Source organism: Medicago sativa, chromosome 7, assembly GCF_051527215.1.
Source record: "Medicago sativa cultivar Bolivia chromosome 7, Bolivia_mono, whole genome shotgun sequence".
Classification (NCBI taxonomy): Eukaryota; Viridiplantae; Streptophyta; class Magnoliopsida; order Fabales; family Fabaceae; genus Medicago; species Medicago sativa.
The window spans coordinates 57451526-57510207 of NC_140755.1; the positions used below are offsets into that span (position 1 = coordinate 57451526).

Consider the following 58682-nt stretch of genomic DNA (forward strand, 5'->3'; position numbering starts at 1 on the left):
TGAGATTCAAGATGATTTGGACACAAACTCTTGAATCTAGAGCTAGAGCAGCAATATATCTTAGGTTAACTTACTTGACATCTTTGTTAATCTTGTGATAATCACCATAATCAAGAGTTTAATGCTTTCGGATACTTAATCAGGCTGGACATGGTCGATTGAGTTATCCGATCGACTTTGTTATCGTTTAAGGGATTTGGACACGAATGTTTAAACGATAACTTAGAAATAATTATATCGCTTTGGACACAAAGGATAGTTTAGAATTGATTGTGATAATGTTGTTTATAAAGCTAGAATTCGTATGGATCATTAGGTTACGTGTGACGCTTGGTTAAGGAACGCTACTCCTAACAAGTTTCAATCCTTATTTATCTCAACTTTTACTTTTTGCAATTAGTTTAGTTAATCACATTTCAAACAAACAAACAAGTACTCTTAATACTTTGAATGATATTCGATGTTAAACTGTCCTTGATAGCGCACTATTCCCTGTGGAGACGATATTAAAATACTTATCTTGTTTTTGATGCAAAACTACATTCATCAAACGTGAGAACAAAAACATCTCCTTCATTCAAATTTCTTCTTTATTCTTCCCTATTGATCAATTCTTGTTTCTTTTTCGTTTTCTTCACATTTTGATTGTTCAATTTTGTCGTTCCAAACTGCTGCAGTTTCAAATTATAGTGAGAATTGTCGTTGTTTCTAGAACCGCGTCAGGTATCGTGACTTTTTTTTTATTTAAGTAGCCAACCTAATAAAATCTGCTAACACGCATAGACCTGCCCCACTATCAGCCAAAGCCTTTAAGTCCAAACAAAATAACAAAAGCCTCGTGACATAACCATTTCAGCAGTAATCGAAAAAATGCTAGCAAACTCCCAAAACATCACAGCAACAACACCTGCTAGCAATCCTTAAAGTATAACGGATGACTTACTCAATTGTTATAATTATCTACCTCACAACCATGAAAAATCAAATCAAAAAGAAAAATCAACTCACCATAGCTGACGTGGTTCTAGAAATAACGGTAATTCTCACGATATTTGGAATCAAACAAACGATGACGATTCTCACGAAAATTGAAAAATGAGGCAGTTTAGAACGAAAAAATTGAACAATCAAAATGGGAAGAAGAAATTTTATGAATGTAACGGATAAATTTAAGGACATTCAGATGAAAGAAATTTGATGTGAAATTTTAATTGTTCTAAGTCAGTCTTGTCGTGTAAACTAATTAAGATTGAACACCTAAATATAATTAAGACAAGATTACATTTGGGGTCCTTTATCTTATTTTTTTTGTAACAATTTGGTCATTTATCTTTATTTTTTTCCCGTTTAGGTCCTTTATCTCTCTTAAAAGCACATATACATCTTTTTCTCATTTTTTTTTATTAAAAAATACATAATTTTATTTCTAAAAATATATTTTTATTAAAAATGAAAAAAAATCCAGAAATATGATGAAGATGTTCATCATCTTCATCTTCTTCCTTTGAATCTTCATCATCTTCTTTAAATATAAAAAATTCTACTAAAATATATCTCCAAATATCATGAATTAATGTTATATTCACCTCAAATCTTCTTTTAAACACAAAAATAAAACCTTAATTTCACAAATGTTGCAAGGCGGATGGTGGAGGCTTAGTCACTGGCGGAAGGGTTAGGCTTTACAAAAGTTAAAATTGTTCTGGAAACAACAAAATTGATGTGCAAAGTTGCTCTCAACTTTGGCGTTATTTTTATGCCGGGTTTGAATATTTTTTAGAAAATAATAATATACGGTGTGACAATTTATATAACTATTTTTTTTTTTTTGTGATGAAACTAAATCTCTTTTCTATAGGGTTTTGATTTTTATGTTTAAAAGAAGATTTGAGGTGAACATAACATTAATTCATGATATTTGGAGATATCGATATACTTGTGTAGAATTTTTTCTGATTCAATGAAGATGATGAAGATTCAAAGAAAGAAGATGGAGATGATGAACATCTTCATCATATTTCTGGATTTTTTTTTCATTTTTAATTAAAATATATTTTAAAAAATAAAATTATGTATTTTTTTAATTAAAAAAATGAGAAAAAAGGATGTATATGTGCTTTTATGAGAGATAAAAGACCTAAACGGAAAAAAATAAAGATAAAGGACCAAACTGCTACAAATAAATAAGATAAAGGATCTATAATGTAATCTTGTCTATAATTAAATAAAAATTAAAAATATTAAAAGTTACCTAAAATTGATTTTTTTTTTATAGAAAAAATTTACTCATTTATTTGACATTTAATGTTGCCAATGTATATTACATTTTGATTGGTTGATATCATGAGGGGATAAATATCCTCTAAATAAGAGAGGGTAATCTAGAAAAAAACCTACGGTGTATTTGTCAAAAGTAAAAAAGAAAAAAGTAGAAACCACGTGATTCAAAGAGCTCCAACAGAGACATGGCCATAAATAACTATACATAATAATGAGAACTAGTATTGCAGTTGAAGTAGTGTGCCTATAATTAAAAAAGGACCCTTGTTAAAAAAAGAGAATGAGATTAAAAAATCCCAATAAATCATCAAGTAATTAAATGATTCAATGTTACAAAATTTAGAAATAAATTTTGCAAATTTTTAAATTTATAATATTTTTATAGTTTAAACATACTAATGTATAGATTTTAAAAAATTATAAGGATTCATTTGCATTTTATGGTAACTAATAGAGACCAATTCACTACAAGAAAAAAATTAATCTTTTTTTTTTGGTGGTGTCTGAGGTTTGAAGCTCGGACCTTGCATATATTATGCATTGTCCTTACCAACTGAGCTAAACTCACGGGGACAAAAAAAAAATTAATCTGGGACAGAATTTGACGATTCAAAGTAAAAATGAAAGGATTGATGTGTAAATTTAAAAAAAAAAAAAAGTAATTTGAGATTCATGTGTATATAGTATGGAAATAATTTCCGATTCTTACTTTAAGGTTGCATTTGAAATTGTATACTTTAAAAAAAAATTATTGTTAACCCTCTGATTTCAAAATAAGAGACTTTGGTAATCCGAAGTTCAATCGTGGGCTAAGTATAACATGACCAATAACATGTTTCACATAAGAATCAAACGAGGGTTTTCCCAAAAACTCATTATTTGATGACGTTCATTAACCATTTGAGTTCAATAATTTGATTAAAATAATATAAATTTAATTTTGACATAATACTACATATAAAGTCCTTTTATGTTTGAAAAATCTCTAGATTTATCATCCAATGAATGTGATTTATTTATAAAAAATAATAATTATCCTCTAAGACCCATCATACCGACAAACACATTCTAATAGTTAATTTAACAAAGACATGTGCAACATTACACAAATAATGTTTAAGCATTAAAGGGAATCAACCAAATCTATATTATTTAAGTTCTCTCGTTCAAGCACACTCTAAAAAGTTCCTGAATAAAGACATAAGCAACAATACCCAATGTGTTTTATTTTTTTAGAGAAATACACAAATAATGTTGAAGAGTCAAAAAGGGATCAACCAAACATATATTACGGTACATCCAAGTCTTATTTTTGCCAAACAAAATATTATTAAAAAGAAAGGAAAAGGAATAAAAAATCAAAGTTGAGGGGACTAAACCAAACACAACCAAAGAGGGAGAGAAAAAAAAAACCAACAAAAGTGATTGTTTGGAAACCCAAAACAATCTTAAAATTAAAACAAAATATTCAATTCTAAAATAAGGACAAATATCTATCAAATTAGAACATGAAAGTCAAATGCATGATAATCTAGACTTGAAAAACAAAATATTCTATCATGTGCTAAGAGTTCTTGAATAACTGGTGAGGCTTTTCCACCAAGATTATAATGTACTATTTCATCTATAACATTCTGCAAAACAAAATGGAAAGAAATGCTTGAATTTTTAATATCCCCAAAAGTTACAAAGCTAGTTGAAAATGGAACTCCCTCCATCTCAGCCAAATGTGTCACCATCGTCGAAATTTTATCCCTGACGAACTCATCTCAAACTTCTTTTGATCCCATCAGATATATGATGTAAATAAGATGCTTGAGTAAGTCTTGTAAATCCCTATTTACAGATCTTATCTTTATGAAATTTCACCTTCATCAATCTAAACGAAATCCTTCGATCACGCTTCTTGATAATAATCACTACCTTATCGACGATGGATCAAATGACATGTACTTCAGCCAGGTTGTTTGTTCATGCAATGGATTGATCTGCTTGCTCAATGGTAGTAAGTATCGAAATCAAACATGACTTTTTTTTTTGCTACAAGAATTTCCGTAACTGAAAGGCGAATCGTTTGTAACCACCTTTTGAAGCATTTGGAAAATTTGTAACATGCATGTCTAGCAGAATGTTATGGAGACTTGTCAGACAGATCTCGAGCGCACGAAACACCTGATTGATAATTGGAAAACAACGAACTTATGAAAATAACAAAATGGTGTGAATGACGAGGGAGTGAGCATATTTGCACATTTATTAGCTGATAGAGGCATAACTTTGCAGAAATCACATACCCGGTGGAAAAAAACCGGTGGTGGGAAGGATGATGAAAGGTGTTTCGTATTTGCACATGTGGATGGTCTACAACTTTCAAATGGGTGCATTCTAAATGTAAGATATAGGTAAAGCATCGACACATTTACATTCTATACAATGGGTGCATGATCTACAACTTTTAAATGTGGATTTCAAATTGGATGCAAAGTATGTCGTAGATTACTATAAAAAAAAAAAAGGCAAGATCAACATCTCCGAGTTTGTTGCAATAATTGATGAATGTAATATATGTTGTAATCTACTAGTAGTTTTTGAAAATTCTAAAGTTGAGCTTAATCGGAGACAAGTGAATGTGATCACTCGTAATCTTGCACGAGAGGACACATTCTTAACTAGTCTCCATTTATTAATTGACGTACCACCGTTTGTTTTAAACTTGATATCAATGAAATGCTATAAACATTTTTCCTTATAAAAAATTATATGTGAATCTAATCAAAACGGCAGTTTAAAATTTTAATCTCATTTCGGAGGTGCTGTTAATTATGTAGTTTTTATGACACAAAACTATTGAATTGGCGTGGGTAAGCTTTTGTGGTGCATTAGTTATTCAATGAACTTAAAATGTTGTTTTTTATTTATAAATATGAGCGAAGGGAATATGTTGTACCTTAAAAAAATGTTGTATAGTTGTATTTGAGTCCTTCATTTACTTTGTTACGAAAGATAGATCTAATTTAATGAAACTCATTATAATATGTGAATCCCGCCAATAAACTCTAAATATGTCAATACACTTTTTTTTTTTTTTTAGGAAAGCGTGTCTATATACATTTGAAAATTGTAGTTAATGTATTCAAAACTATAAATAATTTATTAGTTGTGATATGCATTAATAATCTTGACCAAATTTTAGTCTTGACCAATTTTTTTCTTATTCTTTTACCTTTTTTTTTTCCATACATCTAATCAAAACTCGATTACCTTTTTTCGACCCTTGACCAAATTTTTGTTTTTTTCCCTAAATGCATTAGTAATCTATTAAATTAAATATAATGACCTGTACCAAAAAAAAAAAAATTAAATATAATGACCATGTAGTTAGGGGTGTTCGCGGTGCAGTTTGGATCGGTTTTGAGTCAATATGTCAACCGATCCAAAATAAAAATCATATGCGGTTCGGTTCGATTTGGATGAATATTCTAAAAAAATCCAAACCGAACCGATCCAAATATATGCGGTTTAATTTGGATCGGTTTTTGGATATCCAAAATGCAAAATATATTTTTTATTTACTATTTTTTGAAGAATATAATATTTTTTATTAATATTAATATTAAACAAACACATTAAAATAATAGGTTTGATGCAAAATATATTAAAAAATTAAAATTATAGTATGAAAATTATCGATTATTTTTTAAACATATGAAGTAATAATAATAATATAGATTAAATAAGTGCAATATATAAGATTAAAATTTAACAAGTAACATAATAATGCAATATATAATACTAATAAAATAATAAATAAGTACTAATATTTATTTTTGCGGTTCGGTTTGGTTCGGTTTCGAAAAAGTGATCCGAAATCCGATCCGATATTAGCGGTTTTTACGAAATAACATCCAAACGCATCCAAATATATTCGGTTTTTTGCGGTTTTCGGTTTTTTTGGATCGGTTTGCGGTTTTATTTTGGATCGGTTTGGATTTGAACACCCCTACATGTAGTATTTGAAATTATCAACTTTTTTGATAGATGTATATATGGAAAAAGAATGTTTTTTTTTGAAGAAGCTAAATTAGCCCAATTAAATTGACATGGATTTGAACATCCCTACATGTAGTATTTGAAATTATCAACTTTCTTGATAGATGTATATATGGATGTATATATGGATATATGGAAAAAGAATGTTTTTTTTTTTTGAAGAAGCTAAATTAGCCCAACTAAATTGACATCAGTGAGAATCGAACCTGAGACCTCAAGGAGAAGCACACTCCCAGGTCCCAAGCCAATACCACTAGGCCATGGAAAAAGAATGTTGACCATCAAAATTCTGTTTAAATAAACATTGACCATTATTTTTTTGCACATATTTTTTTAATTCCAAATAAATCAATAAATAACGAGTTTAATCTCCTACGTAAACCATCTATTTCTTTTGATGCTGTAGTAGCTAGAGTTACGTAAAAGACAAAGGTGACACTGCTGGTAACAAGCACAGTACACCACAGCTCACCAACGGCAGCAGTGCGTACAATTGACAATGAATCTCCATCCATCTCAGCCGCGGCGTCGGCCCAATGCGTCACCATCGCCGAAATTCATTCCTAACGATCTCATCTTTGGAGTGTTTTCATTGCTTCCTGTCAAATCTGTGATGCGAATGAGATGCTTGAGTAAGTCTTCTAACTCCCTCATTACCAGTCCTATATTTGTGAAATTTCACTTTCACCGATTTGAACGAAACCCTCACCTTGCACTAGTCACTACCAAGATTGAGACGGTTGTACCCATCCCAATAAAGACTGAGACGGTTGTACCCTTCCCAGTACGGGATTTACTTAACAACCGTCCCATCACCTTGACTAACGATCCTCATTACCTTACCAACGATGGATCGAAGGATCTGTTTATCCATCAGATGGTTGGTTCATGCAATGGATTGATCTGCTTGTTCAGTCATTCCATTGGTTATCAAGACATATGCCTTCGTTTCTGGAACCCATGCACAAGGACAAAATCTGGAAAGTTAGGGTATTTAAGCCTTTTAAGATATTCGATTCATCAACGAAGATATTTCAAGTTTGCATTCGGTTATGATAATATAACCTCCACTTATAAGGTTGTGTTGTTGAACTTTCATATTCGTCCTGATAATACGAAGATAACGAAGATAACAACGCTGGAAGTTTTTAGTTTGGGTGATAATGATTGGATAAATATTCAAAATTTCCCTGCCATTCCTCTGCAGGTGCTCAACATTGGTAAAGGGGTGCATAATGATGTGTATTTGAGTGGCACTGTTAATTGGTTGGCGGTTTCTGAATATCCATTTTATTCGGTTGACCAGTATGTCATAATTTCACTTGATTTGGGAACTGAGACATACACGCAGATGTGCCTGCCTCAAGGTTTTGATGAATTGTCCCGTCTCCCAACTATTGGTGTGCTGATGGGATTCCTTACTTTTTCATATGATTTTAAGAAAACTCATTTTGTTATATGGAACATAGAAGAATTCGGAGTTGAAGAGTCTTGGTGTCAATTCCTTAAAATTAGTTATGAAAATCTTCAAATCAATTACAACATTCAACAATTTTATTTGGCGCCATTGCATCTTTCGGAGGATGGTGATACATTTATATTGGCAAGCAGCTTAGAAGACCAAGCAATTCTATATAATAAGAGAAATAATAGTGTGGAGAGGACAAGAATTACCAATTCAATATGTTGGTTTTCATGCAAGGATTATGTTGAAAGTTTGGCCTCAACTTGTTGATAGTAAGTTCTTCTTTCATTAATTCAAGTAAATTGTGTAATGTATGCATGATTAGTTTTGTTATAGATATGCTGAATATATTGACCGATCCTGTTACCATGTTTAATACTCGGTCTAGATCTTAAGCATAAAGTTATTTGTCAATTAATATATATTGGATATCGTTTTTTATTACACCAATTCTAGTACAGTTGATCATGCTGATTTTGCAAGATGAGAATTATTTTATTTTTATACATGATAATTAATTTCTTGGCATCATGCATGGATGAAGTTAATAATTCAACCAGTGTGTAATCTGTAGATCGGGCTTGTATTCTTGGCATCATGCATGGATGAAGTTAATTTCTTAATTTTTTTTCCATAATAATTATGGCTATATTTTTTAATTTTTTGTATGCAATTACTTTTGAGTTTTTTTTTTTTTTTCACTCTCCTGCCTAATTGTGATGCTTTTTGAATTATAGGTACATTGCAGAATTGCGGGAAGAAGTCGGCTTGTTGGAGCATTTTGTAACATTACTTGCTATGCTTTTGTGACATTGTTTAATTCTAGGAATAAGTGAAGCACTCTTTTCTCCATAAATGGAGTTTTTAATGAGGCTTACATCATTTTATCTGTTTATTTTGTTTTTCAATTTCTGTTGTAAAGCTAATTACCTCAATTATATTTTTAGTACATTAAAAAGAGTACTAAAAAGAGTACATTTATTTTAGTACTCTTTCCTTCATGAATCTCAGGTCTGTTCAAATGAGTGACATTTGCAGCATATGCAATATTTTGCAGGTGCTCTACTAAAGGATTTATGCTTCCTTTCTTTGTTGAATAATTGAATTCTTCATTCTTAGATGCCATTTCCTATGTATTCGCAGCATCCGAATTATCTCCCTCACTTGAATTTACATTACATTTGTTAGATGCAGGGGCGAATCCTTTCAATGGGATGGGGTAGCTTTGGCTACCCCAAAAATTTTATTTTTATTGAGTCATTAGGTATATTTATATGGTTAGCTACCCCAATAATATAATTTTATCTACCTCAAACAAATTCATTTGCACAAAAGTAGCATAAATTAAAAGGTGAACAAATTATTACTTGATTAATAAACTTATTTGTTTTATTTCGACATTTCGATCTCTATAACAACTATAGAGAAAGCATTTTTAGAAATATAAATTATCAACAGTGAAACATAATAGACGATAATTTAATACAAATAGCTTATTTGTCTACGTTGAAAAAAATTGTTAATCTATTTAAATTATTTGACTTCTCGAAACCTAATTTTATAGAGATTAAACATATCTAACCTTTAAATTTAACTAGACTCTTGACCCGCGCTATCGCGCGGGTTTGTTATTAACTATTGCTCAATATATTTTGATTACAATCAACTCAAGCATTTTGAAAAATATAGCATTCTAAAATATTATGTATCATTGATCAATGCCACAAACATGAATATTTTTGTATGCATATGTTTTAATCATCACCTTTATAGGAAATCATGCTGCTTTCACACTAAGTTTTCCTAGAACTGAAGGTCATGAAATTTGTTTTATAGAATGAACAAACATGTTTGTATATAAAACAGTGATGAATCTTGCAGTAAGTCTTATTGATTGGAAATACAGTGGCATATAAATCAATGGGACTGTAATTGTTGTTAACAGTTGCGACTAATTGCTTCTTCTATATATAATTTACACCATTTGTGCCTAGTTGCGTAGAAATATCAAATCTGAAATGTACTCGGTTGTCTTTGGATTTTGCAAATTTCTAATCATGTCTCATTCAACAGACAGAACAACCTGATTCTGAACTTCCAGTTGAACTTGAAGACATTCTTAAAGCAAAAACAGAACTTGAATCAGTCAATATAACAGGAAGAAAAAAAATAAGTGTCCAACAGAACTTGAATCAATCAAAGCCAATCAACCAAAACACTATACTCATAATAGATCCAAAAAAAAATATTAAACCATGTAAATGACCAAATTATCAAATCTGAAGAAAGAGATAAGAATACACACCTATGACAACAACTCTCATATGTATAGCTTCACATTTGAAACTTGTAGAAGTCAACCACACAAAGATCACATGAATGAAACTTAGGTCTACAATTACATTCTTTAAAACTAACACAACATTCAAAGGTAGTTTAATCAAAATTTTAAGGCTTAAAGCACACACTGGCAGCACTGCTATAAGCTTTGACATATCATAAATCAAATTTCGACAAATCAATTTCACAATTCTCCTTAATGTCTAAATAAATCTTCATCAAACTCCAATTAAGTGCTCAAGTATGACATGAACATAAACTACTTTAACTTCCTAAATAGTAAAGAAATGCAATAAATTTAAAATAAAATAAAAAGTAAAAACAAACATCAATTAAAAAACAATCATGCTTCACTCCAAGTCATAGTTCAGTTTACTCACCTTGGTGGTTAACAATTCAAAAATATTCTTTGCCATTGCTTGGATTTATTATATCATGTTTCCACAATAAGCTTGTGAACAGAAAAATTGAAGTTGACATCTGCCACATAAAGAATTGACAGTATTGTTTCAATTCTGTCTAGAAACAGCCTCTTCAAAAAAAAATTCTGTCTAGAAACATCCAACAGTTATAGCCTAAAGTCCAAAAACAACACTACCAAAGTTGCCATCTAATTCCATATTGAAAACCATGAGACTGCTACAACCCCAATCAAATAATCAGAAATTCCTGTCATGACAGATGAAAGAAATATGAAAAATGAGAGGAATAAAATTTAAGTATGGTTTATCCCTACAAAAAACAATCTCAGTTTCCTTAAACCCTAAACCTTATGTACTTGGAAAGTAAGGAAAAGGTAGAAAATCATATCATATCGATGTACTGATAAAGAGGAAGAACATGAGATTGGAGGTTTTGTGAGGCATGATTTCAAATCACATAAAAATTCAAACTTTAATCGACTACAGGAAGTGCATCAATGAAATTGCTGAAAATTTTATCAAGAGGGTGTGTATTGTAATCAACTGCAGTACAAATTGCAGCAAGGTTTATAACCTAAACACAAATCAAAATGAAAGAATCAGAACAACAATCAAAATACTACAACTTAAACATGCATGTTCTAGCCCACCTTAAACAGAACAGCATCAGAACAAAGTTATCAAAGACAAAAACTGATGTGTTATCGTCAATGGAACCATCAACCGAAATCAAATTGAATCTTATCTGCACAATTGAATTCAGCAAGAAAATCATAGGATTAAGCAAATTTGCACAAAATCATAACTAAATTTAGAAGAGATTGAAATCTAAAACTACTTAAGAAAATTGCCTGGGAGGAGAGGAAGAAGAAACTGCCGTATTCTTTCACAAAAAAAAAAAAAAAAAAGAAACTGCCGTATGGGTAAGAGAGGGGGAGAGAGTTTGGTGGATGATGAAGAACTAGAACACTGACATCATTAAGAAAAAAGAGATGTAGCTATCAAAACAAAAAAGAGATGTTTTTAGATGATCTGAGTGTGGCAAGAAAAATCCTAGAAAGTCTCCAAATTGATTAAGAAGACAAACTGCATAACCAAAGTAATTTAGAATCTATGTACTCCATGTTACCTACACAGGCGCCTCTTAAGATTTTTTTTGGCAGAAGACCAACTGCATGCAGTAAAAAACATTGTAATAAATGATGTTTCATAGCTGCAAGTCTATTCTCCCTGTATTTAATTTGCATGCCTATACTATCCTAGTACATTAACACATCGAGCACACTAACAGGAGAGGAATTATTGGCTGCGCATTAATGAATACAGGTGAGCAGGAATTACATGCCTATACTATCCTATATGCAAGAATTTGGGTACCCAGATAATTAATGCAGTTAGTTGGGTCATTAATAATGACATAAGGCGCCAAAAACAGATCAAAAATACATAAGTGGGGTTTAGGCTGCAATTAGGGTTAGGGTTTAACACCAATCAGACCACCTTTGATTTATATTAAGTAAGATATATAATATTTTAAAATATATAATTTTTCCTTGATTAAAAAAATTATTTGTATTTGGCCCCCTCGTAAAAAATTTCCTAGCTTCGCCGCTGAGATGCTTCATCTAGATGAACTATATCTTAGGCTTTACCCCAGCGACTCTATCAACCTTGGCATCAGAATCAGTAGAGTTTTGTTCATTTCAAAACAGGTTTTTGCATATCCACATCATGGATAGTTTAGTTTGTTTCATAGAGATGTCTTGATCCTTAGATACATTTTCAAGAACTTCATTATTTATAGGATAATTCACAAGCACAACATTATTCTCAGATTCTGCTTCTTGTGAACCCTCCTCAACACCATCACCTTTATTGGCTTGTGAATCAAAAATCTACTCTATGAAAGGTATAGATTTAGAGCTTAGATCATTATAGGGAATTTCATCAGTAACATTATGCAAAGCATAATGAAACAATGTGCTGGTCTTATTAGTGTCAACTGGTTCCCTAGTTAATAGTGGCTTGTTACGCAAGTTACCTTTATCATTGGTGATATATGTTTTCTTTTGCCATTATTGGTTTCTTACCCTTGTCGTCTAAAACATGTTTCTCGACCTTGTCCACCAATTGCTTGCTTGGATTCATGGAGTTTTTACCATCATCCACCACAAGTTAATTTATGTCATTATACATTTTGATGCATTGGTGGATAGAATGCTGATAATCTTGAAATTAGCTAAAAAATGTCATCTTTTCATATACCACCTACATGTAAAAAGCAACACGTTCCAGTAATTTTTTTTTCATAAATTCTCTCAGAAAGATCCATATCCACCAGAATTAGAGAGTAATAACCGAATATTTGATTTCTCGTGGCGTCATCAATAGCCAGCGGTGTTCCCACACCCGATGCTATTTCAAATAGATCTTTGTTCTCCAGTATTCTTGAGGGAGGTCAATCAAAGGTATCTAGACTTGCGCATTTGTTTGATGTTGCGTATGCAGACTAAAATTCGGGTGCCATTTGATGAGACAAAGAACCCCAGGTTTGAGGTTGAATGTGCCAATAGACCAGAATTTTCTCATGTCAACAGAAGAGAACTGAAACTTGTCGAACCCCTTTCCGAATGAGATTAGTTTCCACATGCCAATATCTTTCCAGATGGAGACCATTTAGACCAATTTCTTGTATAATTCCCAAGCCGTAACTGGATTATCGCCCTTTTGTAACAGGAAACAACCACAAAGGTGTTTCTCTGAATCTTCATGCGCCGTTAACATTCACCCTGACTGATTTTGATGCAAACAACGTCGCTTTTGATGGAAGTTGGCTAGAACTGATATCATAGGCATTTGACACTGCCTGAGAAAAAGCTTTCTTTGGGGAAGCTTTCTGTTCCGGCGCCACCAGAGAAGGTGGACCGAGAATGCATATCATGGTTGAAGGGCAATGTTAAAGGATTAACATTGATGAAGATAAACAAGAAAGGAAGAACCATGAGAAACCTTAAAGCAAATCTCAGAGAATTCTTGTATAATTCTTGTATAAACCTTAAAGCAATTTGTGGTTGAGAATACCATTTGGACGTTATTTTAAAAGTTTGTTGACTTTGTTTTGACCGATTTGGACGAGAATACCATAAACTTTTCCTTTATTTTTGACTCCTTATGTATTGCATCTCAGCTTGTATAAGCTTGTCTAATTACTACTCCTTTTTTATCTTGATAAACAAATCCACTGATCTCATATCAGAAATATCATTATAATTATAATAATATTCTACAATGTATTCAGAATGCCAACCCTCAAGTACTCCTTTTGTACAAGAACCACTGATCTCATATCAGAAATATCATTATAATTACTACTCCTTTTGAACAAGAACCAATCATCTTCCCCATTACTTTAGGGTCTACAATATCATTATAACATTCTACAATGTATTCAGAATGCCAACCCTCAAGTACTTCTCATGACTACAATTAATTCATTTTATATCATAATAATGTTTTTTCTACATCAGATTAACCTCAAACTTGTAACCAATAAATAAAAAGGATCTCAAACAATTTTCTAAGCTACATGATAAATGGAAGTATACAAAGATACACAAGATAACTGGATTCAATATAACTATTTTGTAAGCAAGATCTAATAAGCATTTTGTTTTTATAAACCGAGTTTTTGAATTAGATAACAAAATGCATCAAATATAAGTTAGTTTAGTTTAATAGCAATTCCATAAGAGTCATCATCCAAAATCCATTATAATTGAAGTCTTAAAGACTTATTACAACAACAACAACAACAACAGAGGCACAATGCCATTGTTGAGAAATACACTAGAATCGAAAGCAAGGGCTCCAAGAAAGAATTCCCTTCAAGCCCTTTTGCATAAAAGTGTGCCAGGAACTCCTTTAGGGTAACCTCTTTGTATAACACTCCACTCATGGCAGGCCCTTTGAATCTGGTCGATCACTTCCACACGACGAGTTGGATTAGTGTGAATGTCTTTGAAGTCTACTGTAGGGAAACACCAGTTAGAGCCACTGCCAGATTTTTCACCGATGTCCAACTTTCCGGTGTGGAATATACTAGGAACCTTAGTTATCCTAGACTCTAGTAAACCCTTCACTCCTGCTTTTGAATTGTCAAGAGCAATAGTTTCAGCACTAACTGTTTTTTTTGCTTCCACGCTGAGTAGTGTCTTTGCTTCAACTGGGGATTTCATGATCAAGGATCTGGAAAAATCCCCAGTCTAACTAAACTCGGCGTGGAACGTTCCTGGAACCTTCGACACTCCAGACTCTAACAAACCTCTAACTGGTTTTGTTTTCTTTCAAAACTCATCATGTTGAGAAGCCTCAAGTGTGTTAGTGTGAGAGGCCTCATCATGTAAAACTTTGGAATCTCCCTTACAATCAGAGGTATTTAATGGCTCAGTTAAGTCCCTACCCTACCTCATATTTTATGAAAGATGCTCTCCCCTTGCACCTTTAGTAAGTACTATCCCAATACAAGCAAAGTTAATTAATGTTAATTTTTTTTTGTAATAAAAATATAATTAATTGATTCAACAACAAGTTCTTAAATATTCTTGAAGGTCTAAAATATATCAGAACAGCTATTTCTCCACACAGTCATTACATATAAATAAATTCATAAACTAAAAGTTAGTGCTAGCTCAGCGATCCACCAAGACGCATAACCTATATAACCTTGACAAGATAACAATGTTGCCATTGCCCAAGATAGTTTATATCTTTGTTATTGTAGGGTCTCCATTGGTAGACAACAACCTGGCGCCGCGTTCAATATTGCCCGAGGTCGCGGCTGGAGCAACAGTCAGGACAGTTACATTTAGTAACTTCCTCAAGTTCATCGAATTCAGCCCTGACAGAAGGGTCATCTATGTTGTAGTTCGCCGGATAGGGAGGATAGACAGGTTGCCTGGATCTTTCCAACAAAAACTCATACATCACTTTACTGTCTCCATGTATTCCTTATCTCCGAAAGCAATCTATGATATCTTTGCGATGCACGGGAGGGGCAGCACCACGACGAAATTCATGACCGTAGATATAAGTTTTACGGAACCAATTGAAAGTGGTTTGTTTATCTTCCTCTGAGGAGAATGTTGCTTCATGATTCTTGCACCAATTTTCAAACCCTTTTTGAAAATCCGCGTCAGTGACCCCGTCAATTCCCTTTCTCTTTCTCTTTCTCTTTCTCTTGACTATAGAAGAAGAAGATGGATATCTTTCATAATTGTGGTATCTTGACAGTGATGCTGAACCACGGATTGATGAGTTTGGTAGCACTCGGTTATTGACATCAACGACATGTCCATGTGCAACTCTGGAAAGAGTCCAGAGTCCAGAATCCAATGTCCTATGGAACACTCCTTCATAGATGGATTTGCAGGAGTCACGGATGGGATGAGATGAGATGAGAGAAGCCTAACGCCATTGGAGCGAATCATTCTGGAAGCTCCACGATTTCCAAAACCCTAACCTTCTTCTTTTCGTTTTTTTGAAAACACACACAATGAATTTTTTATTTTTCAATTAATTAATGTTAATTATTAGGGTAGTGTTAACTTGTGCCCTTAGGGCACATGTTAAAAAATCCCAAAAAAGAAATATTTCCTTAAATTTTGTGCATTCAACTCATTAAAACATTAAAGATTAAATTTAATGCACGCATTTCAATATATTATTTCTACATTTGGCTTCTAAACTTGTGCCTTAAAGGCACAAGTTAACATTTCCCTAATTATTATTAGTACTAAACTAGAAAGATGCTCTCACTACACCTTTAGTAAGGACTCTCCCAATATAAACAAAGTTATAAACGGGCCAATTCTTTTTATCGTGGATACAGTTGTAAGATGCTCTCATTTCTTCTTTAGTCTATACCATTAAATTTTTGAATGAGTGTTGTTCCATTAAATATGCTATACATTATTACCTAATGACATTTTAGCTATGGTGGTCCTATTTCCCTATGTAATCATTAAAACCAAGCCTACACATTTGAAGGAGTATTTATTTTTATTTTCATTTTGACAAAAAAACATCTTCATTCAATTAGAAAACGGAAGGAAACATACAAGTTGATCAAAGCTAATCTTTTGAGACACTCATCATCTACATAACAATAAACTCTTTATTTTGGTAAAGTTATTTAAATGTTTCAAATGAATTCTCTTTATTTTGATATAAAGTAATTCAATTATTCAATGTTACAAAGAAAGCAATTTTGCAAATTTTGAAATTTATAAGAACCAATTTATAATTTCGATAATTTATACATACCAATTTATAAATTTTGGAAATTTATAAGGAATAATCTGTATTTTATAGAAACTAATAGAAACCGATTAGCAAAGTCAACATAAAGGATTGATGCGTAAATTTTTAAATCATTTAAAGACTAATTTGAGATTCATATAGGGTATAAAGTAAAGAAATAATTTAAAATTCTTACATTTAAGGTAGCATTTTAAATTATCTTTATTTTAACCCTCCGGTTCCTTTATTTTACGCAAATTAACCCTTCGGTTCTGAAAGCGCAACTGATTTTGGTAATGTTAAGTTCGGCCGTAAGGCAAGTATAGGAACCGGCAGAAAATGTTCCACGGTTATGAGAGCAAGGGATTCTAGTAATCTTAAGTTCGGTCATGATGTAGTATAGTTTGGCAAAAAAATGTTCCACACATGAATCAAATTTAGATTCTTCCGAATAATTTCATTAAAATCACTTGAGTTCAATCATTTCATTAAAATCATCTAAATTTAATTGACATAATACTACTTATAAAGTCCTTTTATTTTGAAAAATCTCTAAATTTATCATCCAAGCAATATGAATTATATAGAAAAATAAGAATTATCCTCTAAGATCATCATTACAAAAGTTGTCTCATGCAAACAAACTTAATTTAACAAAGACATGTGCAACATTATACAAATAATGTTGAAGAGTCAAAGGTTAAACCATACCAATATTACAAAACTTCTCTTATCTAAAACACAATCTAAAAAGTTAATTTAACAAAGACATGTGCAACATCACACAAATAATGTTGAAGAGTGAAACGGAATCAACCAAACAAACATATAGATCAATATTATCTACCCATCAAAGTCTTCTACTCGTTATTTGTGCATATAATGGCAATCAAGTGACTTCACTCCTACAAATTTGTCTCTCCTTAAAACCATATAATCAATTGGTCTAATCATGGAGGTTTAATCATTTCAACGTTTTAGAAATAAACTAACTGAAGAATTGGAATGACACGGGTTGTAAAAAAAAAAGGGAAATATCTGATTTTTTTTTTTTTAACTTAGACTATTTTAAAGTATCCCTAATGATCTGTTTTTTTTTAACTTAGACTATTTTAAAGTATCCCTAATGATCTGTTAGGATTTACTTATTTATATTATTATTATTATTATTTTTAAGAGATTTTGGAGGATTTATTTATATTATTATTATTATGATTTGTTTCCTTCCTTAGTTAGCATATTTGTATACTAATTAAAATGGACTTAGTCAAAACACTCGGTTTTAGTACTTGTTGTCTCTATTTTCTCTATTTTCTCAGCTTTCTAAAATGGAATTCTAAATTTTGTAACATTGAATAATTGAATTACTTTATCAAAATATAGAGAATTCATTTGAAACATTTAAATTACTTAATCAAAATAAAGAGTTTATTGTATGTTTCCTTCAAATGTGATGTCCTCATAGGGAAATAGGACCACCATAGCTGAAAATCATAAATGAAAAGAATCCAAAGAAGGAATTAAATGGGGGGTAGGAAACACTCACTCACATACACACTTTATAAAATCTAGTGTTCAATTCATCTTTCTCTCACTCATTCTCATTCAAACACATCCACTTTTCTCATCCATCTCAACACTCTCATTGATACCACTGAAAGCTTTGATGATTCAAAACTTGGTAGAGCTCTCTATTCAATCTCATATCTGTGTTATCTCGTACACATGTTATCAGCTTTTGAATCTTCAAATTTTTTGACTTCAGCTTAGAATGGAATCTACAACTCAAATTCATGTTACTGTCTGATGAAATGTTTGACAGAATCTGTAGGTTTCATGAACAAATGCCGATGTAAGAAACGAGTTTTACCCTTGGAAAGCATCAAGTGTGTAAAACTCTTTTTTAATGTGTAACGAAAATAATCTTCGGATGAAGTACTCATTCCGTCGTCTTTTTATAAGGGTATCTTCAAACGCTGAGATTTTCGTTGATACTTTCGCCATATGGTACTATATTTCTCATTCTCATGCATTATTTCTCTCTAGAATTGCTATATTGTTTATTCTGTTTTTGGAACCACAAGAAACAAAACTACATGAGTTTGTTTCCTTCTTACTGACCCTAAATTTGTTGGTCTGATTCTAATTCTCTAAAATCAATTACGTTTTTGAACCTTACATTTCTGATAGAGTTGGTGATGTTGGAGTTGTGGGCTTAGCATACGAACATTTTAGTTTTATTAGATTAGCAAACAACATAAAAGGGCAAAAGAAGTGTATTTTGGACAATCCTTGAAGCTTTTCTAATTGGTTTGTATACTTTTTTTTTTTTTTTTTGAAGGAAATTGGTTTGTATACTTTTATTATTTCTTACTGATGAAGGAATTTTCATTATTCTGCTCCTGTTGTTTTTAACTTTTCATTTTTTTCATCATAATTTTTCCACATACAGCCATAAGATACACTGTATTCTTCCCAGATCTTACGTTGATAACTTGGAAACATTTATGGCATTTGAAGAAACTCAAAACCTTCCAAGCTTTGGTTACCAAACCACTAACTCAATCATATTTCATTTTAACTACTACGAAGGTATCCTAACATTATAATTATCAAAGGTTGGTATGATTGAAAAGTACTAGATTTATGACTATTATAGTAAATCTCATTTACAAGACATTTTTATGATTTTTATTAACTAATAATGAACAGGAAAAGAATTTCATGTACATGGTAGTATATCCAATGCATCTATCACAAGAAGAGGAAAATCATCAAGAACAACATTGAAAGATTGATTCAAAACGTCTAATTCTAAGGGGTACAAGAATCTAATGAAGTAGTAGCTTTTCAGCTAGGACAAACATAGAATAGAAATAAAGAAGTTTGATGCACGAGGTTTGAAGAGGATTTAATTTTTAAGGTAGCATATGAGAAATTGTTTATGAACACTATGATTGGAGTTTGGAAGTGGGAGCGAAAGTGGGCAATTTTGATACAATTTCTAGGTTCTTGGCTGGCTTTGCACAAATTATTACGATTGGATTAGGCGTTATATGTGTAATTAACAAACCACCCTTGTTTATAATCCATGATTGTTAGAGGAAAATTTTGTAATGTGACTAAGAAGTGTGTTTTGTAATGTGACTAAGAAGTGTGTCAAATTTGAGACAGATCCAATCTTTCGATTATTTTCAAGACTTTCGATTATTTTCAATTACGATTATTTTCACAGGTTAAACAACATTAATAATTTAATTTTACTCAAGAATGATAATTGGGAAAGCACTCTTCGACCGAGGATATGTTTAACATATTCTCAATTGATAACTACTTTACTTATGGAAAATTCTATGGTGAAGTCATGAGAATGACTTTTCGGATGAAGTTAATCCTCAAATTATATTATATCTCAGTTTAATTAACAAAATGACCATTTTCTTAAAAACCCTGATAAATTAAACCTTTGTATGTTGATTTTTCTCAAGGTTCCAATTCTACAATTTATGGGGAAAGAAACAGAATAAGTGAAAAAATCTAAAAATCATGTGATTATACACCGAAAATTAACTAGTTATAAACCGATTTTTACAAGGTTCCAATCCTTCAATTAACAAAACTCCCCTTTTCTTAGAAATCCTAAAAATTAAATCTTTATAAACTAATATTCTTCAATTTCCTCAAAAAACAAACAGGATAATGAAAATTCTAAAAAATCATCACATCCTCCTCCATACTGATATTCGCCTTCAACACATAGATTCTCATTTGTGCACTTAGATTGAAATTCTACTTGATATTTTGTATGAGGACTGATTTGTAATAAGGTAAAATTCAGTCTTAGAGTGGTCCACCAGCAAGACACTAGCTGACATGACATCAACACAGTTATACTATTGGCTAAAACAAATTAACTTTTCCAAAAAAGTCAGTTTACTGACTGCACCGTAGAAGCTCCCTTTACTTATATATAGGTTCACGTACATTAACCAAAGCTTGCTTTCCTAGATTTCAACTATATAATTCAATCTGTGTACGAACTTAAATAACAATAAATTATAACAATTATCTAAAATTTTGAGCTTTTTCTTCATAGATAACGTTCCTCATCAAGGTCGATACTAGTAGGTTAAGAGCCAGATTGAACTCTGACGAACAGAATGACTTAAATGGGCATTTTCTTCATAGAAAGAAAATTTGTAGCAATAATATCTTCCGTTTATAGTAAAGAGAGAATGTGACATAAGATTTTATCTGGAAACGGGCTTATACAATCACTCATCTGCATTCCAAAATGAAGAGGATCATCAAAAAAAATTAATGCAATAGCACTGTAACTCAAATTAAGCCAAGAACAATATGAAAATTTTAAATATCTCTGCAAGATCACTCAAATTAAGCCAAGAACCGTATGAAAATTCAAAAGCACGTTTAAGTCTAATAAATTTAATAATTTCATTGATTAGATACTGATAACAACACTATTCAACAAGGAACAGAATTTTAACACTTCAATTGATTACGGGCTATACTCTAATTGATTGAATACTGCATTTCTTACTAAAAAGAACATGTAATTAGGTGCACACAAATAATAAAAATCAAGGTGTTACAGTTATCTTATAATTAACTTATGTCAATCGAATTGTGGTCCTTCAAAAGACATTAACAAGAGAACATGTAAAACCATCGAGCTTGCCATTGCGTCCAACATTAGTGATTTTACATTTTCGATTGTCCCCCGAAGCTACCTTAGGTTATAGGACTCGGAACATAGATTTTTCTACTGTTGTGTGATTTAAAAAATCATTCCTTATTGTAGTTGAACAAATCTATATTTGACATTATGTTATTTTTATGTACTCAAATTTTCTTAGTTACCTATTTGTTAGTAAGAGGTTATTTTTAATCTTATTTATCAGATCAAAATAAGCTGACTTAAAATGGATATTTTTACCTTAGTGTTCACAAGAATACATCACTAGGCATGTACCATTGCATGGATATTTTTATCTATAATTCTGCAAAAGTACTTAGACTAAATTACCATAGCATGGTGAACCGTCATAATATTTCCAAAGGCCTAGAAGCCCTCCAGAAAGGCTCTAAGGCCTCCAGAAAGGCTTTAAGGTCTCCAAAAGGGCTCAGGCGCCCTCAGGGAGGGCTCCTAAGGCCTTGGCGCGCTCTTCTTGTAGCGCCGCCTCTCCAAACCTCTAGAAGCCTCTAGAAACCGCCTAAAGTACGAGAATACCCTTATTGCTTGGGAACCAAGCAATCAAAACCCAAGCCCATAACAGGCTATAAATACCATTCTTGAGAGCATTCTCAAGGCATCTAATCATCAGCTTAAAACCCTAATATACGATTCCTAAACCTAGAATCCTTACCGTACTTTTTGCAAGTACAGTTGGCGCCGTCTGTGGGAAAAGGTAAAACTGACCTTGACCACCATCTCTCTGGATCGCAAATCACGATTCCGAGACCGTTAAATCGTAGAACATCCAGATCGTGAAAACCTTTTTACGATTTGGAAACCCCGCCCTTTTTCACCAACCTAGATCGCACCTCACGAACGATCTAGAGAAAAGCCCCCAAACATGGCAACACAAGAAGAGTTGGAATCCATGCGAACCCAACTCGCTCAGCTGAAGGAACACAACGACGCCCTTCAGGCCTCGATGGAAACCATGCAACAAAAACAACAGGACGAGAGAGACGAATCGCATCACGGCGAGATGGATGATCCAGAACCCCAGCCCTTGTCCGCCGAAATCTGGGGTGCACCAGTCCCGGAGAACTTCAAGCCGCCTCACCTTTCCTCTTTCGACGGGAAAAGCGATCCTATGGAGCATGTTACGGCCTTTAACACTCGCATGGCCGTAGTCGGGGCCCCCGACTCTCTAAAATGCAAACTGTTAGCCGGCACTCTCTCCGACGTCGCCCTAAGGTGGTACATGAACCTCCCGCGCTTCTCCATCATTAGCTATCAGGATATGACAAGGAAGCTTATCCAACAATTCTCTGCCAGTCGCCATCGCAAAGTACCGGCTACCAGCCTTTTCAACGTTCGTCAAGGACACAACGAGTCTCTCAGGGATTACCTGGCGAGGTTCAACGACACGACCATCAAAGTAATCAATCCCAATAAGGAAGTGTTCGTCGGAGCTTTCCAGAACGGTTTGCGGGCGGGACAATTCAACGAATCTCTAGCACAGAAGCCCGCCGACTCCATGGAAGAAATCATCGCCAGGGCAGACTGCTACATCAAGGGCGAGGAGAGCAACGCAGAGAAAAAAGCCAGGGATGCCAAAGAACGCGCATCTAACAGCACGGAACGACGACCGTATCAACCGACAGCCAACAGGGAGCGAGCCCATTACAGAAGACCAGACAGGCGACCTCAAGCGCCCTATTATCACAGACCACGCCCGGAAGACTTCACGCCACTGAACACGAGACCAGAGCGCATTATGAAGGAGGTCTACGAAACCAAGTTAATACCAGACCCACCTCCAACACGCCTTCCTATCATGGGAATGGACAAAGACAAATGGTGCAAATATCACAAGATACGAGGTCATGACACCGACTCATGCATACATCTCCGCCGGGAAATTGAAAGGCTAATCCAAGACGGGAAACTGAGAGGATACGCCAAAGACAGAAGAGATGAAAGGCAAAAAGCAGACGATAAAAAAGAAGAAGTGGGCGCGGAGAAAAGACACACACTAAACACCATTTCAGGCGGTTTTGCTGGGGGAGGAGAGTCGAGCTCATCTCGAAAAAGGTATGTGCGACAGGTGATGTTGTGCCAGGAATATGAAGAACGAAATCATGACCACGAGCTTGACGTATCTTTCTCGGCTAAGGATTATCGGGACGTGGTGCCGCACGACGATGACCCCATGGTTATTACTTTGCAAATCTTTAAGTGGGATGTAAAAAGGGTGCTGATAGACCCCGGTAGCTCTGCTGACATACTTTACTACGACACATTCGATCGAATGGGTTTGGACCCAGAGCAACTTCAACCTTTTAAAGGAACGCTGGCAAGATTTACGGGCGAACAGGTCCATATACGAGGCTACATCACCCTCAAAACAACTTTTGGAAGCGGGTCTCACGCCAAAACAATTCGTGTGAGGTATCTCGTAGTAAACTCGCCTAGCTCCTATAATATCATTATAGGGCGCCCTGCTTTCAACCTTCTGGGTGGTTTCTTGTCCACAAAATTTTTGGTGATGAAGTACCCTTTAGACACCGGGAAGGTTGGAACCATACGTGGCGATCAGAAACTCGCCAGGGAATGCTATCACAACAGCTTACGGATACAAAAAAACTAAGAAGAAGTCCAGCAACGAGATAACATATGAAGTTAACCTGATCGACCTCGACCCCCGAGAAGACTTCCAACAAGAACGATTGGAGCCCTCTGAAGACTTAAAAGAAATCTCTATTGGCCCGGAGTCCCATCATAGTACCAAGATTGGAACGTTTCTGCCCCCTGAAGAAGAGGTCGCCTTGGTAAACCTGCTACGGAGGAACTTAGATCTCTTCGCATGGCATCCGTCTGAAATGCCAGGGATGGATCCTAACATCGCTTGCCACCATTTGTCCATCAAGCCGGGCGTAAAGCCTGTGATACAGCGAAAAAGAAAAATGGATGAAGAACGAAGAAGGGTCGTAGACGAAGAAGTTAGAAAGTTAGTAGACGCCCACTTTATCAGCGAGATAAAGTATCCTACATGGCTGGCCAACACTGTGCTCGTAAAGAAAGCGAATGGAAAATGGAGAATGTGCGTAGACTACACTGACCTAAACATGGCATGCCCCAAAGATCCATATCCCCTCCCTAATATTGACCGCTTGATCGACAACGCCTCAGGATACAAAACCCTGAGCTTTATGGATGCTTATTCCGGCTACAACCAGATTCGAATGGATCCTTTAGACGCCCCCAAAATGGCGTTCATGACCAACACCAAAAATTATCATTATGAAGTCATGTCGTTTGGCCTCAAAAATGCGGGCGCCACTTTCCAGCGATCAATGGACACCGCCTTTTCTCAGCAAATAGGACGCAATTTGGAAGTTTATATTGACGACCTGGTAGCAAAAACCAAGGAGGGGCGTAACCACACTGATGACCTTGAAGAGATCCTAAGTCAGGTTCGGAAATACAATATCCGCTTGAATCCAACGAAGTGTTCTTTCGGAGTACAAGCCGGAAAGTTCTTAGGTTTCCTCCTAACAAGGCGAGGCATTGAAGCAAATCCAGATAAATGTCAAGCAATTATCAACATGCGAAGTCCCTCTAGTGTCAAAGAAGCACAACAACTCACAAGAAGGTTGGCGGCGTTATCTCGTTTCCTATCCTGTGCCGGCGACAAGGCTTTCTCGTTTTTCGCCTCCATTAAAAAGAAGGAGAAGTTCGACTGGACGCCAGAGTGTGAAGACGCTTTCCAACAGATAAAGAAGTTTTTGGGTACTCCACCTATTCTCCAAAGACCAAGTCCGAACGCCATCTTATTTCTATATCTGGCGATCTCAGAAAACGCTATGAGCACAGTCCTAGTGGAAGATTCAGAAGCGGGCGAGAAGCCTATCTATTTCGTCAGCAGGGTATTTAAAGGAGCAGAATTACGATATCAGAAGATAGAACGGCTGGCCCTAGCCGTAGTTACAACAGCAAGGAAACTTCGTCTTTATTTCCAAAGCCATAAAATTGTCGTCAAATCTGATTACCCCGTCAGGCAAGTTCTTGGGAAGCCTGACTTGGCGGGAAGGATGGTGGCTTGGTCTATTGAACTATCCGAATATCACGTTCAATTTGTGCCACGAGGAAGTATCAAATCCCAAGTCTTGGCAGACTTTGTTGTAGAACTCACCTCGCCAATACAGGAGACGCCCCCTTTTGTATGGCTCCTGTCTGTGGATGGCTCATCCAACTTAAAGGGTAGCGGCGCGGGCGTGATCTTGGAAGGGCCAGATGACATCCTCATAGAACAATCCCTCATATTTGAATTTAAAGCAAGCAACAACCAAGCCGAATACGAAGCACTGATCGCCGGCATGACCTTAGCAAAAGAAATGGGAGCTGAGAATTTAAGAGCCAAAAGCGGCTCTCAACTCGTAACGAGTCAAATCACGGGTGAATACCAGACAAAGGATGCCCAGCTCTCAAAATATCTGGCCAAGGTGCAGGACCTCGCCAAAAGGTTTGCCTTCTTCGAAGCAGTTTATGTGCCCAGAGAACAGAACTTCAGAGCAGACTAACTGGCAAAACTCGCCAGTACCAAGTGTCCTGGTAACAACAGAACAGTCATACAAGAGGTAATTGATGCTCCCAGTACGAGGATGGAAGAAGTACATCATATAGCCGAAGGAACCAAGGGTTGGATGGAACCCCTACTCAGATACTTGACGGGATCATTCACGCCCGCCAACAAGGAGGAGGAACAAATAGTGCGGAAACGAGTTTCAAAGTTCGTCATCATATCTGGCAAACTTTACAAACGCGGACGAACGACTCCCTTGTTACATTGCCTAGGGGAAGAAGAGACTCACCTTGTTCTTTTAGAAGTCCACGAGGGCGTGTGCGGCAGCCATATTGGCGGGCGAGCTTTAGCCGCCAAACTCCTTCGCGCGGGATACTACTGGCCCACCATGCTTCAAGACAGTTCCAATTTTGTCAAGAAATGTGACAAATGCCAAAGGTTTTCTGATAAAAAGCACGCTCCGGCGCATGAATTGACGTCTGTTTACTCTCCTGGGCCTTTCCACAAATGGGCGGTTGACATCGTTGGACCCTTTCCACTCGCCCCTGGGCAGTTGAAGTTTCTCATCGTTGGCGTGGATTACTTTACTAAGTGGATAGAAGCAGAGGCGGTCGCCAAAATAACAGCAGAAAGAGTGAAGAAATTCTATTGGAAAAAGATCATTTGTCGTTTCGGCCTCCCCAAATACATAGTGTCAGACAATGGGACTCAATTCGCAAGCGCAACAGTCGTAGACTTCTGCAAACACCTGGGGATTCAAGCACAGTTCGTTTCCGTAATTCATCCTCAAGCTAACGGACAAGCTGAGTCAGCCAACAAGGTCATCCTTAACGGAATCAAGAAAAAACTGGAGGCCGCCAAAATCTTATGGGCATAACAATTACACGAGGTAAGAATGATGGTCAAATGTCTTTCGAATTAAATATGTTGCTTCGTACATAATAATATAATTCCTTCCAACTATCATAACCTATACAAACACCATGTCGATCGATGTAAGTACAGGTGCTATGGTCTTACCACACTACCCCTCATTCTACGACGATGGAGACACCCTTCACTATGGTCTACGGAACAGACGCCATGCTCCCAGTAGAAATAGATACCCCTACTTGGCGTCGTGATACCTTTTCGGAAGAAGGTATCATTATTTTTTAGAACAACTAACCTTGTTTGCATGCAGGAAAATTTCTTTATTTTTTATTCGTCTATGACACATGAAATTCATGGGACGTTTTCTTTACAAAGCAAACAAAATAGGTATGGCGGTTAGCATGGACGTCATTGATGAAGTCAGAGAACAAGCCCACATCAAGGAATTCGCCGCCAAACAACGAGCAGCACGACGTTACAACTCCAAGGTGGCACCCCGAGATATGAAGGAGGGTGACCTTGTCCTAGAGCAAGTTGTTGCCCCAACAAGGATAGGAAAGCTTTTTCCCAACTGGGAAGGACCATACATGATTCGAGAGAAGTGTTCTCATGGAGCGTACAAGCTTGAAGAACTAAATGGCGAGAGCGTTCCGCGTACTTGGAACATAGCTAATCTGCGACATTATTATAGTTGATTCTTTTTTTGCCTATAGTCTAGATTTATGATTTTTTTTTAGTGCGGATGCTGTAACTATGACTACTGTTATTTCATTATTCAATAAATATAAGGTTTGGGTAGCACTCTTTTCCCCTGCAATGGCAGGGGTTTTTAACGAGGCGCCCTCTCCTTTTTTAAGATATGCTGATCCATGAACTGTCTTCATTTCCTACTGTCATTTTGTATAGACTAAGGACTGAGCCGCCAAAAGAAACGAAGATGGTCCAAAGGACCTGCGAGCCTCCAGCAACGTCAACCTTGATAAAGGCTCTGGCGGGAGTCGACTATTTAACTCGCCAAAAGAAACGAAGATGGTCTAAAGGACCTGCGAGCCTCCAGCAACGTCAACCTTGATAAAGGCTCTGGCGGGAGTCGAATATTTAACTCGCCAAAAGAAACGAAGATGGTCCAAAGGACCTGCGAGCCTCCAGCAACGTCAACCTTGATAAAGGCTCTGGCGGGAGTCGACTATTTAACTCGCCGAAAAAAAAAACGAAGATGGTCCAAAGGACCTGCGAGCCTCCAGCAACGTCAACCTTGATAAAGGCACTGGCGGGAGTCGACTATTTAACTCGCCAAAAGAAACGAAGATGGTCCAAAGGACCTGCGAGCCTCCAGCAACGTCAACCTTGATAAAGGCTCTGGCGGGAGTCGACTACTTAACTCGCCAACTCGAAAACACTTCATGAAGTTCGTCCAATCAAAGTCGACCGAGGATAGTTATGCACCAAAGGGGGTAAGCCTCTGCAGAAGCTCCGACGGTCACAATTCACTTTGCCCGAAAAATCGCTGAACGATCAAAAAACGACCGCATTCTAAGGAGTTTTGAGCCCACCATGAACAAAGCTTAAACAAAATAGAATTAAACATACACGAAAACGTACGCAAGTGATGTGGTGACCTTGTTAAAATTACAGCTCATTGCACACCCCCCCCCCCCCCCCGACGCCGAATGCACTAGGCGAGGGTCGAACATTCATAGTCGCTCCACATAAAAGAGGCTCCGGCGAGGGTCGAAGTCGCCTACGGTCACTCTTAAAGAACAATTGACCGATAAAGAGGCTCCGGTAAAATGAATATTGAAGGCAGCAAAACCTCAAGGGTCGGCGGGATGACCTCGCCTTTCATCCCAAACTGACGCAAAAAATAGACAAAATTAAAGGAAAAACTCGACAAACAGAAAGATACGCGGTATACTAAAATCTTTCCATAACCTAACATAGAAATAAAAGTCGCTGACACAGCAAAAAGACCATCAAAACATTGTTCAAAATAGTAAGTTAAAAAGGCGCTTCGCAGAGCCGCCGAAAGTTAAATTACAACAAAAGTGCAGAGCAAACAAATAGAAACGGGCATCATTCATCATCCACCAACTTGCCGTCAACTATAATCTTGAATGGATCCAGGTCATCCAGCTTCGCGTCAGGGTTAAGCAGCAGCACCTGTTCAGTAGCACGATTGAAACCATTTTCGAAGTATACGGCCAGAGAACGCCTTCCGTCATCCACAGCCAACTCTGCCTTCTCCAAAGCGGCAGCTTTCTCATCTCTCTCCAATTCGGCGGCCTCCTTCGCCTTCTTCATCTCCTCCAAAGATTCCTCTGCAGACTTCTTGTCTTTTAACGCCTTTGAAAGACGCCCCTCTAAACCAACCGCTTTGTGTTTCCACTTCTCCACGTCCTCTGAGGCATCCAGTTGCTTCCTCTCCACCGCCCCATACTTCAGTTCCAAAGCATGGGTCATTAACAAGACCCGCAGAGCGGCTGTACCCGCGTCAGCAACTGAGTCGCCAACCTTAGCTTTCACTGCGGCTTCGACGTCAACCTTGGCAAAGGGCACCTTCTCTGCCATATACCTACAAGGACGACAGGGATAAACGCATTCAATATGGAAACCCATGCTACGGAAGAAACTACAAGAGAAAAGAGCATACCATCGGAAGTCAAATTCCGAGTGCCAGAACGACTCCATGGCCTCATCGTTAAGAGAGGTACCGCCGACCTCTCTACCCTCCGTAGGGCGACTTCCTCCAGCCTTGCCCCCCTTGGTGGTCCTTGACTTTTTTGGCACGGGGGAATCGGCCCGCACGAGAGCATTTCCATCACTCCCACCTTCGGAACCCTCCACCTCGATCATGGCAGCATCATCTTTAGCAGGCTCCTTCCTCTTCAACCTTCGTAGCGACACGCCCGCATGGTTACTTGACACATAGCCATCAGGGTTCTTACTCCTCTCTAGCTCAGCCAGATATTTCTTCATCTCAGCTCCAGTTAAGGGCATCATTTCTTCTGCAGAAACAAACAGACAAGATTAGTTCAAGTAATTACCAAGAAAAATTCGAAGATCACAAATAAAACTATTAAAGACACTCACGCAAGTAAGCTGCCAAGCGAACAGCGTCGCCCTCTTTGTTCAATAGTTCATGGATATTGGTAAGAGGGACAGTCTCCAAAAATTGAACTAGCTTCTGCTCGTAGGGGGACATCTTATTCAGATCATACCCCTTCACAGCTAAAGGATCTTTAGTCCAGCGTAGCGGAATTTGGGTTTTCCGGCCATCATCACAGAAGCAGTAGAGCATTCCGGTGCACCTTGCACCCTAACAAAGGTGTCACGCCATTCCTTTTTGAAGTTGCAAGCATACGGGGGAAACAACCTCTTTCCCGAATGAGCAGATATGGCAATCCAAGTGCCCTTATTTACATCCTTGGTGCCATAGAAGCAGAAGAACACGCCAACGGAAGGCTCCAGGCCCAAAGACTTACACAAAACCTCGAACCCACGAATAAACGCCCAACTATTTGGGTGAATTTGTGTGGGCACCACGTTGAGATATTTTAAAACATCCACTTCAAAGGGAGTAAAGGGAAGCTTCACGCCAAACTCCTCAAGTACGGCGGTATAAATAAAATAAGACTCGTCGCCCTCACCCGCCATCTCCTGGTCGCAGACACGTTCGTCTGGATCACAGGACAGCAAAACGACATCCTCCTCCTGACCAGTAGCAGAGATGTCAAACTTACTTCGGAACAAATCCATGGCGGCGACGTCGACATATAACGACTCCTCTGCTCGTACTTTTTCAGCAAATTCAACCATTTCTAATAACCTAGAAGAGGAACCAGACGAAAAGTTCTTAGACGGACGAATTTCCCAACACTCGTCCTCCTTACGATTTGTTCCTGAAGTAGCAGACACAAATACACAATCAATATCGCTACCTGAGTTAACACTAGATTCACTGGACAAATCGCTAAATAAATCCTCCCCATGAATCCCTTGATAATAGACGTCCCAGTTTATAATCCCATTAGGACCGGTTGCATGCCTCAAACACTCCTTCCTCAACTGATCCCTTTCAACTGAATCAGTGGGACGAATCAACCTCCCTTCCTCGTCACACTCTCTAATCAACACCATACCTAAAGTTCGAACCCTCACAAGCGCAAAAAAATAAATAAAACAAAGAATAGGGAAGGAAGAATACCTGTGAAAGAAAAGAAGAAAAAATCCGTCAAAGCTGCTTAAACCGGGAGAGGAACGAGCGAAATGAATAAAGAGATGAAGAAGGTTTGAAAGCCAAACACGGTCTTTAAAAAGACGGAAGCCGCCTCGGGAAGCGTGTCCAGAACGATTGAGCTACACGACGGAACAGGATCATGACACGTGGTGGCCATCGGGGAACCACGAGAATGCGAAGCGTTTGGCGAGCCGACAGACCGCCCTACAGATCTCTAGTACACGCCACACAAGCAAAACACGTCGCCTAAATACAGAGGTAGGACGTAGTCCGCCAACGGCCCCTGGCGTATAAGAACCCGCTACCGAGAATCCAAACCACTTCGCCTTGTCCCAAGACTCGGGCTTGGGGGGCTGTGAACCACCAAAACCTTCCTAGAAGACTTGGTGACCTCCAGAAGGTCCAGTCCCACGCTATCATCACTTCGCCTTGTCCCAAGACTCGTGCTTGGGGGGCTGTGAACCGTCATAATATTCCCAAAGGCCTAGATGCCCTCCAGAAAGGCTCTAAGGCCTCCAGAAAGGCTTTAAGGTCTCCAAAAGGGCTCAGGCGCCCTCAGGGAGGGCTCCTAAGGCCTTGGCGCGCTCTTCTTGTAGCGCCGCCTCTCCAAACCTCTAGAAGCCTCTAGAAACCGCCTAAAGTACGAGAATACCCTTATTGCTTGGGAACCAAGCAATCAAAACCCAAGCCCATAACAGGCTATAAATACCATTCTTGAGAGCATTCTCAAGGCATCTAATCATCAGCTTAAAACCCTAATATACGATTCCTAAACCTAGAATCCTTACCGTACTTTTTGCAAGTACACATGGTTACAATACAAAAATAAACGGACTGCTTCAGCTTATATTTCTATGACGGTATTCTATTTGTACCATTGCTGGATTTCAAGCCAGTTATTGTAGTATTTTTACTACAATATAGTACTTTAATGATCAAAAGTAAAAAAACCAAAAATTACATTAGTTCTTTCGTTTAACCTGCAGAGAGCAAACTTAAAATAGGTAACATAGGCAGAAACAGAATCAAAAGAAAATTAATCATAACAGAAAACAAACTAAAGAAGCAAAAGAAAAATAGAAGGAAAAACGAAGCTAATCAACCAGGATGAGCAGGCATGGCGCAAGAAGCGTTGTTAATCGACCATTTTAACATGACAGTTTCTGATGGTGGAAAGCAAATAACGAAACCTATATTTCATCAAAAAAAAATTCCAACAAACAAAAGCTCACTGATTGAAAAATTCATCGTTTGGAAACTGATTTCAAGCCAAAAAAAAAAATCATAGTAATCTGGATATTTTTTTTGAAGAAGCTAAATCATAGTAATCTGGATATGAAGACACCAGAAATGCTAAATCATGTGTTGTGACGGCTAGCTTTTTGGAGATAACACTGCAGGCATTTAATCGAAGTTAAACTTATTCTTCTTAATGAATCATGGTAGGATATGAGTTTAAACAGGCTTGGTTGAAAAACATATAATTTCAATATTAAGGCATTCTTTCCCGTTACAGATATAAGAGTGAATGATAAAAGTATGTTTCCCAAATTTGGTTTCCCAATCAAATATTGAAATGTATTTTAAATGAAAAACATACCAGTTTTCAGATTTTGCTAGGTTAATTCCCGAGTTGTGTAGATTATAAACTAACAAAACAATATGATTACCGACAATGTCATTTTGGATGACGAGAGAAATATTCAAGAATGTATTCGTAGGAAAATTAATGTGCAAACAAAAGAAAACTTGCAATTAGACTCACATAAGTTTCAGTGTCGATCCTACATTAAATGTTAAAAAGTTTCTCAACGCTATTGGCTTATGCTATTGTTGGGCCAGAGGAAGATCACACGTATGAACTATGAACCGGAAAAACTATGGTTCATATCATCTGCAAATGACTCAAGACAAATCGCACAAAAGAAAAGAGCTGCATTAAACCTAAACCACGCGAGTTACTAATTTGTCAAAGTCCTTAGAAGTGCATCCCTTCCTAATTAGGTGGGGATTAAGCTCATAATATGAAGCAAGGGTACTCCAAAATCAGAACTATCAGTAAAATGTACAAGTCGTATATTTTTCTGCTTGGTGATTAGATGTCTTCCCTATACTTAATTGCACCCTTTTTCTGCTTCTCTAAATTTCTTCTATGAACATAAAATTTGAATCTAGGTTTGGTTGCTTGGGTCATATCATCATTCTATAATTGTGGATAGTCTCTCTTTCATATATTCTAGACTTTAAGATATTTGTTTTCTTGTTTGCAATGATGGTTTGAATATGTTTCAGCAATAAACTTATAAGTATTGTATATCTATATATGGGTTTGTATGTTGAAATGATCACAAAGTATACAAAATCTTTGATTTCCAAAGGGGAAGCTAATTCTATGATTGAAAATAAAGAAACTTTCTGGTCTGCCTGAGCAAAAGCTTTCTTTGATGGATTTTGATGGAAGTTAACTAGAACTGATATCAAAGGCATTTGACACCGCCTGAATGAAAGCTTTCGTTTTGGGAGCTTTCTGTTCTGGCACCACCGGAGAAGGTGGATCTTTGTGGTGATTCATGGTAGTTACAACTTACTACTAGTTAAAAATGAACTTATTATTTCTAGATTAACTATTTTGCAAATGAATTGTTTGATTTTAAATTTGAAATGCTTCGTGTTCAAAACTGAATTAAGTTTAATTCCTCAGCAAATTATATCCTTCAAATTGCACATCTATAATCTGAGATGGAGAGTTTCTTTTTGTTTCTATATATGGATCAGAACAATAAATGTTACACTGCAAAAACAGTACCATCTAACTAGATGCATATGACATGTCCATATGAAGTGAAAGATTAAGATCGAACCGAGCTAACCAGCAACATGATTCTTTAGGCTATCAAGTCACTCTCAATCTCCTTTCACTTAATTATGGTGGATTAGAACCTTATGTAATTTAAATATTAGCCTAAGTTTCTTTGTGGACCTAATTCCTTGAAGATAATATGTTTAAATAGCAGCAATACTTAAAAATATCTGCACATGGTGGCAGCATTTATAATTAAGGACACAAGTTTTTAAATTTTGGAAGATAATAACGTGTATTATAATTACTACCAGAACTGGTATGGAATCAAGCAATCTGACAGAACCATCTGTTGAGTCCTCGTCAACATATCTTCTTTCTACAGTTGTAGTGATTCTACATACAGGCCAAGATCTCTGCCACAAATAAGCTAAATATTTAAACTAAAAGATCACATGACGAAAGAAAATTATAGTATTGAATGTAATAAGAATAAAGTAAAGACCAAACACCTAACTTGAATGGTTTGGCATTGAGCATAGGAATAACTATTGGAAAAGGTCACGTGACCAAAATGGGGAGAGTGAACATTTCCTAACCTCTTGTTCACTGGTACTTCTCAGAGCAAGGACAGGAGATATTTTTGGTTGATCTTTGTATTATTAGAAGTTCAGAAAATGAGAGAAATTGAACATGACGAAAGTAACTGAAGTAGTGTGATATAACAGCCTGTGAGGCAAGCTCCTCACTGGTTGCGAACATTTACAGAGACACTAATTACAGAATACTACATCATGAAAATTAAGACACCGACACTCCAAGCTTGGAACACAAAGCAAGAAATTGAGGAGATAAGGCCTTAGTCATCAGCACAATGATCAAATGCAGGAATGTGCATAAGTCAAAGTTATTTTCTGAGGACCCTGCACCTGCAACCTCTACAACGGCTTCACTAATCGATGTATTACAGTTTGATTGGGCAAAAATAGTTGACAGGGGGGGGTAATTTAAATCCATAGAAAAATTCGGAGAAAATGACAGAAAGATAATTCAACCATAGATAATTCCAATTATACCCCAGATGATCATCCAAAATGTGTGCCTGAATGAAGAGTTAAGAGACTTTCATTTTGTGAAATAGCACAATTATTTTGGGTCAAATTTCTACAAACACTTCAATAGAATTCCAAAAGAGGCATCAAGAAATGAATTATACAGTGAGTTCTAAAACTAAAAGAAAAATGTAGCTCCAATAAGCCTCCTTTTTCCTTTCTTCCAATCATCCTGTCATCGACCAACTATGGCGCCTGGAGTGCTTGAAGTTGGAGTTGTGGTCCTGTGATTCAAAAAGGACCCATGTTAAAAAGGTGACAAAAAAACAGAAACATGAGAAAAATGAATGCATAATTCTCAAAAGTGCAGCCACATTTCTTTGTAAAAAAATAAACAAATCAGCTCTAACCATGATGCCTAAAAGCTAGACGTGATGACACAATTTATTCAATTAGAAATTCCAATGCTCCGATGATCACCGATAAATAACAAATAGGTAGGTTAATTAACAAACATACGTCCAAACAGCCAGTATGAATGTTAATACAATAATACAAACACACTCATTTTATGTATTATGAAGTAAATGGAACTGATATAACTTTGAAGAAGAAAAAAATTGTTTTTCTTTTTCTCATTTATGTAAAGATCTATGAATAGTAAATCTGTTCATGTCCAAAGATATGTTCCACTTGCCCGTTGACATGTTACTCGCTTTAACCTTTCACTATACAAATTTTATGCCTTTACCTTTCATATTTATGTACTGGAGACCGACCAAATAATGATCATTCATGAAAGATTGAATTTTCTTTTCCATGCATCATCTTTTAGTTATAGAAACAAAAACAAAACAGATTCATTTAAGCTTGATATTGTTAAACACTTATAAATAGATAAGCACTTTGCAATATAATAATCAAACTTAAGAGTACTCACATCAAACTATAATTATGAAATGACAAGGATTTTTAAACAACATAGTGACCTAAATGAATTAACATAAATTCATGCAAGTGAATCATTGAAGATGAACTTACTTTCAACTCGTTGAGACCAAACTTTCAACATATTCCTTCACAAAAAACCAATTTATTCCATTGGTAATTTCAGTTGGCTCTAATCTTTTATCTCTCCAATTATAAAGATTTGCTTCACCTCCTGGAACCTATTCCTCCTTATATAGATTTAGGCACAGTTCTATCACAAGTGCATTCTCAAAAGCAAAATATTTTTTATGCCAATAGGGAACCATCAAGAAAGAACCAACCATAAGACTGAATAATTGATAGAGATTGCAATTTTTACGGCATGATGACAGATACCATCAAGTTATCACTTCTATAACAACGCAAAGTAAATCACTTTTAACTAAGCTCTCTTACTGCATCAAAATGACTTGTCACATACTCTTCTCAATGTGCCATTTTTCAGAGCACTTACCAACGTTCTCATGTTAAAGAGAATTGAAGAGAACCTATATTAAAAATATTATGTTATAGGGACTGCATGTTTAGAACTAACATTAATTATTACATGGTTCACTGCTTTCTTCTGTGTAACATTTTCTTTTGACTCTAATTTTCTGTCAAGCTAGTGTTTTAGCCATAGTATTGGCATCTGTTGGGCTGAGTGATTCATTTAAGCGGAGAGGAGTGGGTCACTATGTAATTCTTTGGTTTGTAGTTCTGTTTGGCTTGATTGGCTTGGATTGCATTGACTTGGGTAATATTTTCTAGCACATCTTGTTTGTTCTACTATGCTAGTATTACTGCATTCATTTTTACTTATAAAAGAAAAATTGCATTAGCAAAGCCTTTCAACTTGACGGTCAACTGTTCACACGTTGAGAATTCTCTTGACATATTTTTGGCTACCGAGATTATTGATAAACATAAAAAGATGAGTGTGGCTACACTAAGATGTAACATCTATATGAACGGAGAGATGCATGTTGTACAACATATTCAACTTGTACACTCGCCTTAGCGGATTGTACTGGGTTCCTTTTATTTGAAATTCCAATGGGCTAGATGGTTGTGAGCTTGGTGGAATCTGTGGTATTACTGCTTGTGGAAAAGTAGTGTCATTTTCCTTAGCAATCTGCAAGTCCAAGTGCACCAAACCTTAAAGAGTTGTAGATTATATATAAAAAATCTACATATAATCACCATGTTTCAATTGGCATCACTATGTTGTTCAGTTCAAATCCTTCTATGCAGATCCCATTTTTAGTGTTATAAGCAGGAAACTTGTTATATGGGTTGTCATTGATATACTGCAGCAGGAACAACATTTAGGTCAAAGGACAATTTAAGATGAAAAGTAGTATGTGTTCGTCAAGTATCTCAAAAGTAATTATTTACCTTCTGGTGAATTTTTGTATCTCCTACAAATATGGCATTAACCATTGAGTTATACAAAAAAGCTTGAAAGAATAGTTTATCACCAATAACAGCTCATTGTGGAAGCCCACCAAATTATAAATATTTTAATTGCGAAGCAGAAGTAAGAACAGGCCACAAAAAAGGTCATTCTGAAAACATTAACTAGTTAAGACTGCAACAAATTTGTGAACTGTGAGACAGCCAGAATCAGCAGAAAATTAATCATAACAGCAAACAAACAATAAAAAAACAAAAAATAGAAAGAAAATACGACAGTTTCTGATGATGTCGCATGACACAAGAAGTATTGTTCATCAAAGAAAAAATCCGAGACACAAATAAACACCGATTGAAACACGTCTTCTGGAAACCGACTTCAAGCCAGAGAAATAAATCATTGTGATCTGGAGCCAAAGACGCCAGAAATGCTAAATTTCTTTGGAGACAAGAGTCAAGACTGCACTACTGCAGGCATTTGATCAAACTGAAGATGAACTTATTTAAATTCATGAATTCATAGCAGGATATGAGTTTAAACAAGAGTGGGTGAAAAACATAATTTGAACAAAATAGTCGAGGCATTCTCGTCCTGTTACAGAATATAAGAGTAAATGATAAAGCCCCCCCCCCCCCCCCCCCAATTCCAAAATTTGATGCTTATCAAGTATTGGAATATTTTTTAATTGATAACAGTCAAAATATTTCAGATTTTACAAAATTAAAAGCTGAGTTGAATAGATTATAAACTAATAAAACACTGCCATTAAAATATTCAAGAGTGCACTCTTAGGAAAATACACACACATACATACCAGTATGTAATATTCATCAGCTACATACCAGTGCATGGTGATCATGGGCACTCCAACCACAATTGCAGGGTGTTTCAAGACCAACCTCTGCGGCCCCTAGCCTCTCGGCATCATCCCTACAGAATTTAAAAGCCTCTACTACACACAAAACTCTTTACGATACACGGGAACCACCCGAAGAAATCCTTTCCAGGCACCCCACCTCCTGTCTCCAAATACTGCTCATTATTGAGATGACACAGATCCCAAAGCAAATGTAAACCACCAAGTTGGCTTCCCTTGAGTTGAGCCAACTCAAACACTAATCATCATCTCCACCATCATAATCAACAACATACATGATGAAAGTAATTGCATCTAGTAAATTGATTTTAACTGTGTGATCAAGAGGACGTGCATATAGTACATGATTTTAACTGTGTCATCATCTCCACCATCATAATCATATTCATACAACCTTACACAATTAGACTAATGTCACAGATGCTGATATAAAAAACACCAAACAGCCTGCGAGGTGAGTTCCTCGCTGGTTACAAGGAATCTACAGAGAAACTAGGAACAATTTACATACATTACTTATATATTATCCCCTGAAGTAGAACCAGTTTGTCATGAAAATTCATAGACTTCAAGCTTAAAACACAAAGCAAAGGCAAAAAAAAAGGTGCAGAAATCAAAGTTAGTTGCTGACCTTGACCCATACCTGACCCTCTACCGTGGCTTCACTACTGGATAAAATGGAGTTCGAGTGGGTGAAAATAATTATTAGTGAGATCAATTTAAATCTATAGAAAAATTTGCAGAAAATGCCAAGGAAAGATCATGCATCCATGAAATTGACATACTATTAAATGTAAATATTATGCAACTACAAAAATATTACTAATATACTCAAATAGTCATACAAAATATGTGCTTGAATCACTTAAACAGTTAGAGACTTCTGCTAGCCCTTACACAAATAAGAGTACAGTTCCACAAAAACTTTCAAAAAAAAAGTCCAAAAGCGACATCAAGAGGGCCATAAATATCTTATACAAGATAAGTACAAAAACTAAAGAAAATGCAGCTCCAACAAGTCCCTTTTTCCCGTTCTTCCTACCATCCTGCATCGACCATCGATAATGCCAGAAATGCTTGAAGTTAAAGTTGTGGTCCTATGATTCAAGAAAGACCCATATTACACAGGAGAGAAAAACATCAAAATACAAAACGTAGAAAAAAACACAGAAAAAACGAATGCATAATTCTCAAAAGTGAAGGCACATTCCTTTGTTAAAAAAATAATAGTAAAGAAATTAGCTTCAACCTTGATGCCTAAATGCTAGTACCATAATTACACGAAGGTTATGATATGAAAAAATAGATTATACAAAACTAAACTAAACCAAGAAGAATATGAAATACATATACAATTATTTGCAAAAGCATTTTCATGCTTAAAAAACATGGTAATAGGATTTTTTTTTTTTTTTTTCCTACAGGTTTCCTCTATTCGAGATGTGTCAAACACTAAAATTTGGATACATTTCCCAGCTGATATTCAAACCTTGGTTCTTTACGTTGTGGGAGTCTAGCTTCTTCGGCTAGACCCAAACGGCCAAACCTGGTTGGTTAACGGATGGGTTCAAAACATACGCCCAGCCAATTTAAACGTTCATACAATAAAATTACTACATCACAATCATTATCTATAACAAAGTTTTGAAGTAAATGAAATTAATATCAGTTTTAAGAGAAAATGATGTTTTCCTTTTCTCATCTATATATAGATGAATAGATAATAAATTTGTCCAAATCTAAAGATATTTGTAACCAACCCATTGACATGTTTTTCGCTTTAACATTTCACTTTACTACTTTTTAAGACTTTTTTCCCTACATTTCAATTTTAAATAATGTATTATCGTCCCAAATTGGGAATAACTTCATTCTTTAGTTTTGAATAAAATGTTATGAGTACCAACCAAATTTTGAATAAAATGTTATGAATATACCAACCAAATTTTTTAAAGATCATTCAATAGTCATTGAATATCCTTTTGGGAAGATTATCTTCAAGTTATAATAATATATAAAAGCAACCCAAAACAAACTCATTCAGTTCAATGATTATAAAACACTTAAAATAATTCAAACAAATAATTAAATCATTGAAGAGAAACTTACTTTCAAGAGGATGACATAACCCTTGGTATGAAACCACTATTTCATTGTCGACTGATATAATTCGCTCTACCCTTTTATCTCTCCAATTATAGAGAACTGCATGTTTTTTTTGATTGCTTGCCATTATGAGTGTTTCATCACTCTCAGAAAGGTACGTACAATGGAAACAAGAACAATTTAATTAAACGACGTCGTGTTGGTATGCACGTGATTCGGCCAAATACAGTATTGGTTTTTCACCGTACATGAGTAATTTTCTTGTAAAAAAAAAAAGTAATTTCCATTTTTTTTTAGGAAAAACCAAAATATTGGTTTTTTTTTTCTTTTGAAAGAACCAAAATATTGTTTTTTTTTTTTTTGAAGAGAACCAAAATATTGTTTGTTTATTGCATTTTTGTGTTCATTTTAAAATATAGGTGAAATAGTAGAAAATAAAAAAGTGTTGTACCCAAGGAAAGAAAAAAAGTGAGATAGGTTTTGTTTAGTATGTATCTGGTCATTTAGTGTTCGATCGGGAGGTAAGTAAAGTTTTGTCAAGTTTTGTTAAAAAGGAAAAAAGTGTCAGATTTTGTTTAATATGTTAATATTGGTAGAGCAATGCTAACAACACCGCTTTAACACACTTTTGATAGGTTAAAATTCACATAGATATTATGTAAATTTGGTGAGGTTCATGTGGATTTTAATCAATCAATTAGAATATGTTGAAAATGTATGTTAAAATGTGTGTTGTTAACAATAATGTATCAATATTGTTTGAACCAGATTCATCTGGATTTTAATCAATCAAATTGAATGTGTGTTTGTACCAATATTTATACTCTATATAAATTTAGTAAGATTCATGTGGATTTTAATCAATCAAATTGAGTGTTTTGAAAAGTGTATATTAAAATGTGTGTTTGTATATTAAAATGTGTGTTATTAACAATATTGTACCAATATTTATACTCCATATAAATCATCCCGTCAGAATTAGTTGAACCCGATTCACATGATTAAGCCACGCAGAGGCAACAATTATATCACGAGCAATTTAAATCCACAACTATCTACCACCAATAGCTCCCTATGGATTACAGTTGAGGTTTTGTGTGCCAATAATTCAAAAAGGACCAATATCATAAACCTCCAGTGAACATAGCACTTTTGTATTAAGTTGACGCTTACAGGATTTAACGTCAAAGCAAAAGTAGTTTGTAAACTTCATTGTTGGCTATGATCAAATGGTCTCTCTTATTATTCTCATAACTAAATATTTGCTAAAACAATTTAAGTTAGGAAAAATTTACATCCCTTCTATTTCATTATGATGACCAAACAACTGAATGGGATGAGTTTGAATGGTCGCTGTACGAGTGTTCGCAAACAAACCAAGTCATAAGCCAAAGTGTGTTAATAATAACTTCTGGATGACATATTTTCATTGCGGCTTTTGCAGTTAATACTCACTATCAGAGTAACTTATTTAGCAAATGAAAAGTAATTTGCTATCCGTATTTGTTATCATACATATTGACTATCTGAATTTTAACCCTCCTAAGTGGTATGCCAAGCTCTATCTATATCCGGAGATACCTGAGGCCTCTGATCTGAGAATCCAAGAGCTCTGGAAGAAAATTCCGAAGTTTATATCCCAAACTGTGTCTGGAATTTTTTGTGGCGTCTCGGCCGAAACTTTCTCTCCACCAGGTACAACCTTGGAAGGAAAGGTATGAAAATTGATTTGATTTGTCCACTTTGTCATGTAGCTGAAGAAACACAGGACCACCTCTTTATGCACTGCCAAGCGACTCAAGCTCTCTGGTTTACATCATCTCTTGGCATTCATGTACCACAAAACATAGACATTAACTCTTGGTTGTTACAGCGGCTGTCTAGCACAGAGAAGTTAGCCTCCCAACTTTTTTGCATCATTCTCTGGAAACTGTGGGGGGGCTAGGTGCGACATAGTTTTCAACAAATCTGTTTTCAACCCATTGCTGCTAGCCGAATCTGCTGCAAGTTTTGTAGATGAGTTTAACATAGTTAATGTTGCTGCTCCACGATCGAGTCATGTCCCGGAAAACATCAGAAAGGACGCTCCTGCTGCTGGCACGCTCAAAGTTAATATTGATGCAGGTTGTATGCTTAATGGCACCACTTGTTGGGGAAAGATTGTTAGGAATGATGTTGCAGCTGTATCATATGCAGCCACTTTGAAGGTTTCTCCCATGCTAGTTGAAACTCTTGGACTAAGGTGGGCACTTTTGTGGCTAAAGGAACAACACTTTGATGAGGTTATAAATGAAACAGATGCTGAACAGGTGATTAAATATCTTAAAAATCAAATCAAAGTTTCAGAAATTTCAAATGTCATCCTAGATTGTCTTGCTCTATTAGCAGAAATGGAACAAGTTTCAGTTTCCTTTCTTAGTAGAAAAAGGAATTTAGCAGCTCACAGTCTAGTAGGTGTAGCATCCTCTGTTGGTAGTAAATCTTGGGTGGGAAATGTCCCTTACCAAATTGACCATATCATTTGTAATGACTTTGTTTTATCTTAATGAAAGTTGTCTTCACTGTCCAAAAAAAAAAAAAAAAGCTCTCTCTGTATCCTGACATTGTGATACATTCAGTCATGAAAATTGAAAGGCTGACATAGAAAATGACAAAAAGAAAAGCTGATAATGATACAATTTGTTTTCATGGATTTCTGTTAGAGTGATGGAAGATAGACACTTCAGATCAAAGACATATGCGATGTTCGGTACACGCTAGTCTGCACCACTAACATGACATTAGCATACAGAATTATGTAAAACTACGTTCAATTCCTTAGATTATTAATGGTTTGGTTTCTACATGTCATTGTTAGTACTGTGTTCGATTTTCGTATCTATGCTTCAAAGGTGACGACCCTCATTTCCCTTTATGTGCAGCATATAGCTGTTCTACCAGACAGAATGACATTGTGCATGGGTGCGGGGGGATTAATTTCAATTTTGCTATTAAAAGATGAGTTGAAGTAAGTTGACTCTGTGACTTTCTAAAATCATCTAAGTTCGTGACTAGCTTCAAACTACCCTCTTTTTTATACAAGTCCTTGATTCTGAATGCATTGTTCACCAAGGTGTTTCCTCAATAGGGAATCAGGTAATTTATTTGTCATGACTACTCTTCTGACTTAATAATTTTACTCAAGAATGACACTGTAAAATGCTTATCAATTTTCTAGTTCTTTGCTGGGTGAATCACAAACTGGGAAAGCACTCTGGCAGAGTATACATTATGCATGCTGACAGCTGAATAAGCTGATGACAGTTTATATATAAGCTCATGTACATTAAACAAAGCTTGCATTCATAGACTTCAACTATATAACTTAAAATCTATGTAAGAACTTAAATACAATAAATGATAACAATCATCTAAAATGAAACTTTCTTAGGAACAGATTCTACATTATATTAGAAAAATCCACCATAGTTGTGTACCTGCATTACTCACTATCAATCTGCTTTAGTGATTGAACAAGGGTAGTGAGTGATATTGCGGTAAGAGGATTCACACTCTTGAACTGCTTTACAGTTTTTCCTGCATTTATTTTGCTCATTTTCTGATCATTGAGCCGCCACGAGTCTACCACTGTCCACGATCCTCCTCACAGCTTTTTCAATTCATTCCCGACTCACCACCTTGTTTAGTTGGACCAAACGGTGATAAGCTCTCCACTCACATGAACCAACCTCCACTTCAAGCCCATGATCCTTAGTAACCAAAGGACAATAATCTCCACTCACATAGACCCACCACCACCCGAAACCCATGAACCTCAGGAACCAACCTATCATTCAAAAACTGGTCACTAAACCTGGGTATGCAAATCAACTGTAGTATAGTACTTTTAGATTGATAATATTAAAACAATCATCCTAAACTTACACTTCAAATTTTCAATTATAATTTAAATAAAAAAAAAAAAAAAAAACTAGAAATACGATAATTTTTTATTTATTATTTATTCCAACACTGAACCGATCAGTTCATTGGCATTCATTCTCCATCCAATTTTGTTATAGATTTTTGTACAAGACTATTAAACGATCGACTACAGAAAAAAATGTTTTAACATTCAGCACCACTATTAACCCCGAGTTCATAACAATGAAACCACAATCTTAAATAAAACATGAAAAAGTTTATTTAGCTTTGATGTTGCTCTGATAGATTAACAACTATAAGTTTATAACTATTATTTTTATGCAACTTAGATGTTATTTTGATGGATTGATGAGGCAATTTAACTTTTTGAATAGTCAAGTAAGATTTTGATTCTTGATTTAAATTTTCAATAAATGGTTTTAATTTGGAACACCAAGGCTAAAATTCAACTCACAAGTATTGTGTAAATATATATAGATATATAACAAACTATGTAATATTGATCAACTACATAGCTGGGCATGGTGACTGTGAGCACTACAGCACAGATCCCCTCAACCATCAAATTCCAACCACAATTGCAGGGTTTTTCAAGATCAACCTATGTGGCAGGATTGGAAAATCACTTAATGATAAACATTAAAAAACTAAAATTATATTAGTTCTTTAAACAAAACATATTATAGTATTTTTGTATAACCTGCAGGGAGAAAAATTAAAATAGACAGAAACAGAATCAACAGAAAATTAATCATAACAGAAAACAAACTTAAATTAGTAACATAGGCAGAAACATGAAGCTAGTTAACCAGGAAGAGCAGGCATGGAGCAAGAAGAATTGTTCATCTACCATGATGCAGTAGAAGCGACATGTCAGCCGGCCCTAGGGAAAATGATGTTTCATTTTCTCATCTATCTATAGTTCAAATTTCTCATCTATCTATAGATAAATAGATATAAATTTGCCTAAGTCTAAAGATATTTGTAACCAACCTATTGACATGTTTCTCGCTTTAACATTGGACTCTACTACTTTTTATGACTTTTTTCCTTGCATTTCAATTATAAATAATGTTTATCCTCCCAAATTGAGAAAAGCTTTTTTTTTTGTTTTGGAAACAGCATGAATATTAAAATACCAGAATCATACAAGATGTACAAAACGGATGCAAAACACAGAACAGGAGGCCCGTAATTGCGGTAACCCCGAAACAAAAGAAAACACAGTACAGACAAGCTGCGCTGCCCCTGCCAAAAACAGCAGACAGAGACCGCAGCACAGCCGACGGCCCTAGCCACTACCCTGCCCAACCAAAAACAGCCCTCCCTATCTCAAAAGGCAATCCTTTGGATTCCACTTCCAATCATAGAACATACACAAAGGAATCATCAATCTAGAAAGGCTCCATTGCCATGACAACATTTTAATTGAGAACAACTTCATACTTTAGTTTTGGATAAAACATTATGAATACCAACCAAATAAAGATCATTCAAGAGTCGTTGAATTTCTTTTGGGAGGACTATCTTCAAGTTATAATAATATATAAAAACAATCCAAAACAAACTCATTCAGTTCAAGATTATAATACACTTTAAATTAATTCAAACAATTAAATCATTAAAGAGAAACTTACTCTCAAAAGGTTGAAACTAAGCTTTCAACATAATCCTTAGTATGAAACCACAATATTTCATTGTCGACAGATGTAATTTGCTCTACCGTTTTATCTCTCCAATTATAGATAATTGCATGGTTGTCATAACCATCATAGCCTTGTTGATTGCTTGCCATTATAAGTGTGTTGTCACTCTCAGAAAGGTGCAATGGATACAAGTACAATTGAGAACCATAGTCCAGTGAATCACTAATGCCATAATCAATTTGAAGGTCCTGAAAACTAATTTTGAGGAATTGAGTCCAAAGACTCTTGAACTCCGTACTCCATCATCAACCATAAAACAAAATGGGTCTCCTTGTAACGGTGAGAAAAACATAGACAATCCATCAATACAGTAACAGCTGGATCAACAGGTGGTACTTCAACAAATCCTTGAGGCGGCCGCAAATGTTGGTACGTCTCGGTAGTCAGATCAAGTGAGAGGATGAGAAATTGATCGATTGAAATATCATTCCAATCATATTCGGTCTTATTTTGAATGGTCAACCAATTAATAGTGCCACTGACATACACACCATTATTGACATATGGATGACAACGACTAGCCTCAATATCAAAAGGAACAACGGGAAAATTTGGAATATCTCTCCAAACATTATCACTCAAACTAAAAACTTTTACCTGGTCTGCAGAAAAGGCCACCACTTTATAAGTGTCATTTGAAATATCATATCCAAATGTTAGCCTGAAAAACTCGTTTAAACACCCTAATTCTTCAGATAATGTGTTTGTGGCTGGGTTCCAAAAACGAAACCAATCATGTTCTTCCTCCTCGTAGATGTAAGAATAACAGCGTAAACAGAGCAATCCATTGCAGGAACCAACGATGATACAACAATCCATATTACCCAATACGTAGTAAGGATCATTAGGAATGCCGACATTCCTCAATAGGTGGTAAGGTTCGAAGGGTGTGATGGTTAACGGAGCCTCGAGCAAATGACTAACGGGAAATGGTACGACACTGCAATTGGACTCATCGTCAGACGACAGGTCTGAAACCAGTGCGAGGTGTGTGTTCCGCGGCGATCGGTGAAGATGGAGTTTGGCGAAGGAAGGATCATGAGAAATTAGGGTTTGCCATGATTTGCAAACACATTTGAATTGCATGAGAGTTTTGACAGGAAGGCGTGACAGGATTTCCACGATGAGTTCATCGAGGAGGAGAGATGTTGGAGCGCCACCGTTTGAATGCGGCGGAGGATCGGAATTCGTCATGAGAATTGAGAGGCAAGGATGCTGGTGACTATGAAGATTGCAACGATTTATTGTTCAAATTTGAGATCTGAGATCGAACTACAAAGGGTTAAAACCCTAATGAACATTTGAGCATCAAAGTGTTTATCGTTTGTTATACTAGACTCTAACCCGTACGATCTACAGGTTTTGTAGAGTTTCTTATATAAACATCAAAGTGACTATATTATTAATTTTAGAGTTACATTCAAAGTAATAGAAACAATGAAACTAAGTGATGTTTGAGAGTGATCGACATGCAAAATCTCAAAAAAGAAAATTATAACATTAGTTTGCATCAACAAAAATGAACATGGAATAAAAGTCATAAATTAAATTATGTGAAATTAATCAAACATGAAAATAAACACAATAAAAATGAGGGTTAGTGGCTTAAAAAAAAGGCCTTTAAGATTACATATCCATTTTAGAAGCAACTATATTTCAATAAAAATGTTAGTGGTCTAGTGGTAAAAGCTCTAAGGTGTTGTTATGGGTAGTTGGTTCAATTCCTTGCAAAACAATTTTTAAAAAAAAATATATTTAGACCAGCCAAAAAGGACGGTATTAGGGTTAATTAAGGTTGATTGAAGAATATCTAACATTTATATATATATATATATTAAGATATTCGTTCCTTTATAAAAATGAAAAATGAAAAAGATTCCTTAGGATTTTTATAGAATTTTTCAAGCATGTGATAGTTTTTTTTTTTTTGAAGGAATGTGATAGTTTCACTACACCATTTATGCTTTATAACAACAATCGAAAAATGTTGCCAGAACTATGAAAAGCGTCCCCTAAAGGTATAGGGGACGTTTTTCAGGGGTCTCCTATACGAGCGTCGCCTATAGTCTATGGGGACGTTTTTTCATGATCTTTGGGCACACTTTTACAAAACGTCGCCTAAGCCCTAGGAATAGGGGACGATTTTTTGGGGATTCTGAGGGGACGTTTTTAAATGTTACCATAGGTTGCTTCAATTAATAAACGTTGCCTTAAATGTGAATCTTTAAGAAAACCAAAAAACGTCCCCATAGCTTACAGACAACATTTTTAGAGTGTCCCCGTAAAATTTTAGAATTTTCCAATTATTTTAGAAATGTAACTATAGCTTAAAGGCAATATTAAAATTGTCAATTATAACTCAATTAAGATCGAATTTAGCAATACAACCACAAAAGATGTAATATAATAAAATAGTTCAAACATTAATTCAAGACATAATAGTAATCAAAATGTCAAACATTACTTGATAAGTTTAATGCTTAGAAGTATAAGCCTAGCAAAATAGCAAAACTATAGTTCGGACAAGTTTAGTGGTTGAACTACAATCCAAAATGTGGTTTAACTACCATCAAAAATAAAGCACCATCCAACTCGATCATTCAAGTTTATCTTGTAATTCATCACTCATATCGTCCACTTCAAATTCATCACCGATGTCATCCTCTTGAAATTCATCATCTAGGTCATCCTCTTGAAATTCATCATCTAGGTCATCCTCCTGAAATTCATCACTTAAGTTGTCCTCAAGAAATTCGTCCTTTTGAACTTGCTTTTGCTGAGTTCCTTTTTTTGGTGTTTCTAAATTTTGTGAAAATTCATAAAAAAAATATTAGGAACAAATATATATGAAGGAAATCCAAAACATGGATGTTACATATGTAATTTTATAAAATCATAATCATGAGACAAGAAAAAATTACCGTCTACAACTTCTACAATCCCTTGAGGCATTTCTCTATTGTTTCCCTGCAGGCTCTCATGCAACTTTTCAATTTTTTCTTGCTTAATTTGATGTTGAAACATCTTTTTCAACTCAACGCTTGATCTAGCTTGAAAAGGTAAATCAAATCCTTCAGCAGGACTTTGACTAGTAGGCCTCTGCGAACCACCAGCTTTCACACTTCTTACATTGTCCATTATGTCAACCAATGATGAACTACAATCATTAAAAAAAATTGATGAACTACAAAGGGGAAAAAATTACATAATTATACAATACAATCGATGTTAAAAAAGGAATCTTTTTTTTGAGTTGTCAAATCTATTAGGCAAAACAACCCGCACAAGACGTAACAGTTGCGCTGCTTGAAACAAAACAAAATTACAATGGGTTGGGCTACATATAAGTAGAAGCCACTAGGAAACAAATACAACACAAAAGGAACAAAATTACAATGGGTTGGGCTACATATAAGCAGAAGCCACTAGGAAACAAATACAACACAAAAGGAACAATGATGTTAGGCTAACTAAACCAAACAACACCAAGACCACAACAACCCAGTTTAAATGTCCAAAAAAAAGCTCCCAAAAATCAGTCCAGCTACCACTAACCCCACCACTTAAAAGACACTGTAAACACTACCTAATCAGTACTAGAATCAACAGAATCATCAATGCATCCATATGTTCAAAGATGTTAATAAACTTCAGCTATATTACTTGTGAAAAAGGGTGCTGCTAGTCAATAGTATTTTACTTAAAATCATGAATGGACAAAACGATTATGTTGACCCATTTCAATTAAATCTTTTTTTTAAACCACAAACTGAAATCAACATAAACTAAACACATAATCCATGAAGATAATGAAATTAAACAGAACCGATTGAAAAAATATCAAATTTATGAATCAATGTCTATAAAGATTAAATTTTTCATAGTAAAAAATACAATAAAAAATTGAATAGAATGAAGTTAAAAGGTACCCATTGAAAAATTATCAAGATTTACAAATCAATCTTTGTAAAGACTAAATTTTTCATAATAAAAAGTACAATAAAAAACTGTTTTTTCATCAAGGAAACTAAAATAGAGGATGAAGAAGAGAGGAAAAATTACATGGATCTATTGTTGTTTGAGATGAGCGATTTGGGGGTTGAAGATTTGGGTGATTCTGCAAATCACTACAGAAGTTAAACGTACAGCTTGGTTGTTCGATTGAGGTCACAAGGGTTTTGGATTTGAAGGGATTTAGGCTATCGATTTGTGGTCACCATGGCTCTGTTGATGAATTGAAGAACCATTGAAGGAATTTGAGATTAGAGGTCACGATTTCAAGGGGGTGTTTGGACCGATTTCATGGGATTTGGAGTTGTTACGATAACAAGGGTTGAATGAATTTGGGAAAGACAATGAAAGTATAAACTAATGATAATTATAATAATATATTATTATATTATATTATGTGTGCTAGCTAACCTTCTTTCTTTTAATTTTTTTAATAATGTTTGGTAGGTGCGTGTATTTGTTTTGTGGTAGTGGAGGGAAAATTGCCGCCCCCAAAATTTTGTGGCAAAACACTCTTTTTTTTTTTTTTTTAACTTTCACAAACAGATTAGTTTTTTTTTTTAAATAAGTACTATGAGTTTTTTAAAGTGTCAAATAAGTCCTTTAAGTTTTTTTAAGTTTTAAATATGTCATTTAAGTTGCTAATTTAATGCACGTATTTTAAAATTTTAAAATAATTAAGTTTGAAAATGAGTCATTAAAAGGGTAATAAGGACCTATTTCAAATCTAAAAGGATTAACATATTGTTTTTGTAAAACTTAAAGGACCAAACAAGATATTTGGCCAAAATTTGATGTTGTTTGCCTTAAAACTAAAGTGACAATCTAAAATTGTTCCCTGAAGTATTTAAGGGGACAATTATCAATTATTGCTAATGAAATAGTAAAGTAACACTCCAAAAACGTCCCCAGAAGTACATTAGGGGACAGTTTTTAGGGGTTGCAAATTTTCGTTTAGCATCAATCATAAATCGTCCCCAAAACTACTTTTAGGGGACAATTTTTACACGTCCCCTAAAAAAGTGTTGCCAGAGACAATAAATGGTGTAGTGTTTTTTTGTTTCTTTTGTTTTTAGGGAGGGATGTGATAGTTTCATTTTCACGGGATATACCACGTAATAATTTGATTTATTTTTAATTTAGAAAAATATTGATTTACATTATGTCAACGTGTGGAAAGACGGGCATTCACATAGCCGTCTTTTCGTTTTTTTTTATTACGCTAACACATATATAGATTATGAACGATATTTTATATAAAAAAGTTTATATAGATTAAAATTATAAGCACAAATATTTATGAATTTCAAATGTAACAAACAAAATTGTTTAAGGTATAGTTTGAATAACAAAAGTCAGCCTAAAATCCTCTATTGTTTATAAATATAGTACAAATATATCATTAATAATTGTAACAAAAAAAAATATCATTAATAAGTGTACAACAACTTGTCAAAAAAATAAGTCTACAGAAACAATAAATATATACAAACGATGACACAACATGATATGAATAAAAAGCTTATCAGCGAGGAGAAATATTAGGGATTGCTGCATTTTAGAAGGAATTTGCTAGTTTAAATTGGTGCGCTGCATTTTAGATGGAATTTGTTAGGTTAAATTGCTGCTAATCTAATGCAGAATTTTAGAGGGAAGTTATTAAGTTAAGTTGCTGCAGACCTAATAAAATTAATAAATAAGGATAAAAAAGGCATGAAATTGGTGGGCATGAAATTGGTACGATGCATTTTTTTAGATGAAATTTGTTATGTTAAATAATTGCAAACCTAAAAGTGTAGAAAATATTTGATTCAAAAAAAAAAGGAGGATAGGAATGAAATTTGTTAGGTTAAAAAATAAGGATTCGGCTGGCCAAAATTATAGCAAACTTGATAAAAAAAAATCGGCTGTCATTAAGTAAGATGATCAATGACTAAAATTGAATGACGCCTAAATGTGCAAGATCCAATGGCTCAGAAAAGAGGAGGGAAAAATGGGGGGAAAATATTAGGGCAACAATAGCTTGAGGGGTTTAGCTTTAGTAAGTTAGGGTAGAAAATATTTGCTTCATAAAAAAAAGGCAAGATGATAGGAATAAAATTGGTGCGATGCATTTTTTTAGATGGAATTTGTTATGTTAAATAATTGCAAACCTAAAAGTGTAGAAAATATTTGATTAAAAAAAAAGGAGGATAGAAATAAATTTGTTAGGTTAAAAAATAAGGATTCGGCTGGCCAAAATTATAGCAAACTTGATAACAAAATTCGGTTGGCATTAAGTAAGATGATCAATGGCTAAAATTGAATGGCGCCTAAATGTGCAAGATCTAATGGCTCAGAAAAGTGGAGGGAAAAATGGGGGGAAAATATTAGGGCAACAATAGCTTGAAGGGTTAAGCTTTAGTAATTAAGATTATTGTAAGATAACTTTGCGCAGTGTCTCTCCATTGATACCTAAGTCGTATATCTTATGATGTGAGTGAGACTACTCATCATTCTATCAAGAGCCGATAATCACTTTAGTTCCTTATTCTACACCTCTTGTTGTCACAAAGATCCCTAACTCAAAATTAAATACAAAGAAGTCACTGATTCTGCACTTTCGTTGTCTATTGACTTTAAATAATTCTACTAAGTGATAGATGTGGCACATGTTTTACGATAACATGGCATATGAGATGTCAGAGGGACTAAAGTGAAAGTAGAAAATTGTCACTTTGGTCCCTGAATCAAAAATCAATATCCCCAAATTGAATCTTTAAATCTCAAATTCCTAAATGTCATCTAATTCCCTCTTTTGTTCAAAATTAATCTCTCATTAAATATCAATTTATTTTTTTGAAGGAATCAACTTATTTATTGTTCACAATTGTTCTCATTTTGTTCCACTCTAATGAGATTTTGAAGTTTGTTGCTTATATGGTTTTGTTCTAGTAAAAAGTTTGTCATTTGAAATTTCTTGATTGATTTTTCTCTAATTCTCCAAAGAGTAAAACTATTAGTTTATTTATGTTACCTTTGTTTGAATCCGATGTCATTTGGTGGGTAAAATATGATAAAATGTTCAATTAATTTTTATGTAAAAAGCTTTAAAAACCAGTTATAATGTAATTGATTCTACACTTTTCTATAATGATTTTTGTGGAACTAAAAATATGTATGTGTTCGTATGTATGTTAGGATACTTATATTAAATTTCGTGAATAACTGATAATATTTAATGTTAGAAAAATTCTTGAAGTTATATGGTGTAGAATATGTGTCGTTATAACTGTTAACTTTGGTTGAAGAGCAATGCTATATATCAAGAAAAAATTTATTAAGAAAATTTCAAGAATGACATGGCAGAATAATCACCCTTAGATTTTATCAAGAAATTGTCCTGAAATTAATGTTAGCCAATAAAATCTCAGTTTGGCCGGAAATTATGGGGTGGTGCGGAAATCATGAGGTGGTGGGATTGAAATCTAAGGGTGATTATTCTGCCATATCATTCTTGAATTTTTCTTGATAAAATCATTCTTGATATCTAGCATTTTCCTTGGTTGAATGTAGAAAATGGAAGATTGATTTTGAAAAAAATAGAGAAATAGATAACATTTAGGGATTTGAGATTCAAGAATTTAGGGATTTGAGATTCAATTTGAGGATATTGATTTTTGGTTCAGGGACCAAAGTGATCATATTCTACTTTCACTTTAACCCCTGTGACACCTCATATGACATGTCATCGCAAAACATGTGTCACATCATCACTTAACAGAATTATTTAACGGTTGGGACAAATGTAATAACGGAAGTGCAGAGTTAGAGACTTTTTTGTATTTAATCCTGAGTCATGGACCTTTGTGAAGGCGAGGTGTAGAGTCAGAGACTAAAGTGACTATTTGCTCTTCTATTAATTATTTACAATCAATATTAAAAATTACGATCAATACTAATAATTTACAATTAATACGAATAGTCAACTCTTTATATTGACATATTCTAATACACCTCTATAGTCGAAACGGAAGGTTAGCGAATGTTTTTATGTGTCAATATATATATATATATATATATATATATATATATATATATATATATAGGGTTTTGTTACAAGCCATCATTTGGTGGTGTCTTTTAACAAGTCACACCTTAAGGTGTGATTTTCACTTTTTAGTTATAACTTTGCTAAAAGACACCTTCATAAAAGTAAGTTGGTGTCTTTTCGCAAATGCTCATAGAGTAACTTGATAAAAGACACCTTCATAAAAGGTGTCTTCTATCATAACCCATATATATATATATATATATATATATATATATATATATATATATATATATATTATAAATTTATGGTTGTTTCAAGTTATAATACAAATGATTGTTCAAATAAAACCAATGTGGACATTCTCCTTAGCAAGAATTATGGCAGTAAACACTTTCAATTAAACTTTCACGTGTTTATTATGTCTATAATGAATTTGGGGTCCTCCATTATGTTTATATTCCACATCCAAAGTACTTGGTCATATTGGATTATTGGTTGCGTGCAGAAAAGGTTGTATGCAGAAAAGACAAAACAATCTCACTTTTTTTTTTTTGTTGTGTGATTTTTTACACCTCGTTGGATTGATCTTCTCTACCCATTCTATTTTAATGTTCTGCCATGTCCAATTCTCTTTAATTCAATTCCAGATTTTACGTTAAAGGCAGAAGACAGTGCTACTCAGGTGTTTGTTTCCCTCTCAATATGGTGGTAAAAAACACAAATCAATTAGAGGAATCCACCAATTCCACTTATGATAGAAAAACTGAAGTGAAAGCTTTTGATGATTCAAAAGCGGGGGTCAAAGGTTTGGTGGAGTCTGGGGTGTCAAAGATCCCACGCATTTTTCATACTAGCAAGTTGGACATCGGTGAAAACTCAACTAGTGATTCTAAGTTGAGTATTCCCATCATAGATCTCAAAGATATACACATCGATCAAGCTCGGCGCGTAGAGATAATTGACCAAATTCAAAGTGCATGTCATGTGGGAGGATTTTTTCAGGTAATTAATCATAATATTTCCATTGATGTCTTGGATGAAATGATTCATGGAATCCGTAGTTTTCATGAACAAGATGTTGATGTAAGAAAAGAGTTTTACACTCGTGATTTAAAGAAAAAGGTTATGTATTTCTCCAATGGAACTTTGTTTAGTGGCCAAGCTGCTAATTGGAGGGATACAATTGGTTTTGCTGTTGCTCCACATCCATTTAAACCAGAACAACTACCATCCATATGCAGGTAATTAACTAAGTCCTAATTATGTTCTTGCCCATCAATTTATAATGAGTTTTCGTTGTAGTTTTAGAGGTTGATTTAGGAACATGCTATTTCAAGCGAATGATATCCAAGCATTTCCAGACACAGGTGGTACTTATTGTTGCATGGTCAATTAGTCACTTGTTGTGTTTTTCACTTTGTAATACCCAAATAACAAATTTTCATTGGTGTGCATGTTTAACTCGCAAGACATTTGTGATAATGGTTTTCGCTTTATATTTACACGTTGATTTATTAATTGCATTATGCATTTATGAGTCCTCTCACCCAACTAAGAGTATAATTTGAAGAAAAAAAAACAATTATCAGAATTTTTATTTTATTTTACAACATTAATAGTTTTGAAACGAAAAATCAAAAATCAAAACATTAATAGACATGGAACCGATGAACAGTGGCGGAGCCCTTCAAGGGCTAGGGTGGGCCACGGCTGGAAAAATTAAAAAATTAACGATCATAGGTATACTTTGTGAGATTTTATACAATTTTGTGTCAGTATTAGGTTTCGGTTGATACAAATTCCTGCAAAGTGGTATAGTGGTCTATCCAAAAAATTTAAATAATTCAATTATAGGTATATTTTGTGAGTCTTTAAACAATTTTTCAACGATTGTAGTTTTCCGCGGTTCCATAAGTGGCATACATCTACAAAAACTTCGTGGACTTGAATTGCAGTACTTCATATATAAATGATGCAATCAAGTTAACTAGATTTTTTGTTACGATTGATCATGATCACGAGTGCATTTCAGTTATAGATCATGTCCATTTGAAATATTCCCAAAAGGGATAGTGTGATAAAATATTCCTAAAAAATAAGGGATTTGGGTTTCTTACATGTTTGCATGTTTGCAGAGATAGTGTGATAAAATATTCCCAAAAAATAAGGGATTTGGGTTTCATAATCTTTGAATTATTGTCGGAGGCATTAGGACTTGATCGTGATTACCTCAAAGAGTTGAATTGTTGTGAAGGACTCTTTATTCAAGGTCATTACTATCCACCATGTCCTGAACCTGAATTAACAATGGGCACTGCCAAACATACTGATAGTAGCTTCATAACATTACTTCTACAAGATCAACTTGGTGGTCTTCAAGTTCTTCATGAGGATAAATGGATCAATGTTCCTCCTATTCATGGAGCTCTTGTGGTAAACGTGGGAGATCTTCTACAGGTAAATATTACTCCCTTTGTCATTGTTTAAGTCAATGATTTGAAGTTATGCATAATCTTTTGGATAGTCCGTTTTCTTGCTATTTTCATTCAACAATGTTCTTCAAAATTATAATTGTCCTCAAGACGGCCATATTCCCTTCAACAATGTAAACAAGACCCTTACAAAAAATATAACTGGTCAATTTTCACATCATTTGTATTTTCATAGTACCATTGCATATTAGTATATTACTATCAATATTTGATTATAGTGAACTACAATTATGGGCTAGAAATCATAATAAAAAAAAATATCACTGATTTCTTCTTCAATGAAAGTTTGTGAGAATAATTTATCATTTTCTTTTTGTACTATTGCAGCTTATCTCAAATGACAGGTTTGTAAGTGTTTATCACCGAGTCTTATCACAGAACATTGGCCCAAGAATTTCGGTAGCAAGCTTCTTTGTGAATTCTCATGAACCAATTGAAGGTACATCAAAGGTTTATGGTCCTATTAAGGAGCTCCTTTCAGAAGAAAACCCTCCAATCTACAAAGACATTACCATAAAAGATTTCTTTGCACATTATTATGCAAAAGGCCTAGATGGAAACTCTTTCTTGGAGCCCTTCAAGTTGTGAATTCAACATGTGAACAAGCTTTTGATTCTCATGGAGCTGACCATAATCTATCTATATAAATAAAATGTCACGCTTTCCGTGTTAAGCAGACTCTATGTGTCAAATTAATGAATTATCTATGTTTATTGACATTTTCTAATAATGGTATGTTGGAATGAACTATGAAATTATAACCATGCACTTTTATGGTTATTGATATTTTCTAAAATAATAAGAGGAAGCATGAGTGTCCCTTATTTTCGACCAGGAATAAGTTTGAGTAGCAGTCTCATGGTGAGAATTGATAAAAGCTTGGGTTGTAGACAAATTGGATGAGCTTGTTAAAGGTAAATAACAAATTTCGTAATTTCAAGAGACGGTGTTCGAATCTCATCAGAAATATTTTGTTACAAATTTCATAATTTCAAAAGACGGTGTTCGAATCTCATCGGAATATTTTGTTAAAAAATAGTCTGGTTTTTATGTGTAAGACAATCAATTGGTCTTTAAATCTATGGATCACTGTATGGCACACCATAACCTTTGAAAAAAATTCAGATTAGGCAGCCTTTGATTGTTACCCAGAATATTTGCTTCATCTACTAGCTTAATTCATACTTGGAGGTAATAAATCAAACTAATTCACCTTTCCTCCGTATTCAAAATCATTAAGATAAACAATCAGAAAAAAAAAATTAAACTATGTCTAGCTTTTGGATGCCAATGAACTTTATAACTTATATTATGGAGATGCCCTTAATTATGGCGACGTCAACAACAACTAAACATTATCTCATTAAATGAGGTAAGTTACATAAGGACAAAGCTTAGTATAATTCTTTAGGTGTTTTTCGTATGGTTCTTAACTAAAAATATAATTTTTTTTATATAACAAACTTTGAGAAAATTTATGATTTAAGGAAATTATGGTGAATTTTGTTAAGAACCTAACAAAATGTACCTAAGTTTTTTCCGTTACATAAATCAAACGACGTCATCTTTCAACAAATTCATATTGACCGGCTTCAGATTGTTCACTAAAAGATTAAGGGTTATGCTTGTTTAGAATTCAAAAATAAAAATAATTGATAAATTATATAGAAAATATTACTTTTTGTTGTTTTAATGTCTTGAAAGCACAGTTTCCAAGATAAAATCTCTATTTTAAACTTCATTTTGTATGCATCCTTCTAGAAAGTATGATGATAACTTGACTTCCTTATGTACAATGGTTTTTTACATACAATAACCTTCAACGCCCACTTTTTCAATTCTCAACACTCCACATCATTTTCTCTCTCTTAATTCAACATCCATTCAATTTTTACCACTCCAATGGTTCTCATTCAACACCCTACCCCACCACTTTTTATTTCTTATTCTTATTTAATTTTTGTTTTTATAATTACATAAAATTATAATTATCGATTATAATTAAATTAAAATAATACAATTAATTTTTTTTTAAAAACAATATTTATTTAAA

At 34.8% G+C, this 58682-nt stretch overlaps 5 protein-coding genes, 3 long non-coding RNA genes and 2 pseudogenes across 9 annotated transcripts; 5 read left to right on the forward strand and 5 right to left on the reverse strand.

Annotated features, from left to right (window-relative positions):
• The first annotated feature begins 6660 nt into the window (after positions 1–6660).
• On the forward strand, positions 6661–8271 carry LOC146907049 (F-box/kelch-repeat protein At3g23880-like). The gene has a single exon (XM_085727241.1). It carries the CDS (start codon positions 6830–6832, stop codon positions 8063–8065), a length of 1236 nt encoding a protein of 411 aa, XP_085583367.1. The 5' UTR covers positions 6661–6829; the 3' UTR covers positions 8066–8271.
• A 1322-nt stretch (positions 8272–9593) lies between these two features.
• Positions 9594–11498, reverse strand: LOC146907050 (uncharacterized). Its single transcript, XR_015019451.1, has 2 exons — positions 10516–11498; positions 9594–9913 (listed from the first exon to the last, which is right to left on the reverse strand). It is a non-coding gene; the product is annotated as an uncharacterized LOC146907050 (long non-coding RNA).
• Positions 11499–15129: 3631 nt separating this feature from the next.
• On the reverse strand, positions 15130–16078 carry LOC146907051 (uncharacterized; annotated as a pseudogene).
• A 3212-nt stretch (positions 16079–19290) lies between these two features.
• LOC146907052 (uncharacterized) lies at positions 19291–20045 on the forward strand. The gene is made up of 2 exons (XR_015019478.1): positions 19291–19472; positions 19567–20045. It is a non-coding gene; the product is annotated as an uncharacterized LOC146907052 (long non-coding RNA).
• A 2406-nt stretch (positions 20046–22451) lies between these two features.
• LOC146907053 (uncharacterized) lies at positions 22452–26130 on the forward strand. Its single transcript, XM_085729026.1, has 2 exons — positions 22452–23924; positions 24112–26130. Exons 1-2 carry the CDS (start codon positions 22452–22454, stop codon positions 26128–26130), a joined length of 3492 nt encoding a protein of 1163 aa, XP_085585152.1.
• A 1046-nt stretch (positions 26131–27176) lies between these two features.
• On the forward strand, positions 27177–27700 carry LOC146907054 (uncharacterized). The gene is made up of 2 exons (XM_085729027.1): positions 27177–27273; positions 27393–27700. The coding sequence occupies exons 1-2, from the start codon at positions 27177–27179 to the stop codon at positions 27698–27700; spliced, it is 405 nt and encodes a 134-aa protein (XP_085585153.1).
• An 11424-nt stretch (positions 27701–39124) lies between these two features.
• LOC146907055 (uncharacterized) lies at positions 39125–40636 on the reverse strand. Its single transcript, XR_015019907.1, has 2 exons — positions 40467–40636; positions 39125–39454 (listed from the first exon to the last, which is right to left on the reverse strand). It is a non-coding gene; the product is annotated as an uncharacterized LOC146907055 (long non-coding RNA).
• A 3068-nt stretch (positions 40637–43704) lies between these two features.
• LOC146907056 (F-box/kelch-repeat protein At3g23880-like) lies at positions 43705–47425 on the reverse strand (annotated as a pseudogene). The gene is made up of 2 exons (XR_015019906.1): positions 46025–47425; positions 43705–44289 (listed from the first exon to the last, which is right to left on the reverse strand). The product of XR_015019906.1 is annotated as an F-box/kelch-repeat protein At3g23880-like (transcript).
• A 1042-nt stretch (positions 47426–48467) lies between these two features.
• On the reverse strand, positions 48468–50782 carry LOC146907057 (uncharacterized). The gene is made up of 3 exons (XM_085727881.1): positions 50156–50782; positions 49015–49250; positions 48468–48892 (listed from the first exon to the last, which is right to left on the reverse strand). The coding sequence occupies exons 2-3, from the start codon at positions 49229–49231 to the stop codon at positions 48690–48692; spliced, it is 420 nt and encodes a 139-aa protein (XP_085584007.1). The 5' UTR covers positions 49232–49250; positions 50156–50782; the 3' UTR covers positions 48468–48689.
• Positions 50783–54771: 3989 nt separating this feature from the next.
• On the forward strand, positions 54772–57425 carry LOC146907058 (1-aminocyclopropane-1-carboxylate oxidase homolog 1-like). Its single transcript, XM_085727882.1, has 3 exons — positions 54772–55378; positions 56273–56594; positions 56957–57425. Exons 1-3 carry the CDS (start codon positions 54840–54842, stop codon positions 57215–57217), a joined length of 1122 nt encoding a protein of 373 aa, XP_085584008.1. The 5' UTR covers positions 54772–54839; the 3' UTR covers positions 57218–57425.
• Positions 57426–58682: the final 1257 nt, after the last annotated feature.

Bases quoted from the DNA above. Each gene is read 5' to 3' on its own strand.
- LOC146907053 (XM_085729026.1), top strand. From the start codon at position 22,452: ATGGCAACACAAGAAGAGTTGGAATCCATGCGAACCCAACTCGCTCAG. The intron at 23,925-24,111 runs GTCCATATACGA...AGTACCCTTTAG, and splicing joins CAAGATTTACGGGCGAACAG to ACACCGGGAAGGTTGGAACC.
- LOC146907049 (XM_085727241.1), top strand. From the start codon at position 6,830: ATGAATCTCCATCCATCTCAGCCGCGGCGTCGGCCCAATGCGTCACCA.
- LOC146907058 (XM_085727882.1), top strand. From the start codon at position 54,840: ATGGTGGTAAAAAACACAAATCAATTAGAGGAATCCACCAATTCCACT. The intron at 55,379-56,272 runs GTAATTAACTAA...GCATGTTTGCAG, and splicing joins CAACTACCATCCATATGCAG to AGATAGTGTGATAAAATATT. The intron at 56,595-56,956 runs GTAAATATTACT...GTACTATTGCAG, and splicing joins ACGTGGGAGATCTTCTACAG to CTTATCTCAAATGACAGGTT.
- LOC146907057 (XM_085727881.1), bottom strand. From the start codon at position 49,231: ATGGACAATGTAAGAAGTGTGAAAGCTGGTGGTTCGCAGAGGCCTACT. The intron at 48,893-49,014 runs GTAATTTTTTCT...CACAAAATTTAG, and splicing joins GATTGTAGAAGTTGTAGACG to AAACACCAAAAAAAGGAACT.
- LOC146907054 (XM_085729027.1), top strand. From the start codon at position 27,177: ATGGAGACACCCTTCACTATGGTCTACGGAACAGACGCCATGCTCCCA. The intron at 27,274-27,392 runs GTATCATTATTT...CAAACAAAATAG, and splicing joins TGATACCTTTTCGGAAGAAG to GTATGGCGGTTAGCATGGAC.